The following is a 72,089-nucleotide window of genomic DNA, read 5'->3' as shown; positions in this document are numbered from 1 at the left end:
GTGTGGCGACATGTGATGATTGTTACCCAATCTGCCAGATAATTAGCTGACTGTGTGTAATGCTAGGGAAACCTACTGGGTAATTGGTGCACAATGTGAAGGAAGACAAATGCTAGCAGTCAGGTAGCTCATGTTTTCTACACATACCGGTTGCCTGTAGCAGTATGTAATGTAGTGCTGCCTTTGTGTCAGACAAGCAACACGCTAATGACTCAATTTGAACTCTACAGGTCACAATAGCCAGTGAAAAATGGATGTTGAAACCTCATACCTACATATGTAGACGCCATAGCTAGACTGACAATTGTAAACCCAATATGATGCTATAAATGAGTGCTGCCTTCACGTCAATTGAAGTTAGCTATGTTGTCCACACATATGTCACATGTGTGTCTGGTTGGTGTGTGGAGAAAATGACTACATAGGCTGTTTGAGTTTGAGAGGTCATGCAGTCCTCAAGTAACCAGCTTTTGGATGTCTCTCTTGGATGCACATGATGAGATGAATGCACCCCTATATTGTTGGGGCATACTAATGGAGGTGCATCTTTGACACCACATGACTGTCCAGGCCACTGCATGTGTGTAGTAGGGTGTGTATCTGTAGCAGGAGACTCATCCAATGTAAATGTTGCTCAAGAATTATTCCATGCAGTATGAGCATGTGTGAAAGTGTTTCATTACGCATGTCATATTCTCACATTGTCTTTGTAATTGCAATTGTTTGTCAGTGCATGGATTCTGAGTATATTCTTCCTTCCATGCTTTACAGGTGGACCTGCACCGTACACTGTGGGAGAGGTGGCTCATTTTGCGGACCCCGACACCTACAGTGAGTGTTGCATGTGTGCTATTTTTAATGCTTGCTGGTGATGCATGAATGACTACTGTGTGTTCAACAGAATTCAAGGTTTGATGCGCTGCCCATTCATTAGTATTGTTTCATTAGTGGGATTTCAAATATCACTTCAGTTTGCTTATCCATTTCTCAGAATTTGGGTCTGTAGGCCATTCCAGTAGGGCCCGCTATGGGGAATGGGGTGAGTCATGTGGAATACACTGGTTAATGTAAGAGTTGCTCTGGGACTTGTCTCGGACTGAGTCTGCATTTCAGACTGACAGTCTCCCAGATAGCTTCTGCAAAAGGATTGTCTGAAATATGCTGCTTCCCTAGTTAACGATGGACTGAGTACACTGTAGGTTGGATCTTCCGGGGGCATGTACTTCCACAAGTTGAACTAGAAGTGTGTGGGACTAGAGTGCAATGGCCTAGGTGTACATTCTACTCATGATCATGGGTGTTCTTGCTCCTCTGTGTGTGTGGTAAAATATGCCTCACTGGTAGTATGTGATGTTGGCCTAAGTCAGTACATTTTGACATGTGTGGACCTTGGATAGGACAAGGTTTAGCTGACTCCAATTTGTTGCTAGGCCTTCACTGGTGTTGTGTGTGTGGAGGCAAAATCTTGTTGACCTTTCTATACACTCCTGGGTGTGCATTGAATATGGGATTGTTGGTTGTTCTTCCCACCCCACCCTCAAAGACTGCCATGTGTTTGGGAATAGGGTACCTAGGACTGTAGCAACCAGTATGTTACACATACTTGTGACCATTTGCTACTTTGTTTTGAACCTAGTGTACACTCGGTTATGGCACATGACTTCTATACTAGCAAAAACAATTACAAATGGCAGATATTGAGGGTTGTGATTGTTATCACATAGACTGACATATGTAGTGAAGGCAGTAGGCGGAGGAGGGAGGAGGTGCAGCCATGATGTCAGCTGCATTACCAATTATTTGGATGAGAAGTTTAGGCTGATGTCACCCATCATGTAGAGACATGGATATGCTAGGTGTGAGATGCCCTTTTGTATGCAGGCTTCCCATGTACTTCCTCTGAGACTTTCAATGATCTATGTGGTGAAATTAGCTGTTACAACTACAGTAAAAGTAATGTCCAATTGACCCATTGTGCTATCCCACCCAATGCATTTCCTATGGTAAATAGTTGCCCTTTCTCTTCACAGCTGCAAACATGAGTGCCGCACAGAGGTATGATTTTGAAAGGCGGGCAATGAGATACCGGCACATCCTGCAGGTGCAGTCGGGGTTCCAACGGATGGCCCGAAAATACCAGGCAAATCGGGCCTCCGGAGCATGGTGGGACTCACCACAGGGTGGCCCAACGTTGCCCACTACAGCCACCACCACCACATCCACCAGCTCTCCCCAAGTGGGCCCAGCAACGGCGGGGACAGTTGTCCCTGCCTCTGCAGCACGACCTGGACCAAGCAATTTCAGAGCTGCAGGACAGTCCAGTGGGCTACCAACAACTCCGACACTGAGCACCTCTGCCAGCACACAGACAGCAGCAGCCCCTCCTATTGACCCTGCGGCATTCCAGGCTTTAGACAGGAAAATGGACAAGTTCATTCGTAAGGTTGACAAGCTGAGCCAGGATGTGGCGTACATTAAGAAGCGTGTTAGGTCCATCAGGCGGACCCTACGGAGGGCCAACCTCTAGGACTTATTTGATTCATTTAAATGTATCCCTCCCCTCTCTCCTCTTTCCTTTTTATCATGATAGGTGGGTTTTGGGGATTAGTGTTAGGTTAGTATAGGTTGTTAGCTTAGTTAGTGTTAGGGAGGAGGGTGAGGGGTCCTTATTCTTTCTATTTTTGATATTTGAGTGTGTGGGTGGGTGGGTGGGGGTCAATGTTGGGATTCCTGTCTGTTTAGATAAAAAATAAATTTTAAAAAAATAAAAAATGTATAAAAACAAAAATAAAAAAAATATATATGATTGTTTAGGGCAGTATAGTATGTGTGTAGGTTAGTATGTGTTGTCCTGCATGTGTCCTGTCTCATAATGGTGGGTGGGGGGTTGATGTTTAGATCGATTCGTTATATGTGTAGAGTAAGTTTAGTTTAGGTTAGTTAGGGACAGTTGTGGGTTAGGAGTAGTCAGGTTAGATTAGTGTAGGTATGACTTTTCCCTTAGTTGCCTCTGGTGTGAATACATATGAATAAATATATAGTTAACCCTTTGCATTATGTGTTAACTGCTACTTGATCATGGCCTTGACATCAGTGTAGTTAATTTTTTTTCAATGACATTTGGGTCCTATGCTACACTCCGAAGAAAATAGAGGTTTAAAATGGCAGCTACCCCTGTGCTAACTTGGTAAGTATCCACCATTTGATAGAACCACCATTAGTTGTTTACATGGATCACCAAGGATTTGTGTTGATGAGTATGTATTCTACATCACAAAGTGTGCTTCCAGACTTGGTATTGTGGGTAATTTATTAGGTCGGACTGCAGTGTGATGTTCAGGGACATCTTTGTAGATGAGGTGTTGTTAACACTCTTGTCTTGTCTTCATTGCTGACATAGATCATGTGTGCAAAAATTCAGCATGACTTCCCTTCATGGAAGTATACTCAGAAAGGGTGATTGATGCTGTGTTTAGTTGTGTTTGCTTAGATTATACTGCATAATTTCATGTTTTAGTATTGCATGGTGCCTACATTTACCAGCCACCAATAGTTGACTTGGATTGCTATAGATGGAGCATTATTCTGTCCAACACACCATGATTGTGTGTGGTTTGTCCCTTCATCAGTTATTCTCATTAGGATGGTCATGTTATGATGCAATCCTGGCCACTGCACAGATGTATCAGACTACATGATGTCAGGACAGTTGTATTGACAAGCTACATGGTTGTCACACAGGCACTTTAGAGTTATCTACTGCACAGTTGATGTGTCAAATAACACAGAGACATATTAGGTGTGCAAGTGTTATTTATTGATAGGTGCTGTAGGGCAAAATGTACATTGTCCATGTTTGCTGAGTCCGTTCTGGTGCATTCTTACATGGTGATCCTACAGAAGGGGTGTGGATGATGCTCCTGACATGCTGGGGTGATGTTACAGACAGTGCAGAGGGACAGGATTTGCCGATTAGTAGGAGAGAGACATTCACTGGCAATGCTGACAAGTCATACAGTGGTTAGCAGAACAGTCATTGAGTATAGTTGTAGTGAGACTGGCAATTGACAAAACGTAGGACCTTGGTCAAAGTAGGCCATGGTGCAGGGACTAGTGCTTCCGGGTACTCTTCCGTGTGAATGTGATCTGTTCCATGTCTTCTTCTTCGGATGTGTGTGTTGCCTGCTTTGTCCTTGTTGTTGTTGGTTGTGAAGGGGCAACACACACCTCAGTGTTAGAAGACGTGGAGTCAGACATCCCAGTGGCTGCTCCCTGTGAAGGTCTTAAGGGCAGTACTGCAGCAAGGAGGGCCTGCTGGTTTTTGAGAATAGCAGCTACATCACGATGGTAGGCAGCCAGGTCAGCCCTGAGGGAGTCATGATTGCATTTGTGCATGCAGTGGAAAGTTTGGGGTGCGAGGTGTTGTGGCAACTCCCTTACTGCAGTGGTGAATTCCTTTATAGTTTCTTGTAGTCCATGCAGTATGGATGTTAGGGCTTGCATAGCTGCTGCCTGATCTGCAGATGACATAATGCACGAGCGCACCCCCTCAAGGCTGGCTGCCATATTTTGCATCCCCACCCGCACCTCCTTGGCCAGCTCCCGCTGTACTCCTACTACAGTTCTTTCAAAGCTGGTGCCAGTGTTGTCAGAGTCCTCAGCTGTGTAGGAGCTGGCAGGTCTTGCAATTGGGGTGGTGGGTGGTTCTTCTGTGATGGCTGCTTGTTCTGTGCTCCTCCTTGTGACTGAAGGTGGGGTCTGGAGGGTTTCAAGGACCTTTTGGATGGTCTCCTGGGGAATGTTTATGGGCTCGTCATCCATGTCATCAGGGAAATCAGGGACAGGCATATCAGCAGGAGATCCATGTTCCTCTGCAATGAAACAGGGTACAATTAGTGTGTCTGTGTTGTGACAATTTTGCCGTAACATGCAAGCCTTTTGATGAATTTACTTTGTGATCTTGTTTGGTATTGGTATCTGCTGTCCTTCATATGGGCATTGTTATAGGCCTATGGCCCACCTGTGTGTCACATGTATGATATAGAGTTATTAGACTTGTCTGCCTAATCGCCTCTAGGTGTTGCTTTGTACCAATTAGAGAATAGCCATCTTTTTGTCCTACTTGACCCTCCGTGTATATCTATTCTTATGGTGAGACCTTTCACTGGCTGTGGGTGTTGTGATTGCCCTGGCAGCACACTTGCCTCTCAGGACCTGCCCCAATCCCTGATTGTTCACATTGACTTAATTGTAATTGACATGTGGCATATCCTATGCATGGCAATGTTATGATGTGGTATGGATGTAGACATTGTTAATGTGTCCAGCTGATGTTGGGTAATGTGTGTTTAATTGGATTGCCCTGTTTATCGTATCAATGTCCTATTTCCTCCTCTGACTGTGCAGGTGTATTTCAGTGACCAGTTGCATGTGTCCCCTCCTCAATGCTGTTGTCTGAGCAGTATGACATTTGTGATGTTGCCTTGTTAGCCAGGCACGTGAAGGACCCTGACATATGCAGCATGTGTGTGTCCTTAGTGCTGTGTGGCTCCTATTGCTGTTTACTTCGGCTGATGTATGTGACAACTATGGGCGTTGACATATGAGTGTACTGGGGCCTTTGTCTTGTTTCAGGAGATTGTTGCAGATGTCATCCTCACCCCCTAATTTAGGTATGTGTGTTCCATGGGGAGGTTACTGCCATTGGCTACTTGTGCTGCACAGAGATCAGAGGTGGTAGTGTCAACTGTTGTCGCAGTTACATTGCAGTTGTTGTTTTGGCTACTGGATTACTGATAGGGACCTAGTTGATGTAGGAGATATTTTGGCTGACAAGTGCCAGGATGTAAGTTTGAGGTAGTGGCTTTCCCACCTGTCGAGGCTTTCCCTTAGCTCCATTGTTGTCATGACAGGATGCCCCCATGGGACTGTTGTTGGTGTTGTGTAATGTCGTGCCCCAGCTTCTGTATGTGCAGGGCATGCCCCCCTGCCGTGCCCCTTTACCCATGCCACTCCATGTATATGCTGACTTACATGCAATGTGTTGTGGTATTTCCCCCCCTGCTTACAGTCAACATTATTGCATTATAATTCCCCATGCGAGTTACCCTGCATGTGCGTTGTCTCGTGGTAGTCTGCGCTGTCCTGTCCTTGAATCCCTGTGACGATCTCCTCAGGGATGACGGCTGCGACCATCTCCTCCATGTGGTCCAGGGCCTCCTGGTGTGCTGGACTCCCCCCTCCAGTCTGCAGTGCTGCCTTCCTGTTCCTGGCCATTTTTTCCTTTGTCCTACGTTTGCAGTCATGCCAGCGTTTCTTACACTCGGTGACTGTTCTGCGTACTTCAGCCACACTGTTGATCTTGTCAACAATTTGTTGCCATATGGCCTCTCTCCTGCTGATTGGCAACTTAGAGGTGATGAACAGTTGGTGCTGGTGTTCCGTCACCTCTTTAACCAGGATTTCCTGCTCCTCTGCACTGAAGCGACACTTTCTTTTTTTTCTATATATGTCCTGGTTCCTGTATGGATCATCCTGGCTGGTTCCTGGTCTGCTGTCATCTTCCTGGGGTCTGTAGTGGCATCTGGGATCCATTTTGGCTCTCCTCTGCTGAAAGGGCAGTGTTCGCGGGTATTTTTAACGCTATTGCGTCAAAAAAACGGCGCTTTCCGGGTTGCGCTGTCGTAAATCGACCCACAGTCATTTACGTCGCGTTAACGTCGTTTTCCTTTAAGACTTGACGCCGCGATGTGCGTAAAAAAAAATGACTCCCACCTGTTGGTTGCGCCGCCGTGCATCAAAGTATAAATTTGACGCCCGCAAAGGCATCGAAATGGCGTTAGCCGGCGGTAAAAGTTTTGACGCAAAACTGCGCCTTGCGTCAAAAAGTATAAATATGGCCCATAGTCTCTCGGTTATAGTATTTGGCTCTTTTACATGCATCCCTAATGAGCCTCCTATGATAACCTCTTTGTAAAGGTTTCTCCTTTAGGTCATTGGCGCTCTTATCATACTCTGCCATATTGCTGCAGTTCCTCCTAATTCGTAAGAATTGGCTGAATGGAATACTCTGATGTTGACTTCTTCTGATGGAAACTTTCAAAATGTAACAGAGTATTGCGAGCCAAAGGTTTCGTAGAGATAGACACTTGAAGATGTCCTTGATGTGCATAAATGAGAATGTCCAGGAATGCTACCTGTTGATTGTTAATGTTGGAAGTGAATCTAAGATTATCATCACAGAGATTTATCCATTCCACAGATTCATCTAGTTGTTCTATTTCCCACCCATACAAAAAAGATGTAATCTATGTATCTTGCCCAGTGTTCAACATTCTAAGAAAAGGAGCAACCTCATGTAAATTAATCTCTTTTTAAAGAGGCCCATATAGATGTTAGTGACACTTGGAGCGCAGGCCGCTCCGATATTAATGCCTTTTACCTGTTTATCTATGTTTCCATTGAATTCAAAATAGTTTTCCCATAAGGCTATCTTCAGACAATTTAAGATTACGTTGGTAGGCATATATGAGGCTTCGTCTCTCAGTACTTTTATGGTATGGCGCACCATGGTGTAAGTTCCCAAGGTGTGTAAAAAATGACGCATCTGTGGAACGGCTGTCACAGAGAAAACTGATGCATGTACAGCAAAATTGAAGCAAGGCTGCTGTGTGGCACATAAAGCAATGCAAATCAGCCTTGAAAAGCGTCATGTGTAAAAACAAAAACAAAAAGTGACACATTTGAATTAACAACAGTTCCTCATACCTCAAAAGGGAGAGATGGAGCAGGCAACAGGTGACAGTAGCATTCAGGGAAACAACCCCAACAACCCCAGCACCAACCCAGATGTCCAGGCAGACCCCCACAGGGGAAGAGGAAGAGTAATTTTAGTGAGAAGGAGAATCAAATCCTCATCTCAGAGGTGACAAAGTATGAACATCAACTATTTGTCACCTCCAAATTGCCATAAAGGAAGAAGGAGGTCATTTGGCAGTCCATAGTGGACAAGATCAACAGTGTATGGAAAGCTAAAAGTTCAGTGCTTGAGTGCAAAAAGTTCTGATATGATTATGAGCGTAGGACCAAGGAGAAACTGACCAACAACCTGAAGGCAGCCATGAGGACTGGAGGAGGACCTGAGGGCTCAGAGGAACTGACATCCTTGGAGGAGCAGATGGCATCAGTTATTCCAGCAGAGTTGGTGGCAGGAGGGGAAAGACTCAACAGTGTAGGCTATGAGGACCAACAAGACCTACAGGGCAAGTAGCAACAAGGAACAATATGGCCAAATATGTCATGCTCTGCAGAGCAGCATGCTACATTCCTGTGCTGCACTGCGCTGAGTGTAAGGGAAAGGGTTGGAAATGCTCACATGTCTAGTCATACATTATAGAAATGTAAGTCAAACTGCTTAGTCACATGTTGCACAGATCAGTCCAGCTCTATTTAGTTCGTCCAATCCATGTGTGATGTGCAGCATAAAACTACATTGCGTGCAGCTGTCCCGATGTGTGGGGTGAGAGCACACAGGTGTTGCCTGCCATGGTAGAGACCACCCTAATTCTTGGCATGTACAAATCCATACTAGGGGCCAGATGTAGCACAAATCGATTTTGCGAATCGGAAATTGCGAGTCGGTGCGACTCGCAATTTCCAATTCGCAAAATCGTATGCAGAATGGTGTCTCAGACACCTTATGCGAATCTCAATGGGGTCGCAAAGACCCACCTTAATAATAATAATGAGGTGGGTCGCATTTTGCGACCCCATTGAGATTCCCTGCACTCACAGGGATGGTGGCCTGCTGGAGACAGCAGACCACCATGTCTGTGACTGCTTTTTCAATAAAGCAGTTTTTTTTTGTATTACAGCCCGTTTTCCTTAAAGGAAAACGAGTTGCAATACAAAAAAATAACGAAACCATTTGGTTTAATTTTTTCAGAGCAGGCAGAGGTCCATTGGACCACTGCCTGCTCTGAAAAAACATTAATAGCTTCATTCACAAAGGGGAAGGGGTCCCATGGGGACCCCATCCCTTTTGCGAATGGGTTACCACCAGTGTGACACTGGTGGTAACTGCGAATTGCTTTGCAACCGCGTTCGCAGTCACAAAGCAATTCTGCATCGCAGTGCGAGTCGCAAATAGGAAGGGAACACCCCTTCCTGTTTGCTAGTCGCATTCCCATTTTGCGAGTCAGTACCGACTCGTAAAATGGGAATGTGCATCGAGATGCGCGTTTTGCAGGGCGCAAACTGCGATTTTCACAGTTTGCGCAATGCAAACCGCGTTCTACATCTGGCCCCATATGTGGAGGTCAATGCAAGTGATGCATACCCACCAGTGGACCATATGTATTTGTTCAAACAATCGATGGAGTGTGAGGCTGGTGGGCCCCTGGTAGTGCAATGCAATGTAGGTGTGGCTAAGCACATTGAACTGGCACTATGTCTAAATGCGGAAACTTTGCATAGCAAGAAAGGGAGAGGTGACGTGTCTACTGCAAGGAAACTTGAGCAACACACACACACTGCTGTGTCTGATAGTGCCACACTTGTGTTGCAGATAGGAAGGGATGATATAGAAGAGGGCACAGGTATACTACATCCTACATGTGGTGTGGACCTGGGTAATGATGTAGTACGAATCAGGAGGGAGCCAGAAGAAGAAATCTCTTACCATGCCACATATGTCAAAGTAGGAGGATGTCAAACAGGGAATAGTGAACTGACAGGATGAACTAGATTGCCACGACTATGGGCAGGATTCAGGGTTGGTTGGAGGGTAAGGTGCAATGGCCTAGTTGTGTGGCAAACAAGGGTAGGCACATGTCACTGATTATCATCACTACTAGCATGTGGGGTACTGCTTGACAGATAGCCCTCAAATACAGTTGTTCACTTCGAAGTTGTGACCCATATTGTTGGTGTTGGTGTCACATGAGAGTCAATGTGTGATATGGGTTTCATCTGTGTGACAGTAAGTGGAATCCCTGTACTAAATATGGTTCACCATAGGAGTCATGTACATTTACAAGTGAGCGGGCTGAGTCAAACGATGTGCGATACTCTGAAGATAACCAACTCTGGCAATGATGAAATGTGGTGCGCGTCAGTGCTAGCAATCTACTTAGTTTGACTGGGCCTATCCCCCAGAGTTGGGACAAAGGGCCCACTGTTTGGAACTACGGAGATGTGGGTGTGTAATGAAAAGCCATGGTAAGTATATGCCCTTACATATTCATACAGTGTAGCAAGGTTGCTAGCTGTGTAGAGTTATGTGGATGCATGACAAATCTGAGCCCTTTTCCACATGAATGCACAATGTGCATGTAGGACTACATAACAAAGCGGACTGTTGTGGTGTACTGTGTGAAAGGCAGACTACAGGATCAAATTAAATACATGACCAAACCCACATCACTTTCCCAGAAGTCGTGAGCTGAGTAGTAGCCAGAGGAAATGCAGGCACCCAGGTAACTTGGTGCAATGTACACAGTAGCATTGTCAATACATGAAACCACATTCAGTATAGTCATCATGAAAAAGAGGGCTAATCTTCAAGGCAGATGTAGGCCTTACCTCAACTTACCCGCACTATCAGGGAAGGCCAGTAAGCTGTGTAACTGTGTTTCAATGTGTGGTTACCTGAACAATCTCCCTTGTCATACAGTGGTACTTGGACAATGCAGATATACTGCCATCTGAAAGGCAACTACAGTACAACTTGTCCTCAATTCCAGCAAGTCACATAGGTCCTACACATCAATGTTGAACTGAAAGTGAATGAGGATAAATGTTGTATGTAAGCCAGATTACTCATGTCAAGATCTAACATAGATCACTATTGACTTACCTCCATTTGATTTCAGAGGGAGAAACTACAGCTCCTGACCAGCTGCCTCTCCTGGATGATCAACCTGCTGGCAATGACATCCTTCCCCCTATGGAGGATGTCACCATTTAGCAACTCCTGGACTCCATTGGAACTCCTTCTCCAGTTACCAGAAGGCCTGACAGCATTGCTGGCACTCCAAAGGAACCACCTACCACGCAGCATACCCCATCTGCAAAGCCAAGACCAGCCCTGGACTCTGAGGTCCCATAAGTTGCCTTCCGATGTATGTGGAAGGAGTCCAGGATCAGCCGGTATATGAAGTGCAGGCAGGGATGGAGACCATCAGGGTCACACTAGAGGAAGTCCTTAGATGCCTCAGTCCCAATAAGGACACCTCTGAGGCAATAAGGGGCACCTACCCCCGCTCCATAGATTAGAACAGTCCCTGGCTAACATCGCTGGTGTCATGAAGCAGAGGTAAGAACAACAGCCCTGCAGATGTGACACCAGTGAGGTTGCCACCCAGCTGGGCGCTGTATGCAGCATCCTTGAATCTATAGAGTGGAAACAGGACTCCTATATTGCAACGATGAGTGCCTTTCAACTCAACATTGCTGCTGTGCTGACAAGCCATCACGCCCTTCTCAGAGCTGTGCTGTCTTCCTTGTTGGCACAGGAAAATGCTGCTAGGGACAAGGGAGAGAGGTTTTCAGCTCCTGATGTGTGTGTGCCTCAGATGCCTCCTGCGCAAACACCACCACCCTCAGGAAAGGCACAACATACATCAGAGGAGGAAGATGTGGACTTTACAAACTTCCTGTGAAAACCTAGTCAGTAATATTTGTCTGTGGCTTTTGCCCAGTTTCCCATTTGACCTGGGTTAATTATCATGCCATCGCCCTTGTCATCTGGTACTGCCTATTTTTTGTATGCCCACCTGTTAATCTGACTCATTTTTAGACTCTTGATCCCTAATGTCAATCTGGACCTCCTCCTCATTGGAATACTCCTCTCCTTCACATGTCACATAACATGTATCCCCCATGGACTGTCTTGACATCCTTTGGCTCTCAAAACATGTTGGGGTTGTTGCTGCAGGAACTGCTTCCGTGAATCAGCCTATCAACACACCTGTAATTAAATGCACTACCTTGAAACTGCGAGTTTAATGTCTGTTGAAGATTGGACTAACTAGACCATTGTTGATGTGCAGGCAAAAAAGGCCCTTCCTACTATCTCTAGGAATTTGTGCTATAGTCCCTATCACGTTCTGTTGTTGGACAAGATTAAGCATCACGTCCCACCCCTGCCATGGCATTAAGTTGCGTTGTGTTTAATGGCTATATTGGTATGTGCAACATGTATGTCAGTCAAAAAATATATGAGGAGATAATGTAAAGTAAGGCCTCCTAGGTCCTCATTTACTGGATTTTGGCTTAGGCTTATAACCCACACAATGGGGGCAATGCGACATACAAATGGGTCAATGCGTGGGTTCTAACCCATGCAACTGGGCTCTTGCCTGCAATACATTGTAGTGAATAGTTCAATGTAAGTAAACATGCCTTGGGCTTACTTTCCTTGCACTTCTTTTCTTACCTGACAGCCTTGATATCTTCTAATGTCTGGATTTTCAGTGTTAAAGGTGTACCTATGTGTAATGTTTAGCCTTCATCATGGTGAAATATCGAGTGACAATATATTGATCAGGACTTCACATACATATAGTGATGTGTAGAGAACTTTCTAGGTTCTTATTGCTTTTTTAAGTTTGTTGCATGCTTGGGTGAACATAGGTAGCTACGGAATAGACATTTTATTGGTAAAATGTGTTGCTTTGCAATGACTCTGACATACACTACTGTATTAACCATTATGCCCATTATCTGACTTAATACACATTTTCCAAATTCCTCACAGAAGATGTGTTACAGATGCAATACACACTTAGGGAAGCACAGGGACTGGAAGGTTCAGCCAGTCTACAGTAAATGTGGCACCCTGCTTGACATTTACCTAGATAGATGTGAAGGTTCAGCCAGTCTATAGTGTATGTGGCATCCTGCTTGACATTTACCTGGATAGATGTGATAGGTTTAGCATTTGGCTTTTGGCGTTAGGCCAGGCAAGGACAGGTGGATGTTGGCCAAACTTCCTTTATCACACTAAACTAGCCAAATTCCAACATGGAATGTTGTGGTACATGCACATCTTCTGTCTGGGCTTTGTGTCTGACACAATATGTGTGCCTCATACACAATGCACCCTGGAACATGTCTCACACTGTTTGGCACTACACTGTCTTTGGACTGTGGAAGAGGGTTTGTAGGTGAACACACTGCAGCAGCACACACAATCTCTGCATGTGCAGCTTGATATACATTGCAATATTTTGGTTGTGAATGTCTTGCCTAGGCCCACATGTGCTTCACATGGTGTTATCATGACCACATATATCATACAACATGATGTAGATCTGGGGTGAATGTGTCACACAGAAACAGACCTTCTGAACAGGTGAGTGAGCCATCAATCACCACTGCAGTGAACATGGTTAAATAGTCCATATTTATTGTGATGTTCAAGTAACAAGATGCTGCCATTCACACATGATGTATGTCTTATTCCTGTCAATGTTAGTAGCACTACATAGACACAGCCCTGACAAGTTTCAACTTACATTTCACCTTTGGGTGGATAGTATATTTGTGATCTCCCAAAAGCACACTTTTACACTCAGGTCAGAGGTGCACAACTCTTGCCATGATACGGTAATTTCACCTCTAAATCACTCCATTTGACCATGTGCAATGATTTGTGTGAATATGTATGCACTTTTGCCTGACTTTTCTCCGTATTCTTCAGGGATTCATATGTTTGCATATGACATATCCACTTTATTAGTGCTCTGGCCATTTACCCACTGTGCAATGTCTTCTGATCATGTTGTATTTTTACAACCCTTTGGTCCTTATTGCATTGCTGAGTAATGCATGGCAAAAATGTATTTTATCTACGGTAACATGATGAGGTATATGTGACATTGTAGCCAGGAACTAGTTCACATGTTCTTTATTTTGGGGTAAACAACACATGCATGTATGCATTCTTTCCAAGTTACTGATTTTACATGTTTGCAGGACAGTTGACCTTTGTCCATGACAACTGTCACTCCTGATCTCTCCTGATCTCTGATGGTACCTACTGCAACATGAGTTAGAGAAAAACTACATTAATCTGCAGGGGGACACATTGGTGAGACACATTGCAATGTGGGGTTATTCTCAGGTATGTGAGTTTCACTTCACTGAGTACCATATGTTGTACACCTAGCCGTTGCATAACTCAGTAAGCCTACTAGCTATTCAGGTCTTCACTGCTCAAGTGCAAGGGGGGAGTGATGATAATTTAGGATCTTGAAATGTGGCATGGCAGGCCTGTCCCTATAATGCAGTACATGGCTTCAGATCGCAGTTCTGTATGTGTGCAAATGATAGATGTGAAGCATGGCACAACGTCGGTCAACAGGTCTGATTTTTTTTTTTGCTTGAATCTTTTATTTATATTCTTCATTTAAGATTTTCCGGTGGAATTTTGGCATTTAAACTCACCATACAAATACATACTTTGGATAGATTATTTGTACATTTTAACATTTTGAAGAGGAGTTAACAGAAGACTGTTTGTAGCTTACGTGGACTGTGTCAGCGGGTAGCAAAAAAGCATTATTGGGGATGACATATATAACAAATATAGAGAAGTTGAAATTAAGCTTGATTCTAGCATTCCCACCAGCGGACATCTTCCTATGAATCACATGCCCTCTCTGGGTAGCTGCACAGTAGATTGTGCAAGCGGATAACCACTTATAAACGTGTGGATTCAGCATTGACAGTAGTCAGAACAATGTAATTCGTAAAACAGTTAACAAACTTGGACTCCGGTCTAAATGCCTCCCAAACCGCAGTCCAAGGAGGTGCCCCACCACATTTGCATAAATGTCACTCCGCCTATAACCAAGGTTCGTCACTGATGTAGTCTGTAATTATCAATCCTAGTGCCTGGGTTACCTATTTCAGCGCCAATTCTGTATTGTGAGCATCTGCATCCCCAGTGCCTGTATCATGTTCCGGGTTCGCGCAGTTGGCTCAGCATCGCATCCTAGCTAGCAGATAGGGGATATTTATGCATGCCCATATCATCCTCACGTCTTAGAGTACTCCCTCAGCTTCCGCCCAAACCAGGAAAGAGCTCTCCCAGGCTATCATAGATGGAGGTCCACTGGCTTTCCATCTCTTAGTGACTAAGTGCTTGGCCATCACAAGTTCAAGGTCTAAAAATCTCATGGAGGTTTTATGTTTCCTATCTCTTGGGAAGAGACCCTTGATACAGGATTCACAAGTAGATAACAGTGGGCGTGATGTGCATGTCAATAGGCAGAACGTTACTCCATGCCAATAAATGTTTAAAGAGGGACAAGACCACAGCATGTGAAGGATATTCGCCCCTATCAGCTTACAGCGGGGGCAAGCAGCATTCACACGGCAGAAGTATTTGTTGATGCAGGCTGGCATCAGGTAAGCTCTGTTAATAATATAAAACTGGATAAGGTGGAATCTGGAGCTGTGGGGGATGTTAGTGTGGCTGGATAATGCGGCTTTCCATGCTTTATCAGTAAAGGGTTCGGCCAAGTCACCTTCCCAGCTGGTGCGCAGCGTGGTGTGGGTGCATACTGCGTGTATACTGAGCACGTCAGTGAACCACCGTATCAGGTGCCTGCCCTGTCCCATGATCTGTATGTATTGCACTAGTAATTGTGTTGGGGGTTTGGTTGCCATATGCCACCACCTGCGCGACAGCACCAACACCAGTGAGTTGTATAATAGAAACTGTCCGCCGGTAGACCCGTCTTTGCTGTCAGTACATTAAATGGAGTGAGTCTTCTTTCGCTTTAGAGGTCGCCCAGCGTGTATAAATTGGCAGCGTGCCAAGGCTCCAGTTCAGCAGTGGTCGTGAGCCGTGAACAATGCTATGTACCCAGTAACACCAGTGCAGTGGCATAGGGAATAGTTACGCTCGTAAGGCACAGACATCTGCGGTAGCAACAATGAGCCACATTTAATAAAGTTCAACAGGTGTCTTTGCATTCGTGAGGGAGTGAAAGAGGTTTAGGATCTGCGGAATTATCCAGAATGGTGAACTGGTTGCCGTGTCAGATAGTTGAAGCCCAGACAGCCATCGTGCCACCCACTAAAGCTGTGAGGCCAGGTAATACTGTTCCATATTTGGCACCGACAGTAGAGCTTCTTTAACGCTACTCTGCATTGGCCTTTGTTCAGATAAACTCCCTTATTCTGGGTTCCAATTCTCTAAAAAACTGGCCGAGATGTAGTAGGGTAAATTGGAGAAGAATTATAATAAGTGAGGGAGCACTGCCATCTTCAGGAGGGTGATCCTTCCTGCTACTGAGAGTGGCAGTGTTTGCCAAAAGTTCATCTGGGAACAGATAGATGATACTGCCTTTCAGAGATTTCCATTATGAAGGTCCCCCTCCCTGTGATGTATGTGTATACCCAGATATCGGAACGTCCTCGGTTGCCAAGGAACACAAACTCCGGAGAGTTGCAGGCTCAGGTTCGACAGGTCGGGGTTGAAGGGGAAGAGGCATGATTTCACCCAGTTAACAGCGTAAGCCAGATAGGGTAGCAAATCATTGCAGAATGTATGCAATTTCAGTAGGGACATTATCAATATCGCTGAGGTATAAAAGAAGATCGTCTGAAAATAAAGATATGGTGTGTGGGCCGTTGCCTAGTGGGATGATCCATGCCTCTCCCCTCCTGCGAAGTCTCGTAGCCAAGGGCTTCATTGCCAGAGAAAACAGCAGCAGAGAAAGGGGGCAGCCCTGCCGAGTACCCCTGCCCACCTCCACCGGCTCAGAGATGACCATGCCAACCTTGACACTGAACTGGGGCTGGGTTTACAACAGTCTCGCCATGCGCAGGAAATGAGGACTGAGACCAAATCGCTGCAGCGACTCGAACAGATAGGGTCATTCCAAAGAGTCAAAGGCTTTCTCCAAATCGATCACCAGACACCCTACACGAGGCCAATCTTCCGTTGAATATCTCATGACTGACTCTGAATAGGCGTCTGATATTATGGGAGGTGTCACGAGCTGGCACAAAGCTGTTCTGGTCCGGGTGAACGAGCCGAGGGATCAGAGGAGCCAGTCACGATGCCAAGGCCTTGGCCAGGATTTTGTAGTCAGTATTGAGCATCGCCAGTGGTCTATAGGAGCATAACTCCGATGGGTCCTTGCTGGGCTTGGGGAGCGACACCAGCTGTGCCTCTCGTTCTGATGCAGGCAGGGGCTCTACCTGTAATGCATCCTCATAGAGATGGAGAAGACGAGGCACGAGTACTGCAGAAAACAACTTATAAAGGATGGATGGAAGGCCATCATGGCCTGGGGTTTTGCCTGCGGTCAAAGCACGTGTGCTATCCTGCACCTCAAATAGTGTTGGGTGTCTCCAGTTCTCCCCTCTGGTCGTCTGTCAGCCAAGGCAAAACGGTTAGAGAGGAAAATTAATCGTAGTCTGTCGAGTCTGTTGTCGCAGGGGAGCTGTAAAGTGTCTCATAGTATTGTGTGAGCTCGGAGTGTATTTCATGGCGGTGTGGAACATATCCCCTATTGCTGAGCTGAGTTCCATAATAGGACCACGATCTTGTTCTTGGTGGATTAGCCAGGCCAGCAATTTGCCCGATCGGTCAGCCGTGGTATGTGTGCGGGCCAAATGGGACACATAATTTAGACAGCACAGTATTTCTAATAGGGATATATGTTCTGCTCGGGCGGTCGAGAGTCGGTGAGTTTCTGAGAAGTGTTGGGCAGCATTTTGTTCATGTTGCATCAGGTACCTCTCCACTCGAGTCAGGCTGCGCTCGATGGATTTGCGCAGGTTCCATGTGTGCCCATACAATGTCTTCTAATGTAGACTTTAAATGCTTCCCATTCAATAAGGCCAGAGAATGCCGTGCCATTGTTATGTTCGAAATATTTGGAATCGCTCTATCTAGTGATGTTTTGAATGCTGCATCCTCTAACAGTTCCGGGCGAAGTCGCCAAGTGGGAATGTTTGGAGGAGGTGTGTTCCATCCAGTTGCATAAGCTATGGTTTGTGATCTGAATGAGTGTGACCTAAATAGTCAGTCATCAGCACTGCGGGATACAGGTTAGTTGAGCATAATATTCTGTCACGACGGACACGTAGTTGGTGTGTAGCAGAAAAGAACGAACAGACCCTGATGTTAGAGTTGCATTGATGCCATATGTCTAACAATTGCCAGTTCTGGAGACAGCTTCCTAACGTGCGTGAAGTCTCCATGGCAGGCGCAGTGGGCAATGGTGGGAAAGAACGTCCAGATGGGGATCCATACACTATTAAAATCGACCCCCAACAGCCAGGGAAGATCACTCCAGTGAGAAAGGGGGCCAGATAACATGGAAAAAGGAGGCTTGATCTGTATTTGGAGCATATATGGGCCCTAGCACCATTGCACGGCCAGCGATGCCCCTGCGCATCAATGGTTTGATCCTCCACCACGAATGGAGTGCCCGGTCTAACCCAGATTAGAGCCCCTCTTGCATAGGAGGAGCAGCTTGTCGTGAAAAGCTGCCCTAGCCAACGCTGCTGCATTCTGGTGATTTCAGGCTGCGCAAGGTGAGTCTTCTGCAAGAGCGCTATGTGAACTGACTGTCTCTCAAGATATGAATATATGGAATATCTACGTGCTGGCATGTGTATGCCTCACACATTTCATGTGAGGATAGTGGTGGGACTCATGGACCAGTTACCGGACTCTCACAGGGAGGGGGGTAAGGGAAATTGAGGCTCTGTTCTGAAGTAAACAAATACAACTCAGGACCATCAACTAGTGTAACGATAATGTGAGGAAATACCATTAGAGTAGAGGGACAACTGGTATCTGCCCAAACAAATCAATTTGCATATTTGGCATAACAGATGCGAGGGAGTGGCCCCATTAATGAGGGAGTGGAGTGAGAGAGGTGAGTGGTGCTTGATAAAATCTAGGACGTAACCCCTAACTTAGTATAAGCGTGGGTGGCCAATGGCTACAGTATTTAGCATTTAGTATAGGGGACAAGAGGCAGAGCGCTGCCCGAGCACCAGTCACTGGCCAAAGAAGGCACCAAGGCCACGGAGTCCCCAGCGGGATCATAGGCAAGACAATAAAATCCTTCAAGAAGCTGAATTGGAATGCAGCAGAGTGCGGCCCTCCAGGTGCCTCCATAGCGTCACCACCAACTGATTAATTGTCATGCGTGCGTCAACCTGGTAAGTTCAGATTAGATCATCTGCCATCTGTGGTGTCACCGCGGGGTGGGCGGAAGACCCCACCTCGGAAGATGTTTCGGGGGAGGAACCATCCTCACCATTGAAATTTGTGAGCTCTGCGTCTATTTCTGAGGTCACTGATGAAACACTGATAGCTGCTGCAGATTGTAGTGCACAACGAGGCTCCTGTACAATCTGTTCTAGATCAGGAGTGTGTCTCACTTCCTTTGGGGTAATCACACGATGTTTGCAACTTCTCTGTTTGTAGGATAGAAGACCCTGTGTCGCCAATCTTTCTGCTTCAGTGTCTCATTGACTGATCAGGTCTGTGGATTCCAGCCATCCCTAGGACACCTCAGGAGTGTCAAAGAAGTGCATTTCACCATCAGTTGCTACTTGTAGCTTGGCGAGAAAGAGGAGGGAGTATGTCAAGTTAAGGGTGCGGAGTTTGCGTTTCACTGACAAAAAGGAAGCACATTCTTTTTGTACGCGATGGTGTAGTCTGGGAACAGCATAACTGGAGTATTGTCCACTCGGATGGTCAGGAGTGATCTCACTGCACGTAGGATAATATCCCTGTCTGTGTAGTGCAACAGGCAGAGCAGGAAGGGGCACGGTCCGGCGTCCGGCAGTCGGGCCCTCGTTGGGACTCTATGGGCTCGCTCAACAGAAAAGAAAGGTGTCAATGAACCCTCTAGGATCATTCCCCGGAGCCAGGTTTCAGAATAGGCGACAGCATCTAGGCCCTCTACGCCCTCCGGGAGGCCTATAACACAAATGTTATTTCTCCTGGTGTGCCCCTTTGCATCTTCTGCACAATGTTCCAGCGCCTCTATCCTGTCCAATGCCATCTGTAGTGAGGTCACCAGCTGATCTGTGTTGGGCGCCAGGCAATGCAACTGCTCTTCTAGTGAGCGAGTTTTGTCTGCTAGTTTGCAGTGGTCTGCATGAAGTAGGTTGAAATCACTGGCCATTGATCTTGCCCTACAGCGAGGTCCGAGCCTGGTCTAGGGAGGTTCCTATCTGAATGAAGGAATGAATGAAACTAATTTTTGGCTGTCAAGATGTATGGCCTCAGTTCTCGGTGTCTGCAGCTTAGCCCCTGTTCCAGAGCGAAGGTGGCCCCACTCAACCGCTGCCTCACCCAGTTCTCCACAGCCTGTCTCACCTCATCTGGTTTCTGTTGGTGCTTCAGGTAGGCACCGATCCGATCTGGCCTCATGTGCGCAGTTGTCCCAGGACAGGCCGCTCCTCTCATATCTTCCCAGAGGCCGGAAGCTCCGATGGCACTCACACTGCCTCCCCAGGTCACCCGGATGGCGCTGCCAAATCTCGGCAGACTCCGCTCATGTACGGTGATTTATCAGCCTCCCAGTGCCGTATTTAAGACGGATATCTGGGATGTCGTCCCGGAGCTCCCTCAGCTTGTGCCCACCATCTTGGCTGGCAAGCCAAGCCCCCCCATGGTCAACAGGTCTGATGGCATGATAGTTACATTTTAATGCCTACTTCTAGTTGACAAGATGTGGCTGAGTTTGATGTTTTCTGGCACTGCGGTATGCACACCAATACAAATGATGGATACAAACCTTTATTTACATGTTGAACCATCCTATTATGTTAGGAGATTTAGGGGGTCATTCCTACCCTGGCGGTCCGAGACCGCCAGGGTAGGGGACCGCGGATGCACCTCCAACAGGCTGGCGGTGCATCCAGGCCCATTCTGACCGCGGCGGTAAAGCCGCAGTCAGAAAAGGGAAACCAGCAGTTTCCCGCCGGTTTTCCCCTGGCCTGCAGAATCCCCCATGGCGGCGCTGCCTCTGACCCCCTTCCCGCCAGCCTGGTTCTGGCGGTTTCGACCGCCAGAACCAGGCTGGCGGGAACGGGTGTCGTGGGGCCCCCTAACAGGGCCCCACATTGATTTCCAGTGTCTGCATAGCAGACACTGGAAATCGCGACGGGTGCAACTGCACCCGTTGCACAAAAGCAACTCCGCCGGCTCCATTCGGAGCCGGCTTCATCGTTGCTGTGGGTTTCCCGCTGGGCGGGCGGGCGGCCTTTTGGCGGTCGCCCGCCCGCCCAGCGGGAAAGCCAGAATGACCGCTGCGGTCTTTTGACCGCGGTACAGTCTTCTGGCGGTTCCCGCTTAAACTAGGAATCACCACCTTAGTCCGTCAAAGTATATCACTCAAGAAGAAACAAATTGAATAATGTGAGTGCATCGTCTAGTACCAACCACTGTATTTTGGGTCTCTTCCCATCCTTATCCTCATCCTGGGGACTGGGCAGCATAGAAAGGACAGGACAGTAGTCCTGTCCTTTCTATGAAGAGGACAGTAGTGCACAGTATTTAAACCATACAGCACATCCCTGACATATCCTACTACAGTGGCACACAAGAGGGCATGTTTATGAGAGGCTTGCACTTCCAGAGCGTCACTTTTTTTGGTGCTTCAACGGCGCAAGCCTCTTAACCATATCTATGAGGCCACACAAAGCCTCTTTGATTGGCCTTGCATGGCCTCATAGATATGGAGTAGGACAAAGCAGCGCACCAGGGATGCGTTTTCCCACAGAACACGAATGTATTTTGCACTGCCCCAGACTTACTTAATCATGTAAATCTGGGGCAACACCAAAAAAGTATGTCTCCCAAGATCAGACGTAATGAGGAGAAATATTTTCATTTCTTCTCGTTTTTCCTCTTTCCATGTCAGCTGCATTCTGCAGCACAAATAGAAAAGGAAAACACCTCTCAGGATTGTTTTCATGCAAGAAGGTGTCCCTTCCTGCACAAAACAATCCTGCATGCAACACAGGCACCCTTGCACCATTGTGCAAGGGTGATTGCATTGGTGCTAGGCAGCCAAGTGTGTGCCAGCACAGGGGGAAAGGACAGGGATGCATAAATACAGTGCACTCCTGCCCTTTCACATTGGTGCAGGATAGCACAGCAAGAATACTTTTCCCCATAAATATGGGTCAATGTGCTACCTAGCACAGACACACTTGCACCACAATACATGGGTGCCTGCATTTCATACAGGATTGTCTTTGTGCAGGAGGGCACCATCTTGCACATGATGTACCCTCAGATCCATGATCGTCTATGTATGTTTGCCTCCTAACAAAGGAGGTGTTAGTGACCTGGCTGACTTCAGTTCTGTTTTCTTGTTACACATCACCTGAGGGACTCAACTGGTTTGCCACATTCTAAAATTTACCTGGTGTGGAATGCATGACATGCCTCATGAACCATGGGAGTTGCATGGAGACACCCGCAGAACACCCATGAAACCCCTTCCTTGCACACAGTGATGCTACACTGCATTTTGGCCAGCGTTGCATTGCTCTGTACCTTAACACAATTCAAAGACAAAGATCATGGCTTTGCATGTCTTAACATATAAGACTTGGGTGTTTGCATTACACGTGTACCATGATGCATGGTGCATGTATGAGGCACACCCCTCAGACATATGGCCCTATCTTTGTGAACAGACACAGAGATGACTAATATGTCATACATTGGTTACTGTTGGTAGGTCTGTAATGTACTTCATTTTTGCTTACCAACAAGGAGGCCATTCCCATATCGCCCATTCTTGAACTGGTCATTTATGATGGGGTGCCTGAAGATGTAGGCATCCTACGTCTTCCCTGAGTAGCTTGACAGCACATTTGTGAAGTTCACCCAATGGTCGACGATGGCCTGCACGTTGTTAGAGAATGTGTGCGTCTGGTTCTTGCACAGATGTGATGTTGCTGCAGGGGGAACCAGGCCACCTATGTGCAGTCCAAAGCGCACAAGCCTTTTGGAAACCCAGCAATGACATAGAAGCTGTGGTTGTTGCCTAGCTCTTGTTGTGGTGTCTTGAGAAAAAGGAGGTACTGGGGTGTGAGGCTGATGATTGCATCCAGGAAAGAGGGGAGGAATGCAGAGAAAGATTCCTGGAATATTGCTGCCAGTCTGGCTGTTTTGGTCTGGAATGAACCAGATGGAAGCATGTGGACGGCTGCCATCAGTTTGACCTGTAGTGGGATGTTATTGGGCCTGTCAGTTGGCGGCTCAGCCTCAACACAATCTGGTTCAGCAGGCATATGATGGACTCCCTCCTGAGTCAATAATATCTGATAACGTCATCCTCCCTGAGGTCAATGAGGAAAATCTTCTGGTGGTAGACACATTCCTTCTCTTGTGCTGCCTGTGAGGTGGTGGTGGTGGTGATCTCCTTGCTACTCCCAGCTGAAGAATGAGCACCTCCATGGCATAGTTGAGCTTGCCAAACTGTTTTTTGTGTGTTGTCTTTATTAACCAGAGCCACGGCGTAATTTCTTATTCCTGGGTTGCCAATGCACAGGAATTATGATGCAACTCAGGTTCAGCACCCGCTTGCTGATGATGCATCACTTTTTCAGAAACCCATAAATATCAGTGCACCAGTTTTATGTAAGAATTTATGAGGGAAGGCCTACCTTGCATAATTTAAGATCTGCATGACGCAACTGGGTCTAGCGCAGGTATTTTTCTACACAGGCATAGAAAAACTGATGGATTGGGCCAAATGTGTCACCTTGTAAATGTGGGGCACTGACTGAGCCATCATTGCATCAAAATAAATGATACAATGACTGCACAAGCCCCCCATAAATATGCGCCACTGTGTGTAACTCCAAATAAAATGTCTATACTTGAAAAGATCCGCTAGATTGTGTGGCTTACCAAACATGTACCTAGACAAATCTTGTATACTCTGATGGTCTCTAGTGTTCAGTGTCTGTGTTCTTTCTTTGGTAACCTCTTCTTGCTATTCTAACAAAGACCAGAATAGGTCTAGCTGAAAGAAACATCATGGTTTTGAATGAGTATCACAACTTTATAATGCAGTTGAATTAATTGGTCATGACTCTGTGATTCACAGCCTTCTCAAAGGGTCATTTTTAGGGATGACCTATTTAAAGTTTAGGCGAGAAATGATGGTTATTGCAACTATATGGGCCATTGCTTTCCTCCAAATTAAACCTGACAAAAAGTCATAAGAAAATTCAAGAAAGTATTTAGAGGAGAAATGTTTGAGCATCCCTGGCCTGTGATACTAAATAAGGAATTGCCCTCATCCAAACAGATTTTAAAATCCTTTGTAAAACTGGCACCTCATCCAAGATCCACTGTCCACTGCAGTTATGTGCCAGTGTGCCAAATCTTGGTACACTGGTACACAACCACAGTTCCTCAGTCCACAGTCTATCCCAATTCTTCAGAGTATTATGGCATAAATATTGTATAAAATGTACTTACTCCTGTGTGTTGGTCTCCCCCTTATTGCTAACAATTTGTGAAAAAAAGTTTTCACAAAGGTAAAGTTGTTTTGTGTTTAGCTTTATTTTTTTAAGTTTGATTCTATTTCTTTATTTGGTTCCCGTACACGTGGGACCAATGACCCAATCTCTTTTCCAATGGTAATTTGTCTTCTTTTAGTAGCAATCCTGGCCCTGGTCTGTGGGTGGAAACACGTTTTTGCACCCATCATTGCAAGAATGATTGACTAGATAGGGCCAACACTTAAAATGTACAAAACCTCTGTATTGTTGATGTGATGCAGAGGTAGTCTGATTAAATCTGGGCCAAATCCTTTGCACATAACAGCCCTCCATCATATCACTCATACTGGACATTTAAAAAACTCATTAAGTGTGCAAGGTACGATTTTATTTGAATCCAATAGAGGGGTTATTTTATTTCAAGGTTCTTGAAGCCCTTAGTGTCTTATGAAGTAATTTACACTTACTCATTAAGGGGCATATTTATAATGCCCTAGCGCCACCTTGCGTCACATCAATGTCATTGTTTTTTATGTTAATGTGGCCCAACAAGGGTGAACTCCCTGCACGTTTTTTACAGGGTGGCGCAATGCATGCTTTGTGCCACCCTGTAACCCCTTGCACTACATTATGCCTGCACCAGGCATTATGTATGCAAAGAGGGTGTTCCCCCATTAGGGGAGCCAGAAAAATGGCGTAAGGAAATCAATGAGATTTCCTTATGCCATTTTTTATGGCACTTTAAGAGCAGGAGTTAAAAGGGGCTTTCCTTTCTTTAGAATAGGGCCCTAAGTACTCTGCAGGACTAGCACCAATATTTTGGTGCTACTCCTGCAGAGTACATCAATAGCATCATGAAAAATGATGCTATTGCCCCCTACCCTCCGCCATGGTGCGCCATATTTTAAATACGCACACACATGATGGAGGTAGGAGGATGCTAAGGGGGGCAGGGAAAGTGGCACTGCGCTCAGTGCAGCGCCAATTTCCATAAATCTGCCCCTAAATTTCTAAGATTAGGAGCACAGTGACTGGCCTACCCCTACGGATTCCTAATGTCTAAGGTTAGTTTATTTTGCTTATCTTACTTTTCTTAAAAAATGATGGTACTTTTCTCTCAATTCATGTGTGCAGTACTGTATGTGTATTATATGCTATGTTTTGTTTGGTGTTTTCCAAAGTAATCTTTTTTTGGACAGAGATACATTTAATTGCCTTACATGTATACATACATAAAGAGAGAGGAGCAAATGGTCAGCCCCATTAATCATTTGCTGCAGATCTCAAATGAATAAATGAGGACATGATTTGATTGTATGTAGGTTTTTTAAAAGCAAACACCCATGTTGTTGGGGTCTTGATACTGAAGTGGAGGAAACCAAGAGAATGACAATAAACCCACATACACGAGTTCTTTGATTAGTTTATGGATTTTTGTATGGCATCTGGGTTACTGACAGTGACCACATAGAGAGCCTGTCCACCTACTTGGGATTTCTGACACCTATAGACAGATATATGACAGGCTGAGCTTGAGAAGAATATCCTGCTAGAGGTACAGTCCTCCCATTAATCTGGAGGGGAGAAACACAACAGGCTTCATAAATGCTTCTTTTAGGAATGGGCAGCCAGTCAAGAGCTTTTAAATTAAAAGAATGTCCGGAACAACATTTTAAAGGCAGGAATGAGGTGTGCCACTGCTTTTCAATGCAATCTTATGAGAATGTAGGCTGGGGGGCAGCTCAAAGCCTATAGCATTAGTGTAAATACAACAGGACGAATGTCCGAGCTAAGGTTTTTTTGACGCAGCAACATCGCAGTTACAGCTCCATATTCAAACTTACGGATTTGCAGAAATGTGTCACTTTAGTTCACTGTGCATCATTTTTAACCTGCATGACAACCTGTTGTGTCAGGTGAGGTTTATCATATGCAAGGTATCTGTTCCCACTTAAAAACCAAAGCAGAACTGGCACACCCATATTTACAAGAATATTGAAAAGTGAGGCATTGCAAGAAAATGACACCACAGACTTTGAAATACGTAAAAATTCCTGCACATCTGAAACCCAGGTGTAAAAATGACTCATTAACACTAGTACATAAGCAGAACATGCACAAAACACTCTGACAAGTTTAATCACACCGTGGAGCTACTAATACTCCAGCTCAGAGCACCAATAGGAAGACGGGCTCCACCACCAGAGAGGCAGCGCAGGAGAAGGAAGTGAATCTACTAGCAAAGGACTGCCCTCATAGACCTTAGAGAGGGGGGGAGGTCATCACCTTTTACAAGCTCAAGTCCTTTGTCCAGCTCCTGCACCGGATTGCACCAAGGATGCAGACAACATCACAGAGGTGCACCAACATCCCTCTGCTGGCCAAGTTAATGGTTGTATTGCACATGTTGGCATCTGGCTCATTACAAACCTCCACAGCCAGAGTGGCAGGAATAGTACAGCCATCATTTTTGGAATTCCTCCCCTCTGTCCTGGATGCCTCACACTTCAGTACCTCATGTTCCCAAACGCACACCAGAAACAACTGGTAAACAAGCAGGGCTTTCTACGCCATTGCTGGCTTTTCACATGTGTTGGGGTAATGGACTGCACACGTGCAAGTGTTGCCTCCTGCAGCTACAGCCCACCTGTACATCAATCAGAAGAACACATATTCAATGCAGGGAATTGTGGACCATCTGGGGATTTTCATCAAAGTGCTGGCAAAGTACCCGGGAGTGCCCATGATTCCTTAATCTTCATGCACTCCATCATCAAAGAGCGAATCGAGAACAGGATATATGGGAATGGTCTACTGGTTGGTAAGTACACCTCAAGCACATTACCAAAATCATGACAGTAAATCATGTTGCTCAGTTTGACATATTTGGGTTGGATGGGTGAGGCAGTGCATGGGTAGCAGGTGTGTGCCTCATACTTGTAACGCTATAACTCACCAATGTACAGACCTTGAAAACTATTGTGGCCATCATGTACAAGAAGCCAGTACTGCTGGGGTGTCTATTTCCATTATGCTCTGCTAAGACACGGTATTCCAATCATACATATGAGGTCATGCTAAGTCACCCTGTGTGCCTTGGCATGGCCTCATATATTTTAACAAAGGCACAGTAGCATAACAATAGCCCCTGCAGTGTGGGGGGTGGAGCTCCAGGGTGCTTCCCAAGGCACTGTGCATGGGCCCTGGTCTAATAGTTCCTTACTATGTCTGAGCATGGGGACAGGGCTTGCGCGACCAGTGCACTGGCTTTGGTGTGGGCGCTGTGTTGAAAAACAAATAATGGGTTTAGAGGCATTGATCTTATCTGTGTATCCATCAGTTTTCAGCCAACAATAAAAATGTCAAGTTAACTCTGTTGATAAATGTTACTGCTGGTGAGAGCTCTGAATTTTCTGTAGTGGCAGTTTTTATTTATCATAAAGTAGCACAGAAGGTCAATGTACCTGCTGCAAATAAAGTGTACAGCGCAGATCACAAAACTGCAAGTGAACAACTTGCATCTTGTAAAAAAAACTCTGCAACACTGTCCTCAATAAGTGAGGCAGGGTGGTGCTGAGAGTCTCACAGTTGCATTGCATAGAGCAAAATTCTAAAAAGTCTCCCGAGTTTGGTACTGACAGCACAGTAGTCACAGTGCACTGCCATCTGTAGACTATCAGATAGCATGATGCCATGCACTTAGAAAACCTCCATGGCAGTAGCTAATGTATAACAGTGAGTACTACTGTCACATCCAAATATGTTAGCATGAGTGGGACAACATCATCAGCATTTGTCAAATGTTGATCCTTACGACATGTATGAGGTCATGATATTTTTTTGTGTTACTAAAGTTGCCCTAAGTGGGAAGGGTATGCCCAGACGTGGGTCCCTTGCTCACTGTGCCACTGGATTCAAGCTAGCCTGGCTGATGAAGGGTGAAACCCTGAAACCGGTCTCAGGATGCTTGTTTCCGGTCCAGTGAGGACCTGACTTGGCAGTTCGGGCTGGACTGTTCCCATGAGGATCAGGGTCAAGACTGATTTGCATATGGCTGGGTCCAAACTGGGGTGGCATGGTGAGCAAACGAACGATGGATTAAACCCAGATCTGTGACTGGAGGTGAGTGTTTGCATTGTTCATCACTCTGTTCATCATCCTTTTGTGTTACTGAGGTCATGATATGCCCACATAACTTTAAACAGAAAGAATAAATTGAATGTGATAGAAGTGCCAGCTGTATTCCTAAATTGACATCCATGACAGAGCAGACTTGCCATTGGCATGACATTGGCACTCACAATGTAGAGAAATAGTAAGTGTAGCACCAAGGCCACTACACTTGTATGTGCAGTACAGTATCAGTCATACCAAAAATTAAGTGCATGTATGTCAATCAATTTCATTACAACTCCATTACTGTGTGAGATGTTAATGAGTCCATCAGCAAATAAAGCAGTATATAAATGATTTTGGGCATAGCACACATCATGAACATTATCTTATTTTTCCCCTCCTGTCTTTACAGCTGACCAAGGATATGGGCTGCACCCATGGGTCATGACTCCTCATGCACATCCCCAGATGGAGGCACAGCACAACCACAACAATGTCCTAAGCAGGACCCAGTCCATTGTTGAAAGGACATTTGGTATTCTGAAAATCTTGTTTCTGGTGCCTCCATTTGTCCAGAGGAAGAATGCTGTAGTCTCCCCAGATGGTGTGCAAAATCATCATGGTCTGCAGCATTCTGCACAACATACTTGTGTGGACCAATGTGCCTTGGGATGATGAAAATGTGAAGCAAGAAAACCCAGATGATGATGAAGGTGAAGAAGAGGGCCAACAGCCAAATGTGACATCAATGCTGGTTCAAGCTGAAGAGAGCAGGTTGTATATAATTTCTTCACAGAGGACAGCGAAAAATCAATCCACAAATAAAACGAATGTGGACCACAGTACAGGTCAATAAAAAATGTATTTTGTACACTTTGCAATGTGTAAGCATTCTTAATTCAAATGTACTGCAGAGCACAACAACTGCTAATCTTAAGTCATACTCATTGGTACGCAACAAAGGTATGTAGCAATGTGTAACAAACAGGGCTGGAATACATCACATAATTAAAAAATAAAGACCTTTGGCTAATGCAGCTCTGTTGAGAATACTGGACACTGGACACTGGACACTAAAATTATCCTGTAATGTGGCAAAGGCAGGACCGATCTTCATAATGTGGTATGTAGCATTGCAAATAATGTCAGACAACACAACTCTATCACAAATTGGCTCAAAGGCAATTATTCTCCTAATACTATGTGTATGTTGTTCAGTCACCCATTTATACTGACACGTACTTGGTAAGGATAGTAGAGTGAACTCATAATCTGATAGAAGTCTTTTGAGGCACTTATGGCCATATTTACAGTCTGTGTATGCAGGGCAATGCCACAATCTCCCAATAAAAATGGTACGTCACTTGTGTGGTTAGGCCTAATGCCCCGGACAGGAAACACAACGTCACAGTTTTACATTGAAATCTGACGTGATGTGATTTTTTGCAAAGTGCCTAGCTTTGGATTTTGGCCTCTTGCTCAGCCGGCACCTTGGAAACCTATCAAACCTGTACATTTTTCAAAACTAGACCCCTAGGGAAATTCAGAATGGGTGACTTGTGAGGCTCTCAACAGGTTCTGTTATCCAGAATCCTTTGCAAACCTCAAATTTGTCAAAAATCCTCTTTTTTCCTCACATTTCGGTGACAGAAAGATCTGGATTTTGAGAGGTGCCACAAATTTCCTTCTACCGAGCATTCCCCCAAGTCTCCTGATAAAAATGGTACCTCACTTGTGTGGGTAGGCCTAGTGCATGCAACAGGAAATGCCCCAAAACACAACATGGACACATCACATTTTCCCAAAGAAAACCGACATGTTTTTTGCAAAGTGCATAGCTGTGGATTTTGGCCTCTAGCTCAGCCGGCACCTAGGGAAACCTAGCAAAACTGTATATTTGTCAAATCTAGACACCTAGGAGAATCCAGGATGGGGTGAGTTTGTGGGGTTCTCACCAGATAATATTACCCAGAATCCTTTGCAAACCTCAAAATTTGAAGAAAATAAAATTCCTCATATTTCGGTGATGGAAAGTGCTGGAATCTGAGAGAAGCCACAAATTTCCTTCCACCGAGCATTTCCCCAAGTGTCCCGATAAAAATGGTACCTCATTTGTGTGGGTGGGGCTAGTGCCCGCAACAGGAAATGCCCCAACAATTCACTATTTACACCACCAGCCAAGCGCCACTCCATCACACCGCCAGCCAAGCGCCCCTCCACTCACACTGCCAGCCAAGCACCACACCATGCACACCACCAGCCAAGTGCCACTCCATGCATACCGCCATCACTTTTTGTTTTTTAAAACAACAAAGAAACCACTAACTAATTAGAAATAAGTACAAAACTACAAACACAAAAGCTCTAACTAAATACATGACAGTAATGCCAACCATGAAACTGAACATATGAAAATATAAAACAGGCAGTTTATGCTCACCGTAGTTCCCAAAAATTAGTTTGGGTGTGGTAACTCTTAAAACAGCCAGCCAAACACAGCCCAGGCTTTGAAGGACAATCGGGGCAGTACATACAAGTCTCCCTCCGGATATGTCTTCGGGCAGAGACTCTATATCTCTTAGTGGGAAGGTCTTTTTTGGGAGTGGGAGGAATGTGATCTTTCAATCTAGCCACATCCTCCACCACTGCTTCTCTAAGAACACCACAGTAAGGCTCTCTATCACTGACTCCTGAAATTTAACAAATGTTATCCTTGATTCAGGGGAACAATCCTTGAACACAATAAAAGCATTAAAAGTTGCTAAATGGAAGAGATGTATAGCCAACTTGTTATACCAAACGTGAGACTTACGAACAGCAGTGTAAGGTTCCAACCTCTGATCTACTCTATCAACACCACCTGGGTGGTTATTGTAGTCCAAAATGCACACAGGTTTGTGCACTTGACCCCAAACAGTTACAGGGGAAGTACGTTCATCATGGATAGTAGTCAGCATGTGCACATCCTTCCTATCTGCAAATTTCAGAGCTAGTAGTTCATTATTATGCAAGGCACTGCACTGTCCCCTCTCACGTTTTTTACAGACAAGCTCCATTGGATAGCCTCTCCGGTTAAAAAGGATTGTGACACAAGCAACAGTGTCCACTGTGAACAATTCTCTGAACACCTGCACTCCAGTGTAGAAGTCATCCACATACAAATGATGACCTTTGATAAGCAGTCGTCTACCAAGTTCCCACACAATCTTCTCACTCACTCCAAAACTGGGCGGACAACCAGGGGGGTCAATACTGGAATCCCTACCAGTGTAGATCTGGAAATTATACATATTTCCTGTACTACTTTCAGCCAACATGTACATCTTAATTCCATACAGTGCCCTCTTGCTAGGAATGTACTGCTTAAAAATAAAATGCCCCTTGAACAGGACCAAAGACTCATCTACAGATATTTCTTTCCCTGGAACATAGCTCTCTGAAAACCAATCTACAAAATGATCAAGGACAGGCCTAATCTTAAAAAGATGGTCATAATCAGGGTGATTTTGTGGCAAGGCTAAAGCATTGTCAACAAAAGGCAGCATCCGAAGAAGAAGCAAATACCGATTAAGAGTCATGGTTGCAGGAAATATAGCTGTTGCCATCAAAGGACTAGTAGACCAATAACAAGCCAGTGATGGCTTCCTTATCAACCATATCAAAAAAGTCAAACCCAAGAACTTTTTCAACTCTTCCAGATTTGTGGGAATCCACTTGGTAGCTCTAGACTGTGGCCTAAGTCTGGCAGCGTTGTCCCTCAAATACTGCTCTGCATACAGATTAGTCTGCTCAACAATCTCTTCCAAAAATACATTGTCCATAAACAACTGAAAGAAATTGACAGGCAAAAAGTTTTCTGTATTTAATCTACACCATGGGAGACCAGTAAAGGCAGGCAACTATGGCTGCTCCATGTTTGGGGCAACCCAGAGTTCAGGTCTCCCAATGGGAAACCTTTCAGCCCCAAGCTGCAGCACTATTGGCACATAACTGACCTCCTCTAAAACAGGCCCTTAATCTGCGCTGAAAGTGGCTTCCTCATCAGAAGATTCCTCGCGGACAGAAAATTCACTGCCCAATCTCTCACTTCCTCCTCTGCCTCCGATGCAAAGTCAGTCTCATAATCATAATCAGAAGGCCACTCAAAAAGCACTGACACAGCAATCACCAGTTATATCCCACTAAAAAGAAAAAAGAAAAGAAAATTAGACATAAGATAACACAAATATCATTGTGCACAAATCTAAGGACATTTTCACACACAATCCTGCATTTAGTACACCGCCTACAAACATGTCATTCATGCATGGCAACAATACTCTTTTGGAGTAAGTTGTTTTTTATTACCTAAAACATGGAACTCCGCAAACTGCAGGTCAACCACTGCCAAAACTGCAAGGAGCCACAGCAAAGGAAGCAAAAGCTTTGAACCAGAACAAACAGGAGGAATAAACTGTTATAATCACAAATTCAAATACTTCACCAGTTGACAAATACCCGCCACCAGACATTTAGACATTTTCCCTGGTGTCTAGTGGTTTCTGGGGCAGATGGGCCTACGAAAAATAGGCTGATCAGCCTCCAAGGAGGGCAGAAATGGCCAACAGTTGTGTGCCCCCCTTGGGGGTGACCCTTGCCCAAGGGGCCACTCCCCCACACAAAAAAAAAAACTTTAAAAAATCTTGGTGGCTTCTGTCCCCCTTGGGGGCAGATGGCCTAAAAAAAATAGGCTGATAAATGGCTATCAGTAATGTGGCCTCTTTGAAGGGGCGACCCTTGCCAAAGGGCCCCCCCCCCACAAAAGAAATGCACACACACAAGCTCCCTGGTGCCCCCCTACAAAGAATAGGCCAATCTGCCCCCAAGGGGACCAGAAATGCCCAACAGTTCTGTGCTCCATTTGAGGGGCGAACCTTGCCAAAGGGGGTACCCTCTCAACATAAAAAACAAAGAAAAATCCCTGGCGTCTTAGTGACTTCTGACCCCCTTGTGGGCAGATGGGCCTAAAAAAATAGGCCGATCTACCCACAAGGGGGGGGGGGGGCAGAAATGGCCATCAGTCATATGCCTCTTTTGGGGGGGGAGGACCCTTGCCCAAGGGGTGCCCCCAAGAAACAAAAAACACACAAACACACACACAGCAATCCCCTGGGCCTAGTGGTTTTTGACCCCCTCCCTCCGGGGGTGAGATTGGATGAAATTATGGCCAGTCTAGCCCACAGGGTACAAAAAAATCTTGCCCCCAGGGCAGCGACCCTTGCCCAAGGGGTCCCTGCCCTAATACATCATTATAAAATAATCCCTGGTGCCTAGTGGGTTTCGACCCCCCCCAGGGGGTCTATCAGCTGAAAAAAAGGCCGCTCTAGCCCCCAGGGGGTGCTGAAACATGGATATATTATTTCCTTTAAGGGGAGCGAACCATTCCTAAGGGGTCACTCCCCAAAATAAACCTAGTGCCTAGCAGACCTCGTCTGCTATCGTAGAGTAAGAATCTATTCAAAACAGGCACAGGGGGAAAGGAACATTTCTTTCCTTTCCCCTGTGTCTGTTTTCCCCCCAAATAAAACCTGCAGGAGAAGGAGTTGCCTTTGATGCGTCCTCTTTCCAAAAGCTCTGGAAACAAATGGCTCCCAGCGCGTCCCCGGCACCATTTGATGATGTTGGCGCGCTGTGAGCATGCCAAAGTCATCAGATCGCCGACTAGGGGTCAGGAGTGGAAGGGGAAGCAATTTCCCTTTCATCCCTGACTGGGAGGGCTCCGGGGGAGCGCTAGCACCCATCCCATGGGCCGGGTGCAGCACGAGCTGGTCTTGTCCTCAACACACCCCATGCCCCATGCCCAAGGGTGTCCGTGTTGGTGCCAGTCTGCCTACTTGTCATCTGTGCAAGAAGACCCAGCAGAACTGCTATTTAAATCATGTGGTAATTTGCAAGTATTACCGCAGTACTCTTGAGTTTTTTCTAAAGATTTGAATATGATAAAAATAGAGAAAACACTGTAGTACACTGATATGTTTTTGTTACTTCTAAGGTACTCCTTACTTTTTTTTTCAAACATACAAAAACATATAAATATTTTTCCCTAGCTATTACCATGTTAATAAAAAGGTAATAGGTAATCCAAAAATATCAAACCAAATACTTACCTGTATCTAAGTGCAAAATGCACAATGCAGCAATAACATTGCTGCCTTTAACTTTTGCAAAGACAGTGATTAGCAAATTACGTAATGCCTTGTCATCACTATGTACCATGGTAATTCTGCGAAATACTGCTACATTTCATGGAAATACTGCAACAACAGGTATCGCTAAGTTAAAATTCCTTACAACCTAATAAATGCTCACCCTACTTACCTGTAGCACCCAAAAGGAACATCTGTGCACCATAATGTGTAATTTTGGCATCTTTCATGTAAATTTGTTCAACCTTTTTTGTAATATGAGAGATATAATAGTCCATGGAAAATGCATTGGTGGAAAAATGTGTTTTGGGATTCCCCCTTTTTTCTTTGCACCTCCTTGACTAAATCCACTAAACATTCCATCCCATGTAAATGTAGAAAAAGCTATAGGTCTAAAAAGCTTTGTGGAGATTTGTCAGACGGGGGAAAAGATATTAGCGACCACAATTCCTAGGAATTCTTATACATGGCAATCCTAACTATAACTACAGAGTGGCTACCACCATTCTGTCGTACATATATTTGTAATTTCACATTTCTTTCCTTAAATTTGAATTTAAATCCATGCCTCTTGGCTGTGCCATTGTGTGAATTAGTTACAAAGAGTACTTTTTGATAATGCAAACATTGTTCATTGAAAATTAAATTGTTTTCTTTTTATATTGAACACTCTTTTATAATATATATTCAAAGTTATGTTGTACTTGCGATTTCTTTTGACATTTTAAAATTAACAACTTTGAAAAAAACAACTGACAGAAATCAATTTATCCTCCAATATATGATATCGGATATCAGGACATTCGTCTAGTGCATTAATATATCCACAATGATGTCACTTAAGGATTGCAAGAGATTGCAACTTGTATCCCTGCTACGCCTGATTTCAAAGTCAAGGCAGGTGCAAGAAAATAAATAAAGGATTTTAAGTGCCATGTTTACTTTCTGAAGTTTCCTCTAGCTCATAACAAGCAATGAGAAGAGAAGGGATCACACCTGTTAATACTGCCCCCCTGATATACCTATGTAAAACAAAATTGTTGTCCAGAGATTTTCACTTTTTGATTTATGTTTTTGGATCACTAGAGAAGTAATTTAGCCTAGGTAGACACTGCTGATCTGAGCCGAATTTTTCTGATGATTGTTTTAAAAAAAAGCAGATGTGTTTTAGTGATAATGTAATGTTTCAGGAACCATGAGATCTATATACTTCATTTTATTGTTGAAACATAGGTTTTGGGGGTCAAGTAGTTATATAGAGACAGAAAATAACTCCTCAGAGCAACCTTCCACAATTTTCTAAAATGGCGGCTATAATAGAGGTAGTAGAGACATGTATAGAAATTAAACAAAAAAATGTTTTTTAAACCTTTTATATATACACCAAACAATGTTTCTGATCTGAATATGAAAAAAAAAATGTTTATCACTTCTGTTTCAAACACATTTTCATAGCTCACTTTATTTATTTGTTTCAGCAATCGCTCATGGTACATTTGCAGAATGCTGAACATTTGAGAAGAGCATATCGGCAGGGACATCTTTTTGTAGCACAGGCTTTGCAAGTGTAAGTTCTGTGGGTAGAGGCTTTACAAATTTCGTAGGCTTTAGCACCCCATCAATACCTTCCCAACCAAATTTGAATGGATCTTTCTCTACATATGAATGATCCAAAACATTTACACATTTTCTGATGAAGTAGAAATCTCTTTTATTGTGTCCACGCACAGGATATGATGTCATTAGGAAATCACTTAGCAAGACTGATCTCTTGAACTCATTGTATCGTCAAATATGTGACAGTCAGAACTCATTTTCCACACAAGCACACCATATTTTTCTATTTCGATGCTGATGACCAGAATTTATCAAGTTGCACAGGTATAGGTGTTGAAATTTTGATGCAGGCAAGGTCAATTGCCACTTTTAGACATTATTCGTCTGATTCTCTCACTTTTTTTGACAGATAGTTCAAGATAATTGTCAAAGACAATGTGCAATTCTTGCAAGGTGCACACTGACTTTGATATCTGTAGAACAGTCTGAACAACCTCTCTGACGTTTTGCAAGGATGAAATCTTGACCATTCACAATTTGACATATAGGGCCTTGTTACGACCTTGACAGAGGGGTTTCCTCTATCACAAATGTGATGGATATACTGTCTGTCGTATTACGATCTCCATTGAATATAATGGGATTATAATACAGTGGACAGGATATCCGCCACATTTGTGATGGAGGAAAACTCCTCCGTCAAGGTCGTAATAAGGCCCATAGTCCAGAAGAACAACAATTTTCAATGAGGACTATTTTTTTGAGCTCTTGTACAAGTTTGTGCTTCACAGGTTTAGTTGCAGCATCTCCATCAAATAATGCATTTGTTGGAAGAAGATCATGCCACAGAATGTCCTTGATAATTTCACCCCTTTCTTTTCCTACAACCATCTCTCTATGTGCTTGTGAAAGTTGTTTTTTGTAACCTGTTTTGTAGGGCTGATTGGGTAAAACTCTTACTATGGCAATTAAAGCATTTAAGATTAGATTTAGTGATTATGTCAAACAAATTTTTACCTTTCAATAAAAATCTCTTCCTGCTTCAGTTTCGATGCAAGTTCCAGGGCATCTAGTAGCTGTACCTTTATATTGTTTTCACATATTGGTTGGTCACGATGTTGTGTAGCCATAGAGCATTTCAAAGGGGTTTCCTTGTGCTGCATGAAATGAAGAAGGCTGTCAATATCTTTATTAAAACACTCCCCTTTCTGTTTTCCACAAGCTCATGGTGAGGTACAGTTTCACGATGGTCCATTAATATTGAATTTGTCACCACTCTGAAAACATTGCAAAAGCAAGGACTTTGTGAAAAACTAGCTACCAATGAGCTACATATTCTCTTTTACATGGCTGCTCAACAATTCCCTTGTATCTTTTATGTGATCTCTGGGTGGTCTGTTCCAGTTTCGCATCTGGTGCCGCAGCATTGAACCTTTTCATCTATATCTTTCACCACAAAATGGATTAATTTTCTGTAAAGGTTTGTTTTTCCCACCTCTAGCTTCTATATTCTTTCCAAATACCAGCATCCATATCTCTTGTAGTTTATGGAATCAAATTCACAAAACACAGTAATCAGTGATTCCACAGTGTTCATGTTCAGTTCTCAATCACCTCCCCAATCAGCATGTACCACGTTTTTCACTAGAGCTATCATGTGTAAAACATTTCCCCAGTAATTGCAAAGTTCTGATTTTTCTTTGTATTCTTTGACAAACTTGGTTTTCAGGTTATCTGATTTTGAACTGAGTGTATTGAACAATGCCTGGCTTTGCATTATGCCTTTTGAATGAAGTGCACCCTTTGCCTTGTTCACATCTGGAATAAGATATGCAAAACCCAATTTGTCATTCTTGTTCCAGAAAGCATTCCAACACAATGTTTCTATAGCCTCAGATATGATGAGCATACCTTGTAATGAACAAACATAATAAGTACCATTCAATACTGAATGGACAGTTTTGCTTCCAAAGATTTTAGCCTCAATAAGTGCATTGTCTATGCCACATCCAGTGAGATAACATCCTGCACACTGCAACACAACTAGTGGCATGCAGAAAACACCCATCATTGGATAAAGATCATCAAATTCTACTGGATTGCTCATAAATATGTCAGCTACAATACAGAAAACACCTTCATCGCAGAAAATTGGCAGGATAGGCTGGTCCGCAAGCTGAGCATGCACATTTTGGAAATGTGTTAGAGCTGTTTATACTGTTGCACAGTTTGTGACTGGAGATAGTATTGATGTTAAAAACCCAACTTTCCTCAGTGGGATGGTATTCTGGGAGATCAGAACATGAATTCCAGCCCACAAAGGAATGGGCTTTTCTTCCTTCTTTAATCCGCACTGAATAAGCATTTTGATAAATTCAGTTAAATCAGTTTTGCAGACCGCAGCATCAGGTAGAAGAAGATCCATGTCATCAGCCACTTTTAAACTTTCTGGTAGATGGGGATGTGTTGATGGCTTGTAGTGATTTTGCACACATTGGCAAGGCAGTTGGGTTATAAGTTTACAGTGTTGTTTGGTTATGCCAGAGGTCTACAAATGGGGGGCGGGCCACAGTAGGGGGGCCTCAAGTCATCTGAGGGGGGGTGCCAGGCTATGTCAAAATAAGCATTATACAGATAACAGGGTTCTGTTTTAAGCAGAAACATTTCCTTGCATTTTTAAATGGTAACAGTACTTAATTGCAATGTTTAAATAGGTCTAGGCATATTTAAACATTGCCATCTTTATAAAATAATTGTGAAAAATTCTGAGGGGGGCCCAATTAATTTTATTTTTCTACTGGGGGGGCATGGCATTAAGAAGTTTGGAGACCACTGGGTTATGCCCACAGCTGACACAGCTTGTTTTCCAGTAGCTACTTCAGTGGTAGAGTCTTGAAAAAGCACCATGGCAGTATCATGTATGCTGGTTGTTCCAGACAAAGAGTAGTGGTCTTCAAAATAAAAATTATCAAGAGCAGCAATTGTAAATCCTTTCCTGGTAAAGTGACTTGGAAGTGGTGTGCTATCAGATTCACAAATATTTTACCGCATGAACTGCTAACAAGCTCCTGCTCCGTCATTATAACTAGTTGATACACAAATCCCATTTGTTTAAGTGATTCGCCCTCTACATTTGCACTTGTCATAGATTGCGTGGGCAATTATCATGTGTAGCAGAGTTTTCCTTTTGCCATGATGTAATTCATAAAATATGATTTGTAAAAGGCAGGGCATTTGCACAGCATAAGCCTGTCTGTGCATGTGATTGTCTGCCTCTTCTTCACTTACATCTTCAAAGCCATCATCAATGTTTTCAGCTTCTGTTCCAAACTCAAGAACTTTAGTTTATAACAGTTTTGTTTTGCTGATATTACACAATGATGTAAAAAATGTTAAGACAACATCAGACATTCTTATTGACTCCCACAATTTGCAGAGCTCTGGGGCATCACAAAATTTGTTATTAAGTCCAAAATCCAAATCTTTCAGGACATTTCTTAAAATGATTCCTGCTGATTTTACAACATCTTGCGATCTTCTTTTGACAGCAAGAACTTCAGGAGTCAAATCAGCTGAGAACACCATAAGTGGCTTGTCTTTTTGTTAGACTGTGAAAAACGAATTCTGTCATTTCATCAATTTTGACCAAAATTTCTCTGATCTCACTGAGTGTGAACCCGTAGCCAGCACTCAAGAGTGGCATTAAAACTTTATTTTCTTTCTCAAAGAGTGCAATCTGAACTGAATGCGAGTGGTTACGTTGCTGCTGGGAGCTCATTGTACATTCATATTTTCAAATGTATGCAGGCATGCAGTTCAGGTGGGCATACAAATCCACTGCAAATACATTCACCTCGCTGTTTAGATCAGCTACTCAGCTGAAAGCTTCATCTTTGAAGAAACTAGCTGCACATAAAAAACATAATTGCCCTTTGAGACTCACATACTCTGTACTTTGTTCTTTCATCAGTCCCTTTGGCCCTTGTTCTGACTAAACCACAGATAACACATTGAGGTTCCTCTGCTTTCTGATCAGTTGTTGGAGGTGAACAAGGGGTAGCCATCGATCTTCTAAGAGAATGGGCATTGGGTTTAGTTGTTGACGCTTTCTCAGAAGACTCAGATTATTGTTGTGAATCACTGTTTTCTTCTTATTTTTGACTAGTTCTTTGCAGACTTTTTCCATTGTATACGACTTGTAGCACTTATTGTTACAATGATAAAATATTTGATCCTCTTCACCCATCATTTTCAATCTTTTATGAACTTCATCTTTCCATTTTTCTGCAGCATTTCAAACTCTCTTCTGTCCAGCAACAGTTGATGTCTTTCGGATTAGTTTGACATATGACACATTTTTCTTTGATGGAGTCCTCAGATTTTGTAGTTAGCAACACTCTATCAGGAGGAAAAGATTCTCTGCTACCACCTGCTCCGCTCATGTTCACAAATTTGAATCAATGGAAATTCTGAAACAAAACAATATTTAAATAAATTACCAATATGATGGCTAAATCACATCTTTATAGAGCCACCATTTTAGAAAATCGTGGAAGGAGTGCTCTGAGTAGTTATTTTCTGTCCCTATAGGACTACTTGACCCCCTAAAACCTATGTTTTGACACCAACATGAAGTATATAGGTCTCATGGTTCCCGAAATATTACATCATCACTGCAATACATCTGCCATTTTAAAAAATGTAGTCCAGAAAAAATCTGCTCGGATTAGCAATGTCTACCTATGATAAATTACTTCTCTAATGAAACAAAAGCACAAATGAGAAATGAAAATCTCTGGACAACAATTTTTTAAAGAGGTACATCAAGGGGCCAGAACTACGTCGTGTCATCAAGGGATCAAATTGCGTGTGAAGTAATTTTTGGTTCTCTAGAGCAAATGGTGAGATGACAAGAAATGAACAGACCCTATTAAGCATTTGATGGAACTATATAAGCCATGTGATGTGCGATACCCTTTAGCATGTTCACCCCAATGTTTCTGAATGATACTGATGGTAACTGACCCTGACTGTGCCGTGGGCTCTGCTTAACACGTCCAGGCAGGGCCAGTGCTCTGAAAAAAAGGTATATAGTCAAATGGCACAATGTTATAATTCCAATTGGCCACGGCTGACCCTGTAAGTCCCTAGTAGATAATAGGGCAAGGGGGATTCAAACTACCTATAAGTCCCTAGTATATTATACGGCAGGGAAGTTTAGAGGCCTAGTAAATTTCCTGCAGAGGAACGCGCACTGCTGTGTGCCTGCTGTCATTTTAAAGGAAGCCCTGCCTTATGGACTGTCTTTATAATGTAAAATGTATGCAAATTCGATTTTGGAATGAAAGGTATTGCCAAAGTAACAATCTACCTTATTTTTACATATGTCACCATCAAGGTCTCTCCTAGATGCCACAGGGGTAGGGTGCCATGTAACTATAAGCAGGGACATTATAAAAGATGTTTTATATGCCCTGGGGAGGGAAAACTGCACCTTTCATTTCCCCATTGTAGAAAGTTGGATTTACAGGCTATAATGGAAATATGTTTCATAACCCTTATTATTGCTAGGAAAAAGATAAAAATGCCAAGAAAGGACTCAAATGAATGCTAATGATAAATGCAAAAATTTGCAATTGTTGAATTTATCATAACTTATACAGAAAAGAAGTTCTGAGATTTTCTTTACTGTAAACCAAATTCCAGCCTGCTAGTGGTCTCTTCTGATTGGTCAGCCCTAACAGGATTTGCTAGGCTGCTTTGATGAGGTGAGAAGTGGCCTGTATTGAGCAGAGGTTATCTGATGAGGAAGGTGGGCAGATCGTGAAGCCAGGCCGGGAAAGTGGCTTGGTGAATCAAGCTGGTGCTCCAAAAGGATCCCAGTCAGAAAGGAAAGCAACCAGACCTGCCCTCTCACCCCTGTACCCCTGAGATAGATGGGGGAGCTCAGAAAATGAATTTGAAGATGCCCAGAGGGGGAGTTAATGGAGATGAGCTACACAAGGGGGTTGGTTTAGCCAGATCTTACTCCTCTGGAAGGAAAATGTCCATCTTAAAATGTTAAAGTGCAGTACTTTATGGAACAAGAAGATGCCACACTTTGGAGGAAGTTGTCATACTTCTGGTTGGGACCCTGCAGCTCATTGGACAAGGATGCTGACTGACTACCCCCTAAGATGACTGAATAAAGGTGGCTGGTCTGCATTGGAATTCAGATTTGCTGCCGGAAACCACAAGAATAAGAAGGACTGCCCTGCTGTAACCCTGGCTTACAACCCAGAGGCCTGCACAGTTAAGGACTGTGCCTGTTCCACACTGGAACCACAGTCCAAAGGACTTTGCCTTGCTTAAAATGGGACTCAGGATTGGACCTCCTGAAGCAACAGGTTAAAAGTGCTTCCCTGCACCAACTTCCACAAAAGTCTCCAGCCTGGAGTGCGACCAGTGCACTTGCAAGGATTTGGACTGGTGCACTGTGGGAACTGTAGTCCCAATGTCAGAAGGAGCAGCTTCGAGATTCTGGAACCATGGATTGGGTTTGCGGATCACTTTCCTGCATCAAGAAACAACTCTGGAAGCAAGTGTAAAAGTGCTACATTGCAGACAGCTGGAACTCTTGACTGTGTCTCGGTCCAGCGCAACCTTCCCTTTGACCGTTATTTGCTTCTAAGAATTAGTTTTACATTTAATCTTTAAAAATTCATGCCTCTGGTTCCCTGTAAGTTAAAACTATTTTATATTTTCATAAATTGGCGTGGGATTTTTATTGTGTGTTGCGTCTTACTTATTTGATGTATTTAAATGCTTTCATACCTGTCTCTTGAGTTAAGCCTGACTGCTTGTTGCCAAGCTGCCAGGTATTGTGCCAGGGGCTACTTTGTGGGACATTGACTGGGCATAACCCTGTGTTAGGGGTGAATTGCTAGTGGCAGATGTGTATTTACCCCTACCAATGCCCAGCCTCTAACAAGCCACTTTTGCAGGACAAGCGAAGCTAGTAGAAAGACCAAGGGCCAAAATATGAGTTTGGCGGATGGAAAACTCAGTCTGCCAAAATCCCGACAGGGTGGCCGCCCATGTGGCGACATCCCCGCCGTCGTAATTATGGGTTTCCTGCTAGGTCGGCTGGCGGAAACCTAAGTTTCCGTCTGCTGGCCTAGTGGAAAACAGGCTACAACATTGTCTCTGGCTTGTAATTGAGCCGGCAGCAATGCTGCTTGGAGGGTGGACCAGCACCATCGCAATGTTCACTGTCTGCAACCCTTATGCAAGGGCATGGGAAGTACAGGGGCCCACTGTGGCCCCCTGCACCTGTTCTCCGCCAGCTACCACCATGAAACTGCTAGCAGAGAAAAAGGTCATAATCCCCAGGGCACTGCTGCTTGCATCCCTGCCCTGGCGGATTAGGTACTCCGCCACCACCAGACCGCCGGGATCCAAGATCCTGGTGGAGCTGACGGTTCCCTGGCGGTCCGACTGCCAGGGTTGTAAAGGGGCTCTCTATAGACCGCCACACTGGTAATAAGGTGCCCAGTGATTGGATTTGTGATTTACAAAGGAGGGCAGAGATTTGCTTATCAGATTAGGGCAAGAATCACATGGATGAATTGATCATTACAACATTCGACCAGGCTGACTCATCAGGCTGTCAGACTTTAAAAGGCATGTTTTGCAACTGAATTCGAGGAAGGAAGCTGCGAGGGTGATTTTCTTGATAAAGAATCTCAATAGGTTTTAAAAGAAGTTATGTTTTTTTTAACACATATTTTTAAAAGAACTTTTTCTTGTAGGCTAGCCAGCTTCCTCGCACATTACACCAAATAGTGTTCTTGCACTTTGTTTCCCTAGGAACATTGGGCATCATTGCATTATTGGCTGCGGGTTGTAGGCAGGTTGTGACATAACGTTGCCTTCCTCGAGAAAGGCAAGTTGGTGGTGTGTACTTCACAACTTTGGAAGGTGCCTCGGTGACTGCATATTACAAAGTGCATGTTATATTGTATTAGCAATTGTTAGAGCTACAATTATTTAGGTATGTTACACTGGAAATGAGCTCATTATGGCAAGTTGCCTGGGTTGTGATGGAAAAATCTGCTCTAAATGTGTTCCACACCCTACATTGCTTGAAAATACGTGTTTTAGCATCTTCAATGTACAGTGCACCATTTTCAAAATTGAAATGGGACGAGTAGGGCTGTTAGCCGCCTTTTATGTGTGAAGGAAAGCAATACACATTGATATACTTAGGTGAGAAGTATGGGCGGAGTATGTCGACGCTTTCCTTCTGTGAGAAAAGGGGATCCGCAGGGTCGGTGAGAAGCAAAGCAGATTGAAAACTGTGCCAGAAATAATTTACCAGGAGGCTGTCACTTGATGTTTTTATCATTATATGTACTCAGAGAACTTAACTACAATTACAGCAGAACTTTAGTCAGCAAAAATAGTACAAAAACCAAAATAAATTCTACGCTCACAGCACATAAACTGTCTAAAGAAACAATGGACAAATCAGATTAAGAATGCATAATCAAATAGCAGAGCCATTCCAATATGTAACAAAATACTCTGCGCGAAAAACACATGTGCTCAAAGAGAGCCCACAAATTAAGGACAATCTGATCAAGCCTGATAATTCTTAAAATAAACCAATGGTGCAACTCTATCGAGAAAGTTAGGCTGAAATCAACTGAATTCAAAAAAGTACATAAAGCAAATGTGCAAAACGATCGGAAAAGAGTTCAATATGAAGTGAGCAGAGAGCAACGCAAGACAGCAGAGAATCTAAAAAACTATGGTTTTCTATGGCTTTCTAAATTCATGATATTCTGTCACCACAGATTTAGGAACCAAGTTCATTCTTCCCATCCGGGCACATGCATGCATGGTTAAAATACAAATGCATAATGAATATCTGTGTAGACAGGCATTATTCATGTAATCTTTGCACCAGAAGTAAAAGAACAACTTTAAAATAGATTGCACGAATTCATGTGCTTTCACTAGTTCTTCCTGCACTATCATGCTGAAAGATCTTTCACATAACAGGCAATGTAAACATTCACTTCTGTCAACAGACTGCAGGCTTGCCCTAGAGATATTTCATCTTGTTAGCTAAAGGAAGATGGGGATACCAGCACGACTAGCAAATTAGAATTAAGTCCCAATATTTTTCTGTTTTGGAAAGAGAAAAACGTGTGCATATTTATCTAATTATCTTTCTCATATATTAGTCAGTACTGAAAAGGTCAGTAATTTACTAGTGACTGTTGGGTATGCACAGTTAAACTGTAACGAACAGCAGTAAGTAGCACTTTAAACGTGGCTGCCAGTTGATTACGATTCCTTAGGCCTGCTACAACATTCAGTACATTCAAAAATACCACTTCATGATGCATTCCACCCCATCCAGCTCAAGGCCCCTTGCCCTACCATTAAAATCCGTAACAAATGTAAACATAAGTCATAATTTCATGTTACAACAGATCTGGCAAGGCGTCTGCGTGCTGCCGGAGTCTAGTCAAATGTTAGGGGAGGGTCAGTCTGCTAACTCTGTGCAATTTAGGCGGGAGAGTGCTGGGGGACCTATCTCAATTTTCTTCAGCACCAATGTCTAGGGTGAGACATGATTTTGAGAGGAGCACCCTGTTTAAACCTCGAATTGTAAATCAATAAATCAATCAAACAATCTATAAAGCGCGCTACTCACCCGTTAGGGTCTCAAGGTGCTGGGGAGGGGAAGGAAGTTAATGGTCGAAAAGCCATGTCTTGAGGCGTTTTCTGAAAGCCAGGAGGTCTTGGGTCTGGCGTAGTTGGAGCGGTATGGAGTTCCAGGTCTTTGCAGCGAGGTAAGAGAAGGATCTGCCTCCTGTGGTGGAGCGGTGAATACGGGGGACGGAGGCGATGGCGAGGCTGGCGGAGCGGAGCTGGCTGGCGGGGGCGTGGAAGGTGAGTCTGTCGGAGGGCTTTGTGTGCATGGGTGAGTAGTTTGAAGGGGATACTCTTTGATACGGGTAGCCAGTGTAGTTCTCTGAGATGGGTTGAGATGTGGTTGTGGCGTGGGACGTCAAGTATGAGTCGGGCGGAGGCGTTTTGGATGCGTTGCATTTTCTTTTGTAGTTTGGCCGTGGTTCCTGCATAGAGCACTTTGCCGAAGTCCAGTCAGCTGCTGACTAGGGCGTGGGTGACTGTTTTCCTGGTTTCATCGGGAATCCACTTGAAAATCTTGCAGAGCATGTGGAGGGTGTTGTAGCAGGAAGAGGAGGCTGCGTTGACCTGCTGATTCATGCTGAGTGCTGAGTCAAGGATGATGCCCAGGTTCCGTACTTGTGTGGTGGGGGCGGCTCTGAGGGAATTAGGCCACCAGGAATCGTTCCAGGCAGAGAGGTTGCTGCCGAGGATGAGAACCTCTGTTTTGTCTGTGTTTAGCTTGAGGCGGCTTGTTTCCATCCAGTCAGCAATAGAGTGAAGTCCCTTGTGTAGGTTGTTTCTTGCTGTTGTGGGGTCTTTCATGAGGGAAATGATCAGCTGGGTGTTGTCTGCATAGGATACTATGTTGATGTTGTGGGATCGTGCAATGTTGGCGAGGGGAGCCATGTAAACGTTGAAAAGTGTTGAGCTGAGGGAGGATCCTTGAGGGATGCCACAGACGGTTTTGGAGGATTAGGGCAGGTAGGGCGGAAGGCGGACCCTTTGGGTTCTGCCGGAGAGGAAAGAGGAGATCCAGTTGAGGGCCTTGCCATGGATCCCGGTGTTGGGGAGGCGTGTTCAAAGGGTGTGGTGACAGACGGTGTCGAAAGCAGCGTAAAGGTCCAAGAGGTTGAGAGCTGCGGTTTCGCCTTTGTCGAGCATGGTCCTGATGTCATCTGTGGCAACAATGAGTGCGGTCTCCATGCTGTGGTTTTTGCGAAATCCGGATTGGGAGGCATCAAGCGCTTTGCTGTCTTCCAGGTAGCTGTAAAGTTAGCTGTTCACGATTTGTTTGATTACCTTCGCTGGGAAGGGGAGGCTTGTTTCCATCTCTCAGGGAAGTTGGCTGTCTCGAAGGAGCTGTTGATGATTGCGCAGAGGTGGGTGCGATGTTGTTGCTGGCTTTGTTGAAGAAAAGAAAAAAAAAATATAGTCCTGTTGACCTTTATTCTGGTGATTTTAGATATAAAAGCCCTCCTTTGGATATGGAATCTATTATTTGCCCCTGCCCTGACCTGTATATCCCCAGGGTTCTTAACAATCCAGGAGTACACTAAAGCTTTTCCATATTCTCATTGTGCCTTTGAACACAGCCTTTGCTAGATATGTGGTGCAATTAGCTTGGACCTTTTCTCATAGTTGAAAATGGCTACTCCCTTTTCATACCAGGCTATGAGGAATCATACACTTGTTGGCAGCTCCTTTCAGTTTCAGGTGCACCAGCATTTGTACCTGTTTCCCAGGAATGAAGAGGGTGCAAAGCCTTTCTCCTGTAAAATCCACACAGTGCCTACCACTGGTGCCAATAGTTTCTCAAAAGCCTATGCATTGTGCTTTGTATGGCATGGCCGATGTGTGCACACGCTGTGTATGAACTTTGATGAGACCCCCCAGGGAATAATAGGTTCTGGAGGATCCCTTCTTCTGTGGCCTAGAAAAAAAGAAACGTTTCTGCTTGTGTGGTGGAGTAAAACAAATTCTAGCATTCGTGTTAAAGAATTTTTCAATTCTAATAAGGACAGGGAGGCGAGGATTGTGCTTCTCTTTCTATGCTTTATTTTAACAGCAGCCAATCCAAGTAACCATAACAAAAAACTACATTTCCCAAAATCCCATCATCACGTAATGACCATAGAGGAGGACTCCTATAAAGTGCTGCCTCACACAGATCAACTTCTCTTTCTTTGCCAGAATCAAATCGCAACAGGCTAGAACAGTTTAAGTCCTTTAGCATGAAACCTCACAACTCCTAGGAAGGGAAAAAACTTGGAATCCCACAAGGAAGAATCTCATCCATCGGGAAATTCGGAAGAATGTAGTTCATATTACTTCTCTTGGTTTTCTAAAAAGGGGGAGAAAAATCAGGCCATAAAAACTGAACCTCATAAAATGATTCTTATTACATACTACAAATAAGGGTGGGAAAAAGCACTGAATACAATAAACATGTCATTAAAAAGATCCCCACATTGTCATAATGCCACAATAATATATCAACAGTGCGGTGGGATAATCCTCGCCTCCATGTCCTTAATAGAATTGAAAAATTAATTAATGCGAATGCTAGAATTTTATTTATTCTATGTCAGGACAGGAGGCTCAGATTATGCTTGTTCAAAGCTGATTCATCACCACCGATGCAATATCAACAATAGGCTTACATTAAAAGACTTTAAAAGTAGAAGGGGAAGACCAATCTGCCACCCTTAAAATATCCTCTAGGCGGGAACCCAAGGCAAAAGACTTAGAGGCCATAGCACCTCTGGAGGAATGAGCACCAAATTTAGAGATATCAATGCCTGCATCATTCAATAACCATCGCATCCATCAAGCCAGAGTGGCTGATGAAACAGGGTGATAAGGTTTAACCAAGGAAATGAGTAATTGACCCCCCATATCAGAGCGAAACTCCTCTGTACTCACCTCATACGCTCTGATACATTGTGCCACACACAGTTTGGTATTGGCCACAAAACTGGGATAGGCGATTGATTTCAAATTACATTTAGTTCTTCGTGAAATAGAAAAAGTTACTCCTTCAGGAGAAAAAACCCTCCCTGCTAAGTCTAGAGTTCTGACATCCAAGACTCTTTTACAGGAGATTAAACACAACAACATCGTAAGTTTGGCCGAAAGCTGCTATCTAGAAAGAAACCTATGATTCGGCCATGATTCCAAAAAATGCAGAACAATGTTTACATCCCACAAGGTAGAATAACAGGGGTGAGGGGGATTAGCCAATCTGATACACCTCAACAGCCTAAAAACAATAGGAAGCTCTCCAATTGGTTTACCCTCAACAGGTAAATGACCCTCCGATATAGCAGACCGATAGTTGTTAACTGACCGATATACAAGACCTGACGCAGCTAAAGAAGATAAAAAGTTTAGGACTAAACTGCAATCCGCTAAAGAAGGATTTGTGCCCGAGTACTGCACCAGGAACTCCAGCGTTTCCAAGCGGAAGCGTATCTCTTGTGCGAACCGGAGCATCAGGATCCCGCAATGAAATCTGAAGATTCCTGTGAAAGTCCTAGGATACTCCATCTTTCCCTGAAAGATGCCATGCCATAAGGGACAACTGACCCGAGAGAACCAGCGGATGAGGCAGGTTCAGTGGGTCCTGAAGGAGATTCCTCCTGAACGGGAGAAGAAAGGGATGATCGCAACTCAACTCCATAGCCAATGGAAACCAGGCCTGAGACATCCACAGAGGCATCACTAGAACCAGATCCGCCTGTTGACGCCTGAGCTGCACCAACACTCTGGGGATCATCAAGAAAGGGGGTAAAGCGTACCCCTGCTCCTGAGACCAGTACTGAAGAAATGCATCCGTAGCTGATGCTTCGGGATCCGGCCTCCAACTGACAAAACGTTTGATCTGCCTGTTGAGGCAAGAGGCAAACAGGTCTATCGAAAACGGACCCCATCGGGCATAAAGTGCCCGGAATACCTTAGTGTGAAGCCTCCAGTTGCTGAAATCTCTCAGGTGCCGAGAATGCCAGTCCGCAACTAAGTTGCTGCTCCCTGGTAGATACTCTGCAATCACTGAGATCCTGTGTTGTAGACAGAAGTGCCAAAAGTCCTTGGCAATCTCCGCTAAAATGTGGGAACGGGTTCCCCCAGTTTGTTGACATATCTCACCACTGAGATATTGTCCATGCGCAGAAGAATACAACAGTTCGCCTTGATGGATGAGAGGCTCTTGATTTCAAAGGAGCCCGCTAGAAGCTCCAAACAATTGATATGGAAATTTAGCTCCGTGTTGGACCAACGGCCTCCCGTAGAAACTGAGCCACACCGGGCTCCCCAGCCCCAAGGACTGGCGTCGGACTCTATCACCATGTCCAGGGAAGAGCTGAAGATAGCTCTGCCGTTCCATGCCTCCATGTGGTCTAACTACCAATTCATCTCTGACCGAGCCTCCTCCGAGAGGGGAACTTGGTCTGCATAACTGAGACCCCTCTGAAGATGGGATATCTTTAACTGTTGGAGGGCTCTGTAATGGAGGGGAACTGGAAATATCGCTTGGATAGAGGAAGAGAGCAGGCCCACCATGCGGGCAATCACCCTTAATAATACAGTCTGTCTGGACAATAGAGATCTCAGTTCTCTCATGATCGAATGAATTTTCAGAGGGGAAAGAACCAACTGAGACCGGATGGAGTCTATCCAGAAACCCAGAAAATCCGTCTGTTGAGATGGAACCAGAATCGACTTTTGAGCATTGATTATGAATCCCAAACTCTGAAGAAAAGAAACGGTCCACGTCAGATGTGAATGAAGAAGGACCGGGTTTTGAGCCATAATTAAAATGTTGTCTAGATAAATTATTAGACGGACTCCCCAAGAACAAAGAGACTCTACCACTGGACGCATTACCTTCGTGAGGCACCAGGGGGCTGATGACAGGCCAAAAGGAAGAACCTTGTACTCGTAGTAAATGCCTTCCCATAGGAATTGAAGAAATCTCTGATGAGGAGGAAAAATAGGAATGGTCAGATAAGCATCTTTTAAGTCTAAATGAACCATCAAGTCCCCCTCCTGGAGGATGTCTCTTAGCAAGTAAATACCCTCCATCTTGAAATGTCGGTACAGTAAAAAGCCGTTGAATTCTTTTAGGTTCAGAACAAGACGTGAACCACCCCCTTTTTTGTCCACCAGGAACACTGGGCTGAGGAAACCGGAAGGATGTTTTGATACCTTGACACTAGCGCCTTTTGCTACTAGAGCAGCAACCTCTGCTGAAATGAAACTGTGCTCTTGAAGGGAAAAATACGTTGTGCAGGGGACAGAAAGTTGAAACGGCGACCCGTAAAACTCTAGTTTGAATCCCTGCACGGTTTCCAGGACACAAGCATCGGAAGTAATTAGATACCATGCTTGCAGAAAACTCTTTTTTCAGCCCCCCAGCATTACATCTGAACTTGCAATTAATCTCACCTGTGGATCCTGACTCCTGGGAGAAGGAATGGTTGCCCTTGGATCTCCCTCTGGGGAACCTGGAGCGACCAGCTCTTGGTCGGGAAGGACAGAAGGTCGAAGAGGAGGCGTCATACTCCTGAAAGCCGCCTCTTCCCTGGTGGTAATATCCACGTTGAGGGCCTTGCTGGTTGAAGCGGCCGAAGGCATGCCCTCTGTAGCATCCAGCCCCTCGAAAACGTGGACGCAGCACCCGTCTAATAGAACCCTGGGCCTTGTCCAAGCTCGCATAAGTCGCGACAAATTTCGATAGCTCCTTGAGAAAAGGAGAACCAAAAAGTAAGCCCATGCTACAGGGCCTGACTCAGAGGAAGCCAGGTCTGCCAGTTTTGGGTCCAACTTGATCAGGATGGAATGATGACGCTCCGAAGAGATGGCACAATTTACATTGCCCAGAAAACAAAGGGCTCTCTGAGCCCAACCCGCTAAAACATCCGGGTTAATGGCTTCTCCTGACTCCTTGGCTTGAAAAGCCAGTTCCAAAATCTTTGTCAGTGGGCCAGAAACGTCCAAGAGTTTGTCCTGACACCCTCGCCAGGCGTGATCTATGCACTTCTTTGGATCCTTAGATGATTTTTTCAGGAAAGTGACTAATGTAGGATCCAATTCCGGGGTCTCTGTCACCTTGGAAGGGAAATCCGGCCTGGGATATTCAGACCACAGTCTGGAGCGAACCTCTTTGTCAAAACTATGGCCCTCATTCTGACCCTGGCGGATTGAATCCGCCAGGGCCGAGGGCAGCGAATGCACCGCCAACAGGCTGGCGGTGCATTCATGGGCATTCTGACCGCGGCGGTAACGCCGCGGTCAGAAACGAGAAACCAGCGGTCTCCCGCCGGTTTCCCGCTGCCCATGGGAATCTTCCATGGCGGCGCAGCAAGCTGCGCCGCCATGGGGATTCCGACCCCCTTCCCGCCAGCCTGGTTCTGGCGGTTTACACCGCCAGAACCTGGCTGGCGGGAACGGGTGTCGTGGGGCCCCTGGGGGCCCCTGCAGTGCCCATGCCAATGGCATGGGCACTGCAGGGGCCCCCTAACAGGGCCCCACATTGCTTTTCAGTGTCTGCTTAGCAGACACTGAAAAGCGCGACGGGTGCCACAGCACCCGTCGCACACCTTCCACTCCGCCGGCTCCATTCGGAGCCGGCATCCTCGTGGAAGGCGCTTTCCCGCTGGGCCGGCGGGCGATCTTTTGCAGATCGCCCGCCGGCCCAGCGGGAAAGTTGAAATGCCCCCCGCGGTCTTCTGACCGCGGGGCGGTGTTTGGGCGGTTTCCGCCCGGCGGGCGGCGTCCGCCGCCCGTCCGGGTCGGAATGAGGCCCTATGTCTGATGTGGGATTCCACATAATCCGCTATCTCAGGAGGTGGCAACCACAGAGAAGAACGGGGATGGACAATGTCCTCCAGTTCAAATGTCAAGACCTTAGGAGTAGGAGTGAGATCTTCCTGATGATGAGCCTTCTTTTTTCATTTACGGGGAGGATCATCCCCCTGCTCAGATGAATGATCAGAAGAGGAAGAGGTTAGGTCGCAAGTGTCCTTCTTTTGAGATGATGCATTATAATCGTGTTCCTTGGCCATTGCCCTGACAAGGTTTTCAAAGTCCGCAGAGTGCGGATTATGACTCTGTTTGATGAATTGAGAACCACCAGATAGGGAGGGTTCAATAAGAGACTGAACGCCCGAAGGGGCCACCCAGCCCTGTTGCTCCACAAAGCCAAGCAGGTGATGCTTAATTGGTTTAATAGTCTGCGCCAAGGCTTGGTTAACTGCATGACACACTCTAGCGTCCAGGGTATACACTAAGGGGGTCATTCCGACCCTGGCGGTCATAGACCGCCAGGGCAGGGGACCGCGGATGCACCGCCAACAGGCTGGCGGTGCATCCAGGCCAATTCTGACCGCGGCGGTAAAGCCGCGGTCAGAAAAGGGAAACCAGTGGTTTCCCGCCGGTTTTCCCCTGGCCTGAGGAATCCTCCATGGCGGCGCTGCAGGCAGCGCCGCCATGGGGATTCCGACCCCCTTCCCGCCAGCCTGGTTCTGGCGGTTTTGACCGCCAGAACCTTGCTGGCGGGAACGGGTATCGTGGGGCCCCTGCAGTGCCCATGCCAATGGCATGGGCACTGCAGGGGCCCCCTAACAGGGACCCACAAAGATTTTCAGTGTCTGCATAGCAGACACTGAAAATCGCGACGGGTGCAACTGCACCCGTCGCACCCTTTCCACTCCGCCGGCTCCATTCGGAGCCGGCATCCTCGTGGAAGGGGGTTTCCCGCTGGGCGGGCGGGCGGCCTTCTGGCGGTCGCCCGCCAGCCCAGCGGGAAACTCGGAATGACCGCCGCGGTCATTTGACCGCGGTGCGGTCATTCGGCAGCTCCCGCCAGGCGTGCGGTTACCGCCGCCGGCGGGAGTCAGAATGACCCCCAAAGTCCTGTTCAAAGGACCCCGAGGATTCGTCCAAATAATATCCATCACCAGTCTGGTCTTCATAACCAGCCATGCTGTAATACAGCAGAGAGGCTCCAGGGGAGCAGAAATATATAGAAATATATACATAAAGGGCAGAAAAATCGAACAAATGTACTTTATTTAAGGTGTGGAGGGAGCTGCCTTAGAAACATGAAAAAACAACAGGCCCAGCCTGAATAAATATCTTTTGCAACCCCAGTGTACAGGCACTGGGGTGTAATGCGGGGAGAAAACACAACCAAGCAAAGAGACAATAAACACACGTCTCGTTGTGCACAACGAAAAACACTCTGATTCACGAGCGCACTAAATATAGAACTCAATGAGTTCAGGACTTGCCACAGGCGACCTCCGTAAGCAATGAAAAACACTCAGAGAGAAAAAGCGCTAAAAATAGCAAACAAAACTGAAAGAAGTCTGGAAATGAAAAGAGGACTGCGCGGCAAGCCGTGCGTCCTCGGTCCCCTCCTCCCACTCCACTGAAAAAGGGGTGTGAGAAGATCGGCCGCCCCAGGGAGGGATAACCGCTCCCAGCGATTATTATAAACGCAGCGAAATACTCAACACGCATAAAATAGTAAGAAGCACAATGAAAGCTAGAGTGTACTTAACTGACTGCGAAGCAGCAGAGAAAAAGGAGTTGATCTGTGTGAGGCAGCACTTTATAGGAGTCCTCTTCTATGGTCATCACGTGATGATGGGACTTTGGGAAATGTAGTTTTTTGTTATGGTTACTAAAAATGTTAAAATAAAGCATAGAAAGAGAAGCATAATCCTCGCCTTCGGTCCTGACATAGAATTCGGAAGGACTGCGAATGAGCCACTAAAACCTTGTAAATATTCGATCTAGAGCCATCTGTGAGGCCATTGCTGAGAACCTACACAGAGAAAATATACAGGACTGCTATAATATAATATATGTTTCTCCTTCCTCCATATAAGGGTTACTTGCCAGGTTAAATTGTTATCTAAACCAGTGGCCTAAATAAACTCTTCAACCTTGGGTTCTGTAAATGGTGACATATTTTAATATACTTTATTGGTGTTTTTGTCATTTCTTTTACTCAACCATATTATGTTACATGTGTCTTGCTAAGCAGACACAGCTTCAAATACAATACATGTCTTGTAAACAGGTTGATCTCATCGTACCACTTTCAACCACATACTTCATTGTCAACCATTTTTTGATCTGCAAGAAAAGGAACGTTAGCATAAACCTCCAGGAGCTGAGCCAGTGACCGGTGTACTGTCATTCCAAAATGAAAAGCATACATTCTTTTCTCAAATCTTCTCCTTTTGGGTGACTTTTTGATACAAATAAATCTAAAGGATGCTTTTTCTTCCTTCCACATCTGCATCTACAAGAAGCATCCAATCATGTGCTTTTTTACGTAGGCACTCTAGCACCCCACGTGATGCTTCACAATACCCCTCTGCCACGCTGCCCACGTGTTCTAGCCTTGGTGTATTCACTCAGGGGCCTCGCTCAATTAAGTTTTAGTTATTTCTGTGGGTTCACTTTCCTTATATTTGGAGTTCGACGTTACCATGTAGAAATTCAAAGTGACATAAATTTAGTTACAGGTATTTCTGGGTTTCATAAACGGCAGAAGGACTTAGTGCTAAAATTACTGCAACATTAATTATGGACCTCGTCAGGCAATGAAATACGTATGCAATCCAACTCTGCATACTCTTGCAAGGCTTTTGGACCATCTGTCATTTTCGATCCATGTAAACTTTCTGGATCCCCCTAAACTATCAACCTCTTGACAAATGCTCTTCACAAGGGCAGCCCTTACTATGATGCATTTTGCTTCTATCTAACGCCCAGAAATGTGTATCTTTCAACAGTTTAGGGCATGTAGACTATGGGAATGGTACAGTTTGTACCCAGGCAGATCTTTTCATGTTGTTATATAGTCTAAGACCAGCAACAGTAACTGGTGACTCTGTACAGGACAGAACACTTTCGAGTTAAGTAGACATTGACTCTGTAAGTGATTGTTTTGGATTACCTTTCCAGCTCCATTTCAGTCAGCTATTTAAGTAGGAGATTCATGGAAATGCTGTCCTGTTTCAATAGCAACAGTAAGCATGATTTTAGTACATCATGATTTAGTGATATGAGGCACGAGCTTCTTGGTGACCTGAAAAGAAAGAAATGTGATGCTATTGTGTGCAATACTGTTTTGTACTGGGAGAGTCTGGTTCATCTGGCTTTTTCTCAGCCTTTACTGGATTTGAATGATATGGCTTAGATCTGAGCAGATTTGGTGCAATTCAGCTTGCTATGCCTTTTCACTATTCACAAAGAATCTGTGAGTCATTTTTCAGGTAAGAATGTTTCCATTTTGGTGTGCTCAGCCTTGGTGTCCTTTCACCCTAGAGCCTTCAGGAGAGGCTCAATCATCCCAGTCATACTGTGCTCTCTTCTCGTCAAATTATATTCACTTATTCCTTTTTTGAAGATGTCTGTGTCATCCCAAGCTCTAAGAGCTTTTGTCTGACCCTGCAGAACTTCTGTGAGATATTGGGATTCTTAGCAACTCAAATATTATCCACCTGCATGACATGTGGAGCAAATGTGCTTTTTTTTGCTCCTGGATCCCATATTGGCTTTTAGTGCAGTTCCTGATGACCAATTAAGCGCTGCTTCTCTCTAAAGAACCTTTCCATTAAGCGTGCCACTATCTAGTGCCCAATTTTCTTTACGGCGGCCTCTAATGTCGAACCTCTGGGCCTCTCTTGAGGTATTTAACTTTGGAATTAATCATTACTAGGCAAACAAAGAGATTTCCCCCACTCCAGTTGCTAATTCTGAGGGGTCCATCTCTGTATGTGCATTGTTAGATTTCTGCAACATTTTAAGCTATTACCTGAATAATGCCAGGGTGTATTGTCAGATCAATTACTCAATTTCGTTGGTATTCTGATGGCGTCCTGCCCACTGTTGCCTTCTAGTAAAGCCTGAGATTAATAATCCAGTACTTAGTCTATACATGACTCGCCACAATATAAAAACCTCAGAGAAGATAAATGAGAGATTACTTCGGTTATTGGTACACTGTATATCATGCCTGTTATGTATATATTGTTTCTATTGCTGTCGATCCTCCTTATGAACTGTATACCTATTTCCGAACTGTGGGTACCTTTTGCAACACTATGACCCAAATTCAAGTGGACTTACTTCGAGCTATATATTAGTTAGGGGTGTACAAATTCCGATTACTAGAACAAAGTCCTGCATAGGTCCTGAATTTTTACCTACCTGTTCTTCGCATTGTATCAGACATTTCCTACACTTCTACCCTAACAAACGTTTTCCCCACCGTCTGCCAAAATGTACTCATAAATATTAGTTGGCACTGAAAGTGGTTTCGATGTTTAATCACGTGTTATGGTTAAACCTGTTTTTCTCACAGATTGAAATTAAATGGATGTTGGTGATCATTTTTATCAAAGCAACTTAAAAGGAGTGTGAAATATGTGATTTAATAGCGGTTGTGCTAGTAACATTGGTAGTACTTGCGGTATTGAAAATACTTACAGCGAGTTTGCAAGAGAAATATCTGCAACATTACCCTCTTCCTTACTGAACAGCCTTGATTCAGACCGTGTATTTGAAGTGATGCCCTTTACTGAACTGCCTTGCTTGGGGCAACTTTCACTACAATGTCCTTTACTTGACCTTGTTTCAGGCTTTGGGGGCAACAGTTTATTGTGTCTTACTTCTCGGTCTAACTCAGTACTATCAAACATGTCCCCAGGAAATTTAGCAAACTATTCACTCATTGACGTTTGTAATATGTAAAGTAGAATTACAGTAGTACCACTAACATACTACAAATGGCTGCTGTTTTTTCAGTGCTAGAAATATCTACATACACTGGTGTACGTTTCAGTAGTAAATGTGGGAGGGATGATTATGAGTGGTTGGAAACCAGGAAATACTTATTACTAAAGAGGAGGGTGTTAGGGAAATTTAAGGAGTGTTTAAGGGAGGGACATACTAATACAAACACAAAAAATGTAAGAGCAGTGATATACACAAACTATTCCCTTAAAGATACTACATCCCCAAAAGTGTGTAAGTAGGTAATATGTAATCCAGCCTAGCCTTCTGGTAAGCCAAGTATCTGGCATGGCCAATCACAAGCACTGCAAGGCACTACCATAGAAAACAATAGAGTCAGCGAAATTAAATAACAACCCACAAGAATGTAATATAAAATACATTACATTATTTTGATATTTAAATTAAGAAATTAAAACTGATTAAAATCAAGTAAATCATTTTTGAAATAACGTTCCATGTTTTAATTAAAAATTAACATGGTATTGAGTGGGATCTTGTAAATTATTTTTGTAATAATGACTATTTATAATTTCAGACATTTTAATTAGTAAATATGCACATCATTTTAAGAGTTAATTGTATGCACTATTTTATTTTACTCAGTCTAGGTTAAACATAATCATTGTAAATTAATTTACATTTAAATTTTATATATTGTTTTTTTTAATTGTTTTTTAAAGAGCAATACACCTTAATAGTTTCCCTAAACTTTCCCAAAGGGAGATCTCTGCCATGTTGCTGAAAATCAGCTTACACCTTATTGTCTTGTTGACATATTTTATTTACTTATAAGTTCCTTGTAGAGTGGTATACCATATACCCATGGTCTGTAAATTAAATGCTACTAGAGGTCCTGCAGCACTTATTCTGCCACCCACTGAAATAGCCCCTTAAACACTTCCCAGGCCTTCCATTGCAGCCTGAATGCAGTTTTAAACCACCAATTCGACTTGGTAATGCAACCCCGTTGCCAAACCCTAAAAGCTTCTTTTATTGCATATGCCACCCCGATGTAAGGCCCTGGTTAGGCCATAGGGCAGGGTGAATTGCAAATAAAAGGTTCAACATGTACTTTTCATTTTTACATGCCCTGGTAGTGAAAAGCTCCTAAATTATTTTTTCATTGCTGCGAGGAACTATTTATGCTCTCCCATAGTAAAACATTGTTGCCTTATTACATTTAATAAATGCTAACTTTTGATCGGGAACATCCAGACCTTTCATGTTTGGTGTCTGAGAAATTGTAATTAGATGTCCTCCTTAATGATAAATTCAGATAAGGTATCAAGCAATCAATCAGTTTTTGGAGAGCGCAATTACTCACCCATGAGGGTCTCAAGGTGCTGGGGGGGCCACTTCTTAAGGGTCTTCCTGAAGATGGTGAGCGATGGGCTTTGTCAGAGGTGCAGGGGTAGGTTGTTCCAGGTGTTTGATGCAAGCTAAGTGAAGAACCTTCTTCTGGCTGTGGTTTTTCCATATGCTTGGGATGGTGGGTGTGCTTGCTGGGTGGAGCGGAGGGGTCTTGAGGGGTTGTGGAAGGAGGTGCAGTGGTTTAGTTAGGACGGTCCGATGTCGTGAATGGCTTTATAGGTGTGGGTGAGTAGCTTGAAGATGATTTGTTTCTTCACCGGGAGCCAGTGGAGGGTCCTCAGGTGCTGGGAGTTATGTTCCAGGCAGGGAAGATTCAGGATGAGTCTGGCAGCGGCGTTTTGGATGAGTTGCAGCTTTCTGATGTTTTTTGTTGTGGTACAGGCATAGAGTGAGTTGCCATAGTTGAGCCTGGTTGTGACTAAGGCATTAGTGACTATCCTGTGGCAGTCTACTGGGATCCATTTGAAAATCTTTCGGAGTTGGCCAAGGGTGTGCCAGCAGGATGAGGTGACTGTGTTTACCTGTCGAGTCATTGAAGGGGAGGAGTCAAGGATGATTCCTAGGTTGCGGGCGTGGTCAGTCGGAGAAGGCAGGGCGCTGAGAGATGTGGGCCACCAGGAGCCATCCCAGGGTGAGGTGGAGTTTCCAAAGATGATGAGCCAGCTGTTGTCCGAGTTGAGCTTGAGGCAGCTATCTGTCATCCATGCGGTGACAGCTTTCATTACTGTATGGAAGTTCTTCTTGGCCTCGTCCGGGTTTTCAGTGAGGGATATGTGAGTTGTGTGTCATCAGCGTATGACACAATGTACATTCCGTGGCCTCTGATGATAGCTGCGAGTGGGACCTTGTATATGTTGAAGAGTGTAGGATTCAGGGAGGATCCCTGAGGAACTCTGCAGCTGACTTCTGTAGGTTCGGATGTGCATGGTGGGAGCCTGACTCTCTGTGTTCTTCCGGAGATGAAGGACTGGATGCATTGCAGGGTTTTCCATGCAATTTTTAAAATGCCATTTTTAGAAACTTGACATTTTCCTGCTTTACCTAATTGGTGCCTGCAGCCTGTGTCTGGGCCACATGATTGGGTGCAGATGAAAGTTAACTTTATTTATTCCTCTCAGACAGCCATGCAATAAAGGGATTAGGTTTGCCTAGATTGGCTATCAACTGGCAGGATGAAGGAATGGAGCTGGGCACAAGGGACTTGCCACCTCCCTGCATTGGTCATGAAGACAGCCAGGAGCCACACCAGAGGAACTGGAAACTTCAAGCACTTCAAAGATCATTCTCCAGAAATTACTTCCACTGCAGAGAAGGCACCAGGTATAAAATAACAACATCCTCAAACCCACTCCTCAGAGGTCTGCCTGCTGATGTAGCCTCTTTGTACTCCACAAGACTGCTTTCATGCACATGGAAGGGCTGCTATGCTGCTTGGAGCCTGCCTTGAACCCTCAGTGACCTGCCCTGCTGTTTGAGCCCTGTTTCATCACTTGAACCCAGGACTACAGAAGTGGCTCTGAGGGCTAGTTGGCTGGCCTCCAGACCAGAGCTAAAGGGACAGAAAATGCTCCAAACATATTGAACCCACACCTGGGCCCAACCCGAATGAGTCCTAACACCCAAGTGGTACCCCCCTTGTCCTGGACCCTCGGTGGTGGTACTAAAGGTGCCCACATAGCAAAAATCCAAAAAGTGGGACAGAGAACATTTTGGGGTAAAAAGTGCTTTGAGAATCGAAAGAAGACTGGGGCCAACTAGCTTGTTTATCCACCCAAGATGCATGGCCAGTAGGCCTGGCTTTGCAGCAGTTTCTGCTACGTTCTTCTCTGCAGCAGCAAATCCAATTCAGCAGTTATTCATCAAGGTGATATCCAGTCTCATTGAACTCTTTGTCAGCTAAAGCCTCCTTTCTTGCCCTGCTGGAGATTTTCAACTTCCTAAAAAGAGACTAAGCCCGAACATAGAAATCTGCACTGTGACTTCGACCAGCAACTCCCCTGACGATGACACCTTCTCCTTAGACACACCCTGCAGCCTTGCCCTGCTGAACTTTACCTTTTCTGAACATTTTCTTGAAATTCCTTCTAAGTCTGAAGGCAAGCGCCAACAAGGCCCAATCCACTTTTTGTATCCGTTGCGATATGCTATATTTTTTTACTTTGACCCGGTTTCACATCACTAGATGTCTGTGGTTGGTGCTTTGATCTTTTAAGAGCTATTTTTTATCTTAAATTAAAAAATTTATAACTCCGGTTCTACTGATGAGATCTTTGTTGTTTTGGTGTCAGTTTATTGAAAGGTACTCTATTTTTCTCAATTGTTGGGTTTTCAATTTATTGTTCTTTGTGCTGCATAAATATTAGGGGTGAGTGGTGAGCTCCTGCTCAGAGCGTGGAGATGTGGAAAACTCAGCGGAGTGGAGTTTTTCTTTGTTTGTGTGCGTGGCAACCTTGAGTGAGGAAAATTTGACTCCAGACCGCAAGATTTCTCAATATGGGTGTCACAGATGGTCGTGACCGCTTCAGTTGAGAAACCTTCCGTTCATGTTGAGGAAGCTGCCACTCGAGTAGAAAATCTACTCGAGTGGCACAAAAGTAGCAGTACCCTCTTGCGCTGCAGGTAGGGCAATGTGCACTGATTTTACAGCACGGGAAAAACACCCGGCACTAAAAATCTGCAAGAACACTGCATGCGGAACTCCACAAACTCCGCCCTGGCCAAATAAATACTTTGCACATTGCCTCAAAGTTAAGCATGATTGCTTTTGTGCAAGCTACCAGAGGGATAAGCACAGGTTAATTTAGTGACTTTTGAGGTTCACCCTGACAGGGATTGTGGCAGTGCTTGTACAGGGGTCACCCTCCTTAAACCAACAACCCAATTTCTCACAGAGTAGCACCACATGTAATTCTAGTAATAAGTATTCATGTATGTAAACATACACGTATATAGTTACTTTTGTGAATAGGTGCCAAAACATGCAACTCTCCAGGGTTTAATAATTTAATTTATGACTTTTCATGTTTCTGTTTGCATCGTCTGTGATGCCTATCAAGTTTGTTAGCTTGAGTTCTCTATGTATTGCGATGGGTACAAATGGGCTAGCCTCTCCTATTTTATTTTCTTTGACAGGTACTCCCATTGAGTAAGAAGATGAAATAGATCAACAGGACTGGAATTAAGTCAAAGTTAAGGTGACCAATAGAGGGTTCATGCTCAGGTAAATCTTAGCTGTTTCTTCTGCTGCAAGTCTTATTTCGGTGTAGGATGTGTGGAAGATTATTTAACTTTCTAGCCCACCTAGCATTAGGGTACTCTCACATGGTGTCACAAACGTTTGGGTTTGTCTGCAGAATCCAACAAAAGTTCTGAGTATCCTGCGATATACATCAAGAATTCATGTCTTTAGCAAGAGTGAGAGAATTCAGGGTGTATGAATTTTGCCAGGGAATGGGGAGTGTAGGTCCTTGGCTGTAGGCCCTCAAGTCCTGGTGAGACATCAGCATTAGTACAGCACACGTCCTGGACAGGGACCAATGTATTGGTATGTGCTTGTGGGTTCCAAGTGGGGCTGGATGCTGATTCTCGTAAGGTGAGAAGAGGATTCATTAAGCGATTTCTAATCCCAGTCCATCTGGGGATGCATGACATTTAAAACCTTGCTTTGAAGAGAAAAGTTGGAATACATCCTCTGGGCAGTGGTTTGGTCCAGTGTGCATATCCTCACCTCTGTTGAAATCGGCTATTATTTTGGGAGGGTGTTAGTGACAAAATTGTGACTCTCCTTAAATATATCAGCAGTCAGTCCAAGGCATCGAATGACTGCTGTTAACATAATTGTCGTTATCGCTTATATATTGCTGTCCCTGCCTATCCCTGTCTTATTGTGGTAAAAATCCTTGTGATGTGATGACCATGTCTGATACTGGGTGATTATCATAAGTGGCATGGAAAAAAACAACACTTCTAACCTGGACGCAATGTGTTGGTGCTTAATAAAAATTACACGCTAATGTTAGAGAATCAAAACATTTCTTAAAAACTGAGACGTGGCAAATTGCAGTAAAAATATGTTTCTTTTTTGTCTTGAAAACAACAATATTTTGTTCTGTGAAACTGTGTTCTTTTATTCAAATGACTTTTTTTGTTTTCTGGTAAAAACTGTTATTCTCTCATGGTTATGTTTTGGCTAAAATGACTGCCTTTCAGAAATGTATTATTAATTTGGGGATGATTATTGCTGAATTTGTTTATTAGTGCCACATGACATTTAGTGCTGTAAGAGACTTATGTGGAAGCATTATATTAAGAGACTGGTCATCTCATCATCAATACTTTGGTTACTCGTCTGAGCATGAAAGTCTGGGGTAACGTCCCTGCTCTCTGATCCTATAAGGTCTATATAGGTAAGTGGTAGCATTGCTGTTTGAGCCTGTAAGGTAGATCTGGCTCCTCTGAACACGACCCGATACTGTGAGATTATATAACTTTTGGTTTCTCCACCCTGGCTCTTCTGGGGAAAGCCCTAATAACATCATAATAAGCCAATTAATTAATGTATAGAAGAATCAAGTGGAACGAAATCTTGCTATGTACACATTTTCAAACGTGTAATTCCATGAGCATCTTTTTGAACTGCATGTAATATCTACAACGATTTAACCAATTTCTGTGGAAATTGTGCTGAGCATTCCAGTTTTGCTAAGGTGTTCAAATTTCTCTCCAGGAGAATTTGCGTTGCTTGCTCGTGATCTCCAATCTCGCTTTTTTGCAACACAGGGTGAACGCATTTTGGGGGTCATTCCAACCCTGGCGGTCGGTGTTAAAGCGGCGGCCAAACCGCCAACAGGCAGGCGGTAAAAAGATGGAAATCTGACCCTGGCAGGAACCGCCATCAGAGACCGCCACTTTAACACTCCGACCGCCACGGCGGGACAAACAAACAGCGCAGCGGTCACCGCCAACAGACAGGCGGGAGACAATGTACCGCCCACCCTATCACAACCCACCAATCCGCCACCTTTTCCGGGGCGGTAGCCCCGCCGATAAAAACACGGCGGAAACAGACATCACGAACGGAAAACGCTCACCTCTACACACTCCACGAGGAATCTGGACAGCATGGAACCCGAACTACACATCCTACCAGCTTAGTCTTCCTGCTCCTCTACCAGGAGCACGAACTCCGCCGCAGAAGACAACGGTGAGTACTGCACCTATGACACAGGGGAGGGGTGAGGCAAAAAATTACGGGGACACACATACGCGACACACCCACCCTCACCCTCATCCACAACTACATACACATCAATGCAGAGCAACAACTCAGAGTGACACCCCCAAACCCCCCGGAAGAATGCAAAGACAAAAATAAATGATCCTGAAATTTGTAGTATATTGTACGGCTAAGTAAAAAAATATATCAAACATCTATAACTATATACACATATGTAAATTGTCCAGTCCAAATTGGGTATCAGCCATTGTTCGTGGGCCAATGGGCCTAAACACATGGGCAAAGTCCACACACGATACCCGGCTCCAATGGAGAGAACACTGCAGGGGCATCAGATAGCAAAACTACAGGCATCTCAGGGGGAAGGGAAGGAGGGGCACCTCAGCCACATGAGTCCACGACGCCAGATCCACGAGGGGGCTCCATGGCCACTGTTCAATCCTGGGGAGTGCAAAGCCACAGTCTCACAAGTCTCTACAGTGGGTGGCTTGCCCACTGTGCCATCCTGGGGAGTGCAAAGCCACAGTCTCACAAGTCTCTACAGTGGGTGGCTTGCCCACTGTGCCATCCTGGGGAGTGCAAAGCCACAGTCTCACAAGTCTCTACAGTGGGTGGCTTGCCCACTGTGCCATCCTGGGGAGTGCAAAGCCACAGTCTCACAAGTCTCTACAGTGGGTGGGTTGCCCACTGTGCCATCCTGGGGAGTGCAAAGCCACAGTCTCACAAGTGGATTACAGACTCCACTGGTTCTGGAGGAGGCATGGTGCCCAGAGTGCTTTGTGCAGCCCTGCCCGACACAGATGCGGGCCTGCCCCTTGTGCCAATGGGCCAGCGGTTCTTGAGACGGCGGTGCCCAGCAGAGCGGTGCTTGAGATGAAGGGCCCAGTTCAGCGGTGCTTGATTTGAAGGGCCCAGCGGGGCGGTTCTTGAGACGGCGGTGCCCAGCGGAGCAGTGCTTGAGATGAAGGGCCCAGTTCAGCGGTGCTTGAGATGGCGGTGCCCTGTTCAGCGTTTCTTGAGATGGGGGTGCCCTGTTCAGCGGTACTTGAGATGGCGGTGCCCTGTTCAGCGGTTCTTGACTCGAAGGGCACCTGTTCAGCGGTTCTTGACTCGAAGGGCCCTGTTCAGCGGTTCTTGAGATGGCGGTGCCCTGTTCAGCGGTTCTTGAGATGGGGGTGCCCTGTTCAGAGGTTCTTGACTCGAAGGGCCCTGTTCAGCGGTTCTTGACTCGAAGGGCCCTGTTCAGCGGTTCTTGAGATGGCGGGGCCCTGTTCAGCGGTTCTTGACTCGAAGGGCCCTGTTCAGCGGTTCTTGAGATGGCGGTGCCCTGTTCAGCGGTTCTTGAGATGGGGGTGCCCTGTTCAGCGGTTCTTGACTCGAAGGGCCCTGTTCAGCGTTTCTTGAGATGGGGTGCCCTGTTCAGCGGTTCTTGACTCAAAGGGCCCTGTTCAGCGGTACTTGAGATGGCAGTGCCCTGTTCAGCGGTTCTTGACTCGAAGGGCACCTGTTCAGCGGTTCTTGACTCGAAGGGCCCTGTTCAGCGGTTCTTGAGATGGCGGTGCCCTGTTCAGCGGTTCTTGAGATGGGGGTGCCCTGTTCAGCGGTTCTTGACTCGAAGGGCCCTGTTCAGCGGTTCTTGACTCGAAGGGCCCTGTTCAGCGGTTCTTGAGATGGCGGGGCCCTGTTCAGCGGTTCTTGACTCGAAGGGCCCTGTTCAGCGGTTCTTGAGATGGCGGTGCCCTGTTCAGCGGTTCTTGAGATGGGGGTGCCCTGTTCAGCGGTTCTTGACTCAAAGGGTCCTGTTCAGCGGTTCTTGAGATGGCGGTGCCCTGTTCAGCGGTTCTTGACTCGAAGGGCCCTGTTCAGCGGTTCTTGAGATGGCGGTGCCCTGTTCAGCTGTTCTTGAGATGGGGGTGCCCTGTTCAGCAGTTCTTGACTCGAAGGGCCCTGTTCAGTGGTTCTTGAGATGGCGGTGCCCTGTTCAGCGGTTCTTGAGATGGCGGTGCCCTGTTCAGCGGTTCTTGACTCGAAGGGCCCTGTTCAGCGGTTCTTGAGATGGCAGTGCCCTGTTCAGCGGTGCTTGCTTTGGCAGTCCTTGCCATGTTCAGCATTGCCTGAGTTGGCGCTCCTTCATTGCCCAGCTGGGCTGTGGCTGGCGCTCCTTCATTGCCCAGCTGGGCTGTGGCTGGCGCTCATTCATTGCCCAGCTGGGCTGTGGCTGGCGGGGCCCTCCTGGGCAGCTTCGCTGAGGCTGGCGGGGCCCTCCTGGGCAGCTTGGCTTGGGCCCTCCTAGGCAGCTTGGCTGGGGCCCTCCTGGGCAGCTTGCCTGCTGCCGGACTTGTCGGGCGTGCTGCCTTTGCCACCCTTCCCTGCTCGTCTGTGGCCCTTACCTCCCTCTGCCGGTGTGCCAGGTGGCACCCCACTCCCTGCCGGTGCCAGGGTAGTGCCTGTGGAGCCTGCTTTCTTTGGCCTCTCGCGCCGGGCACTGGCTTTCTTTGCTTTCTTTGCAGGGGGTGGGCTGGCCGTCTCTTTACTCCCAGCCGAAGTAGCTGGGCTTGAAGGTGGTGGACTCCAAAATCCTTGGACTATGGTCTTTGAAGGTCCAGGTTTTGTGGTGGCTGAGGTGCTGATCGGAGCCTTATGAGATGGAGGGGGTGGGTCAGTTGATGGAAAGAGGTCAAGGTTGGAAAGGAAAAGCAATTTAGTAAGACAGGGACGGGTAGTTGTAGTGGGTATGGGAGTGGAGGAAGAGGATGTGGTTGTAGGAGAGTGAAGTCTGGTGTCTTTGGGTGCAGGTGCTTGTGCTGGAGGCTGTCGTGAGGTGGATGGCTGTTTGGTGGGTGGCTGCCTGCGTTTGCGTGGTTTGGAAGAGGGGGTGACAGACACACTGGGAGAGGACACAGGGGATGTGTAAATGGTAGTGGGGGTGATGACTGCACGTGTGCGGAGTGTTCTGGTGGGTGTGCTGGTGATGGACGTAGTGGCTGCAGATGTTGTGCATGCAAGTGTGAGTGGAGGGAGGAGGGAGACGAAGAGGAGGGGGACACAGAGGAGGCAGTGGTTGTTGGCATGTCTGCATGTGGATGTTGCTTGGGTGAATGCTTGTGTGATGTGTGGTGCTTATGTCTGGATGAGCTTGTCTTGGGTGTTGAGGTGTGTGCAGGCTGGTCTGATGGTGTGTCTGGGATAGGCAGAGGTACAGGGGAGTGGGACTGGGTTGAGGAAGTTGGAGGAGGGAGGCAGGAGACAGGGACAATGGCTGCCGTCAGTGCTGAGGCCAGAGCGTTGAACGATCGCTGATGGGCAGCCTGACCCAAATGAATGCCCTCCAGGTATGCATTACTCCGGTGCACCTCCCTTTCCACATCCTGGATGGCATTCAAAAGGGTAGACTGCCCAACAATGATGGTCCTGAGGAGGTCAATGACCTCCTCACTGAGGGCAGCAGGGGTAACTGGGGCAGGGCCTGAGGTGCCTGGGGCGAAGGAGATGCCCACCTTCCTGGGTGAGCGGGCACGGGGCGAAGGCTGAGGGGCTGCTGGGAGGGCGGAGCTGGCGTGCTGGGTGGCGGCTGTACCTGTTGTTGCGGTGGGCGCGGATGTTGCCGCCACCACAAGGGAGCTCCCTTCCGAGGACGTGTCTGTGTCGCTGGTGTTACCACGTATCCCCGCTGTGGAGCTCCCATCGCCCTCCATCTCACTGGTGAAATCAGAGTCAGTTGCATGGCCCTCCATGGCCATGTGAGATGCAGCTCCCTCGTGCTCCGATGCCACTTGTCCTCCGCCTGATGATGCTAATGCACACATGAACAGGAAGACCACAAAGAAAGGGGGGGGTGGAGAAACAAAGACATGTTGAGTGCATGCATTGGCGACACCGGTGGCGGAGAGGACAGACACAGAAGCCCCCTGCACTACGCCGCGCAATTGGGGTACACTACTCAATCCGTGGGACATGGCCTCCAAGCCTATGGACGACTACTCCACACATAGGTGACACAGGGCCATGATTAGCTGTACTAGGCAACCTACAGAGGTGGGGGGCGGGGGTACAGGGCCATGCCTAACGGAGGGGCCTAGCCTACAGAAAATGCCCTGGCCTAGGGATACCCACAGCCCTCCTCCCCCACCCAGACACCTCCAATGTGCGCACAATCAGCAGAATGTGCTTGTACTCACCCCCTTGTGTCTGCTGTGATGTCCTCACGTGCCCATCAAAATCGGGGTAGGCCACCGCCAGGATCCGGGACATCAGGGGGGTCAAAGTACGACTGGCACCCCTCCTACGTTGGGAGGCCATCCCCAGCAGAGCCTCCGCAGTCTTCCTGCTCCCGCGGCGGACGTCCTCCCACCTCTTCTGGCAGTGGGTACCCCGTCTGTTGTGGACCCCCAGGGTCCGGACGTCCTTGGCGATGGCACGCCAAATGTCAATTTTCTGATGGGCGCTGACCTATGTGACATGTGCAGGGGGAGAAAAAAAAATAACATCACCTTCTGCATGCTCGATGTGAGTGGCCCCCCATCCCCACCCTTGCCATGTGGCACATGCTCTCATCTTTCGTTTGATGCATGCCTCATTCGCTCCCCTCCCCACCATCTTTCATTCACCCCACTCAACCCAGGCATTGGCCCCAAAGCATGGTCCCAGTGTACTTACCTGTTGGTCTGGAGGACCGTGGAGTAGCGTATACTGGGGGAGGACCCCATCCACGAGTTTCTCCAATTCTTCGGAAGTGAAGGCAGGGGCCCTTCCCCCAGTCGCAGCAGCCATTGTCTCTTCCAGACCGAGGTCACTGCAGCACTTGCAGTATAGGTCCTCTCCTGTGGAAGATCAGGTATCGAGTGATTAAGCAGAAAGAAAATGGCGGTCACGGTACGCGGCGGTGCGTACCGCGACCGCCGGCGCACATCCTCATTGGCTCCTGAAACCCATAGGGTTCAATGTTAACCAATGCGGCTATGCGCCGCGGTCTTCGACCGCCTACCGCCACGGTGTGCCACGCCAGCGCATTGACCTCACATCCCACTGTCGCACTTCACAGGTCAGGCAGCCGCCATTTCAAGGGCCCCCATATCTTAATTTCTACTGCGTCACACATACCTAGGCCTTGCATCAACACTCATACAAGCCATTCAATGCATTGAGAATCGTGTACTGTGCAAGCTGTGGGAACATACCTGTGGGTTGATTGACTCTGTGATCCATGTTGTCCTTCCTAGGCACCGTCCGCTGGGACTTGCGAGGAGATGGAGGAATCTTCCAGTGTATAGACCGCTGGTGGACCTGTCGACAATGGAAGAAAGACATGTCATACTGACATACAGGCTTGACAGAGCCACTATACAGGAACTGTGTGCCCAGCTGGAGCCAGACCTGATGTCACCCATCAGCCAACCCACAGGGATCCCCCCTCTAGTGCAGCTGCTGTCAGTACTCCATTTTTTGGCAAGTGGGTCATTTCAAACAACAGTGGCCTTTTCATCAGGGATGTCTCAGCCCATGTTTTCCAAGGTGTTGTCCAGAGTGTTGTCTGCCCTGATGAAATAAATGCGGAGCTACATTGTTTTCCCTGAGGTGGGCGATTTGGCTACAGTGAAGGGTGATTTCTATGCGCTTGGACATATTCCCAACATCATTGGTGCAATTGATGGGACACATGTTGCTTTGGTCCCCCCCAGCACGAGTGAACAGGTGTACAGGAACAGAAAAAAGTTATCATTCCATGAACGTCCAGGTGGTCTGTTTGGCTGACCAGTACATCTCCCATGTAAATGCCAAGTTCCCTGGGTCAGTGCATGACGCCTACATCATGTGAAATAGCAGCATCCCTTACGTGATGGAACTACTTCAGAGACACCGTGTGTGGCTAATTGGTGACTCTGGTTACCCCAACCTGTCCTGGCTACTGACCCCAGTGAGGAATCCCAGGACCAGGGCAGAGGAACGGTACAATGAGGCCCATGGGCGAACTAGGAGGGTGATAGAGCGGACCTTCGGCCTCCTGAAGGCCAGGTTTAGGTGCCTCCATATGACAGGTGGATCCCTAATGTACTCACCAAAGAAGGTGTGCCATATCATCGTGGCCTGCTGTATGCTTCACAACCTGGCTTTGCGCTGCCAGGTGCCTTTCCTGCAGGAGGATGGTCCAGATGGTGGTGTTGTGGCAGCTGTGGAGCCTGCGGAGAGTGAAGAGGAGGAAGACGAAGAGGACGACACAGACAACAGGGACAGAGTAATACAGCAGTATTTTCAATAACATACAGGTAAGAATCAACACCGGAATTTACATTTACTTAAAGTCTCCTGCCTCTCTACTGTCTGAGTTTCCACCCAGTGTATGTCACTGAGTTGTGTCTTTCCCTTCCAATTTCAGAGATGTGGGCCCCACTCCGTGACCTCTGCTTTGTTTCCCCATGAACTACAGCTGTGTGACAGTGGTATGTTGTCATCACAATGTAACTGGACATTTTGGCACGGTTCTGTGTAATACATTTGTTCAAAAATACAGGAAGACTCCAGATTATTTTTGTGCAATAAGTGTGTTTATTTAAGTGCTCAAATTTAGGTATTGGTTGAAATTCGATGATGGGTGATGGTGGAGGAATGTCCATGGCAGAGTCCAGATTTTGAGTCTCACAGGTGCATTGTCCATATGCCTGTGGAAGGTGGAGCAGGGGCAGTTTAAGGTTGGACAGGGTGACAATGTGGGACAGTGGGAAGACAATCAGGGGGTATCCTTTCCTGGCGGGGGTCTGGGCATCCTACTCTGTCTTCTTCCTAGATCTCAGGCACCGCTTGCAGGGTGGTTCTCCTTCTGCAGGGGGTGGGGTTCTGGTGGCCTGTTCTTGTGTCGGGGCCTCCTGTCCACTAGCGCCGGCGGAGGTGGTAGCCTGTTCTTGGTCCATGCTAGTGACAGGGGCCCTTTGTGGTGCCACATGGTCCCGCAATGTGGTGACTATCTGGTTGAGAGCCACAACGATGGTGCCCATTGCGGAACTGATATTTCTGAGTTCTTCCCTGAACCCCATATACTGTTCCTCCTGCAGTACCTGGATCTCCTGGAACCTGGCCAGGACCGTCGCCATCGTCTCCTGGGAGCGGTGGTATGCTCCCATGATGGAGGATAGGGCCTCGTGGAGAGTGGGTTCCCTTGGCCTGTCCTCCCCCTGTCGCACAGTAGCCCTCCCAGTTGCCCTGTTTCCCTGGGCCTCTGTCCCCTGGACCGTGTGCCCACTACCACTGCCCCCAGGTCCCTGTTGTTGTTGGGGTGGTGGGTTAACCTGGGTGCCCTGTAGTGGTGGACACACCGCTGATTGACGTGTCCTGGAGACAGAGGCATGGGCCCGCTGGGTGGATGCTGTGCTGGTGTTCCCAGAGGGGGGTAGGTCTGCTGTGGCCTGTGGCTGTCTGAGGGGAACCGATTGTCCCGAGGTCCCCGATGGGCCGGGCTGGTCATCTGGGTCCAGGGAGACAGAGCTGCTGTCATCACTGTGGGCCTCTTCTGGGGGTGGAATGGACATTTCTGGACCCTCCTGGGCGGTGTAGTGGCGTTCGGGTCCTGCAGGGGTATAAGAGTATGGTTATTGCTTCTGTGTGTACCATAG

This window comes from Pleurodeles waltl, chromosome 1_1 (genome assembly GCF_031143425.1).
Source record: "Pleurodeles waltl isolate 20211129_DDA chromosome 1_1, aPleWal1.hap1.20221129, whole genome shotgun sequence".
Lineage (NCBI taxonomy): Eukaryota > Metazoa > Chordata > Amphibia > Caudata > Salamandridae > Pleurodeles > Pleurodeles waltl.
Note: the sequence above shows the minus strand (reverse complement) of the source record.